Source organism: Ischnura elegans (genome assembly GCF_921293095.1).
Source record: "Ischnura elegans chromosome 13 unlocalized genomic scaffold, ioIscEleg1.1 SUPER_13_unloc_1, whole genome shotgun sequence".
NCBI lineage: Eukaryota > Metazoa > Arthropoda > Insecta > Odonata > Coenagrionidae > Ischnura > Ischnura elegans.
The window spans coordinates 6,435,172-6,507,260 of record NW_025791657.1 but is presented as its reverse complement, the minus strand read 5'-3'; the positions used below and the strand labels follow the sequence as shown (position 1 = coordinate 6,507,260).

General features: G+C 37.0%; 2 protein-coding genes and 1 long non-coding RNA gene across 3 annotated transcripts in view; 2 read left to right on the top strand and 1 right to left on the bottom strand.

The window, feature by feature from the left end:
- Nucleotides 1-23,463: 23,463 nt before the first annotated feature.
- On the bottom strand, nt 23,464-63,040 carry LOC124172382 (zinc finger protein 271-like). The gene is made up of 8 exons (XM_046551831.1): nt 62,802-63,040; nt 55,064-55,183; nt 53,986-54,114; nt 52,160-52,291; nt 51,376-51,448; nt 40,117-40,202; nt 29,739-29,802; nt 23,464-26,403 (listed from the first exon to the last, which is right to left on the bottom strand). The coding sequence occupies exons 1-8, from the start codon at nt 62,805-62,807 to the stop codon at nt 24,779-24,781; spliced, it is 2,235 nt and encodes a 744-aa protein (XP_046407787.1). The 5' UTR covers nt 62,808-63,040; the 3' UTR covers nt 23,464-24,778.
- Nucleotides 42,983-43,968, top strand: LOC124172408. Its single transcript, XR_006868147.1, has 2 exons — nt 42,983-43,430; nt 43,860-43,968. It is a non-coding gene; the product is annotated as an uncharacterized LOC124172408 (long non-coding RNA).
- Nucleotides 63,041-66,447: 3,407 nt separating the features above from the next.
- The window catches only part of LOC124172535, a 17,590-nt gene continuing 11,948 nt past the window's right edge, over nt 66,448-72,089 (top strand). The window contains exons 1-2 of the mRNA XM_046551981.1: nt 66,448-67,003; nt 67,123-67,260. Coding sequence (XP_046407937.1) covers nt 66,836-67,003; nt 67,123-67,260 — 306 coding nt within the window. The 5' untranslated portion in view covers nt 66,448-66,835. The remainder of the gene's footprint in view (nt 67,004-67,122; nt 67,261-72,089) is intronic.

Genomic DNA, 72,089 nt, shown 5'->3' with positions numbered 1-72,089 from the left:
AGAGCTATATGAGTACCTATTGATACTGAGAAGCTTCTTCTTGGCAATAGGAGCATATATAAGAAGCATATTGAACCAAATGGTACATGACGTATGGTTACAATAAGATACATTATTATCATCAAAGGTGGTGGTTTATTATTTTGCTCACATAGTAGGGAGAGTAACAAATGGAAAATATTTCAACTAAGTACTTATATAAATGATTTCTACTTCAAATATAATATACTCTGAGGAGCTCCAAAGAATATAATATGAATGCCTTAAAGGAGAGTCTACTATAGTTGATAGTAATATACTTTAGTAATATCACTTGGTTATTCTGTTGGAAGCTACTTCTGCAGAACTGGGATTAAAATGGAAGAAAGTTTGCATCAGTTAGAAATGGTGTTTTTTTTTTCAATCAATTAGCCGTAAAAATGTGATTCCCATGCACAATCTTTTTGATATTTCGATTGTTAAGTTTATTTATTTAAATGTTGTTGTCATCTGTATGTATCATACTCCAGATGGAGATATTAACCTAATGTAGATAATTTAATGATCCTGCTTGATTAAGTGCTGAAAACTATAAGGAATCTTTGATTTTATGAGGTGAAGTTAACACTGAGTTTGCGACGGCTCACTGCACCATGTCTCCAATTAGGATATCAAAATACAATGAACGTGTTTTGGATCGCGATCCTCTCTCTTCACCTTAGCGCCAACAGGAACTATACCTACGCCTAGCTTTGACGACACATTCTCCCTAAATAATATTTCTTGAAGAAGAATTTCCACCAAAAAACGCGTCCATGACGCCGAGAGACAATCACCTTACCGATCATTTTCCTCTTGAATGAAATATAGGATACATATGAAATGTACGGCGACAGTAAAATAAAGAAGGTGGAATGAAAGGAATTAAACTATAAATACTTGAGACTTATTAAGAGGTTATTGCAGTTAATTTCCGAGAAGAAATAATGGAAATGACTGCAAGCGAAGTTCGAAGACGTGAGAGGCTGAGCTGTGAGAACAGAAAATTCAGTTACCTACGTTGTAGTTAAGAGTTACATAGAATATACAGTTTTGGAGGTATCACAGAAATGCAAGATAAGCGAAAGATCTATTAAAGAGGGATGATTGCCAGGAAAGAATCCATCAGGGATTACCATAAGGCACTACGCAGCCTATATTCGGCATATGAATTACACGTAAAGAGTCCACTCTCACCGCTATCATGAACATGCATGTTCTTGACCGCTATCGGGTGCTTTCCATTCATGCGACTCATGAGTCGACTTGTGTCGGCTCGCGGCATTTGTTTATAACTCTCCTATTCCTGTGCGTTACCGTTTGTTGACTTGTGTCACAACAGTCGGCGACACACACCGAATGGAACACGAAAACCGCGACGCAAGTCGACTTGTGTCGACGTGTGTCAATGAATGGAAAGCACCCATCACCACCGCGCTGCTTACATTTTTCGCCGGTAGTTGGCGTCTTCCGGGCTGGAATCGCGAATACTGTCAATCTCATCCAAGCATAATCTCTCACCCCTGGAATCTCTCTGCGATGTTTTTGCGGTAATACGTAAAAATAGATTGTCTCACATTAGCAACATGTCTAAAAAAACCATTCTTTCCTCCCTCTCAATCCATAATCTACATCTACATGCTACGCCACAAGCCGCCTAAAAGTCATGTGGCAGGGGGTGTTAGGACACCAGCCGTCTACGTATAAACAGCAAATGCTCAAACAAGATTACGAGTACTTGGTTACTGCGTACTTGATAGATAAAATGCGACCAGAGACATGTGCCGTTGACACCATTTGCAGTTTAATACGATAAATATTTTCTGTTAACATTCAAGTCACTATTTCGCCCCATTCTATTTGATAAATTTGCTGCACCTTTTTAGTACTTAGGCCAATTATCTTAAGGTATTGGGTATCTTTTATAAATATTTATTCAAAAATTTCAAATGCGACTCTGCAGGGTTAAATAATAATCGATAATGTTGAAGATTATTCGGTTTATAATATTCTATGTAACTAAATCAATACGCACATTCGCACTTGCAAATGCTTTAAATGATTTTTATACGAACTTCTCTTTTTGCGTACATTCAGACTCATTACAGTGCTATAATATGTGAGTGAATTGATAACATGACATTGAATAAATATTTGTAAAATTGGAGCGAGATCCTATCAAGCATACACTGATTCATCGAATGTAATATGAAGAGACAAATTTTGTTAAATTTGAATTTATATTGTAAAATCCGCCTCTGAAATGGGTTTGATTTCTTATAATTATCGGCAGAAAAACTATCTCAGACGATAAGGGAATAATCCACAGGAAATAATGTTCAACTATATGCATGCGATTTGTAAATATATTTCCCATGTTCTCTTATAGCGATGCGTTGTTATTTAATGATTCCACATGCAAAGGTTATTTTTCCCATCATTCCTAGATAGCGGCCTTTGAAAGAAAGAGATAATGGGAATTATTTCATCTTAACACGTTCCCTACCGCTGATTTTGAAATGAATTCACCCATTGCGCCGACGTTCTTTTTTTCTTCTTCCTTTCGTTTCAATGCTTGGATCCTTTCCATTTGAGTTTCGTGTGCATTCCCCTTTGTGCGCCGTGTCGGTCAAATCATATACTGAAGCAGCTATGACCAAGGGCGTACTACGAGAGGCAAAAAGAAAGTGACTCACTCTTCAATCGTAATGACCGAAACGGTGCAAAGAAGATGAAGTACGTGTTTCGGTCATTACGACCGAATCGGCAGCGAACTTGTTAAGTGACAAAAGACAGGTGAAGGCAGAGTGAATGTGGTGGGGAGATAAGATATCGGGAGTGGAGAGATATCCGCATTCACGACCTCAACGCTTCTTTATTTATCTTTCGACGCTGAGTTTAGCCACGAGAGTTGATATAGTTGCAGTGCGTTGATAATTTGGGAGATGGGCTAGAATATAACTTCCTCAATGACTTGAATGACTTTATACCTTCCAAAAATGAAATAAGAAATTCGAAAAGTATATCCTGTTTGCGTCAGAGACACGTGCATTCATTGACTCAAATATAGTCAAGATCTGATTGCGGAAAAGTGTATTCTCTACTCTTTTAATTACAACGCAGTAAAAGAATTCTCCCAACATTCACGATTCGAATAAAAAAAGCACGCTTGGTCGCCTCATGGGTAAAATATTTACGGACATACATGCCAGAAAATTTTCGGTGTATTTCAAAATCGACGAAATCATAGGGTAGTTTTTTCCATTTCTTAAACCTGCTTACATGGTAATTTTTCCCATGAACGTTGGTCTACGGTTAATCCCACGCTTAGTTTTCATTAAGATTATTTAATGGCTTTTCTGCATGCCTGTAAGCTGGTATTAACTCACATTAGATTAGTATAGAAATAGTCAAATTCTAAGATCACAATTAAGGATAATGTTTTTGTACGATAGTTTCCCCATAAACTACTGAAAAAACTTCCTAATCAGTCAAATCATTTCTACGAAAAATTTTCTTTTAGCTATTACTACCGCTTGGTTACGATCAAATGATATTTTTTCGGTCATTCCTTCACAAAATTGGAAGTTCTTTCCAACTTGATGATAAATAGTTATTTTCAGCACCATAAAACGTGATGACCAGTCTTCAACTACGGTTACAAAGTAAAAATATTGTGCGAAGCAGCGCAAATTTAAACGGGAAAATTATTGATGCAGTTTGTCTCCCGAAGCCACTGTGAATCATTTAACTATTCAAATAAAACTGGTTCACCCATCATTTCTGCCTATATAATAGTCTCATTACTCTTCTCTTATATTCTAATCACTTTCTGCTGGGAATACTTCTCTCTTAATTCATTTTCCAAAAAATCTCATCTGCAGCGAATCATGTGACAATTAAGGCAACCACTTTACCTTTCTTGTCTGCATTCAATGGCACTTCAACATAAGGACTCACATCATTTTCAATGCAAATAACATGTACTGAAGGTGAGCACTTCACTCCGAAAAATTTAACTTCTTCCAACTCAACGGTTTTCTTCTGAGTAACCCATCCATTCCGAAAATTGGCAGTCTTTTTCTCTCAGAATGAAACCTTTTGTATTGCGTAGGTTATTTTGAAAAATAAATCCGTTTTGGTGTTGTCATTTCATGGGGAAAAGTAAAGTAAAACTCAAGGAACGATTCCAAAGCAGTGAAGTTTTCTCAGGTTTCGCACTGGGACAGGTCCTCCATTTCTCTTTCCAAAGTTTCGATGGACAACTCGCCCATCGGCATCAGGGATTCAGGAATCCATTGGATTTTGGATTCTTGAATCCCAGATGACGACGGACAACTTGCCCATCGAAATGTTGGAAGGAGAAATGGAGAATCTGTCCCGATTGGAAGCCCGAGCAAACTTCACTGCAATTTTATTGAAATGACACATTGCAATATTTCCACTGATAGATTTATTTTATACAACGCGTTTCGTCGTTACAACGACATTTTCAAGTGTGAAAAAATTGTCTTAGAGATTTTCCTTATGCGTATTGGTGCTTGAAGGGGGGGGGGGGAAGTAAGGTGGAGAATGGGGTTTGGGTGACGATAAGTGAGGATATTGAATGCTGTGGGGGAGGGTCTTTTTAGGGTCTCGAACTGAAGCAGGGTGAGGGGGAAGGAAATAAAGGTTCTAGGATTGGTGAGGCACTCATTCATTGTCTTCTTTACCGACATAGTGATTCCAGCAGACTCTCAACAACCCACAACACACAAGCTTTCCAGCTTCAGATCCATGGTACACAGACTAGTGAATAATCCTCTCACAGAAGAAAATTTCCTCAGAGAACTTAACACCATCAAAACAATAGCGACTCACAATGGATATTACACAACACTAATTGACAGCCTCCTGAACAAAAAACAAAAAGCAATAGAACTAGTGACAACACTTGCCGATGCATCACCCAACGAGAAAAATACACACAGATGGTGTAAAATACCGTTTCTCGGCCCCCTATCGTACCGCATAGCAAAACTCATTCCAAAGGAAAAATACAGAGTTTCGTTCTATACACTGATTAACATAGGTAGAATTCTGTCAAATACAAAAGAGAAAACGGAAATAATGAAAAGAAGTGGGGTGTACAAAGTTTCATGTGGCTCCTGCAATGCGGCATACGTGGGACAAACTGGCCGTAGTTTCACAATCAGGGGTAAAGAACACGAACGAGCTTTCAGAAAAGGGGACGACCGATCAATGGTGGCAAAGCATCTCTTGGAAAATGATCATCCTTGTTAATTTGACTTAGAAATACTCCACACCGAAATAAAAGGGAAAAAAATTAGACTCGCTGGAAATCTTAGAAATCCAAAAGTTAAAACAGGTGAATAATCCATTGATGAACGAAAATCTTTTTCATTACCCCTCACTACTACTGGCGATTCAATATCAAAAAACAGAGAAACATACAGAATAAGGATCTCCCATGAAATGCCAAAAGTCATTCCCAGCCGCCCCCCCCTTTTTTCTTGACACATATGAGCTTGGACCCTAGATTCCCAACCGTCACAGTTGACCCCGAAAAAATACGTTACTACATCCAAAGGTTTTTTAAAATTGTCGTACAAACCCTTTCCACACTACACCCCCACTTTCACACCACAGAAGAACAGTAGAAGAAGGACACGGGGTCAACTACCCAAGAGGAGAAGATCATCTGGACGAGGACTCCATCCGGATAACCACAACCCGAAAAAAGACAGTGAATGAGTGCGGGGTACCCTCACCCATCCTAGAACCTTTCTTTCCTTCCCCCTCACTCACCCTGCTTCAGTTCGAGACCCTAAAAACGACCCTTCCCCCCCCCACAGCATTCAATATCCTCACTTCTCGTCACCCAAACCCCATTCTCCACCTTACTTCCCCCCCCCTTCAAGCACCAAGACGTATAAGGAAAATCTCTAAGACAATTTTTTTCACACTTGAAAATGTCGTTGTAACGACGAAACGCGTTGTGTAAAATAAATCTATCAGTGGAAATATTGCAATGTGTCATTTCAATAATATTACGAACTTCCACCACATCGTGCCTACCATCATACAAGATATTTACTGCAATTGTTCGCCGGAAAAAAATTAGATTCAAAAGCATTTAGTTATCACCTTATCTAGTTAACCATCCGGACCACAAAATATCGGCCGTCAGGAAACAAGCTCTTGCAGATGGACACCCGATAAACCGCCGCTTAATTCGGGCGAAGATAAAATGGTGATGGTTTACCTTGTCTTGTTAAAATTTTTATCGTCGAAAAATGCATAACGACAAATCGTTTTACAAATGCATATATCCCCTGAGCGATAGCGGAGGAACAAATTTCCATGGGATCCCTTTTCCTGTCGAACAACGATTCGTGTTTTAGGACATTTTCTAATTATTTCTGGGTAGTTTCATCACGAAACTAGCAGAGAGAGAGATATACTTATTTTTATTGAAATATCTGCTTTTCAGGATCTGCTCTTTCTCACCCTATGCCGAATTTCTTGCTAAAAAGAGCTCCACAGGTATATGCTATTCGTTATGACAATTGATATTAATTAAAAATTATTGACCTCTTTACTAAATTATGTGCGATTATTTATATCAAACGATGACTTATTCAATAAAAAATGGAATAAAAATCGAAATAATAATCATTTTGATCACATCAATTTTGAATATTTGAAACTACGCTCTACGTACGTAATTATGTATTGTGTTTTGTGTGGGTTATCTATACTATAATTTTATTGTTTATCAAAGGAATTGCTTGAGCCACATATTTTGTCCAATAAACTTCAAACTTCATTTTTGTAAGCTGTAAACGTGCATCCTTGTCTTCAGTATTATCCACTGTCCAAAATTTGCATTAATTTAGTCTTCGTAACCGTTTGATTCTGAAATTAGCCTGATTTTTCTCAAAATTTTAAACTTTAGAGCTCAGGCGGCAGTTTTTGGTATAATCCGATTTTAAAAGAATTTGAGTGCGAGATCCTGATATCATTTTGCAGCTTTCCCGCAAAGGGAAACTTTGATCAGGGAAAAAACCTTTTATTCGGCCCACCGAACTGCTTATCTCCATCGCGTTTATCTCTCATTTTCTTTGTGTCCTCCTTCTCTCATTTCCCACTTATCCCGTAAGGCGGCGAATGAGACCAACATATACACTTTAGAGGGGTTTGGAGGAATTCCTTAAAAGACAAACACAGACGGAGGAAAAGTATTTCAAGCAATTACTACTAAGGGTCTGCTGGGATTAATTTATTGGAATTAAGGCGGTTTCCTGACTCACTAAAAGTAATTTTACTATGCTTCACTCTTAAAGGAGCCCCTAGGAAAGTTTTCAGCACATCCACTTATATGGATATTCAAGCCTGCGCAATTGTTCGGCAGTTGCTAAGGGGACATTCGATAATCACGTCAGTCGTTTAGCGGGGGGGGGGGTTGGAGTCGAGCCAAATGTCACGTGGGGGAGTGGGGGTCTCGGCAAGCATCATTCAATTTTTTTCGGAAAGAAACAAGATCTTAGTGATCTTAATTTCTACTCTTCAATATTCTAAAGTATAAATGACTAAACAGGCAATAACAAATACAACGCAATGAAGCATGGACTGAATAGTATTTACACTCCAAATATTGCCAAAATCACCTCACGTAATTAAGGGGCAATCTCTTACGTATCTTGGATATTCTCTTTCGCCTTCCGCAAATCGAATATTGTGTACGTGACCACTTACGCCTTTGTTAAACCTAAATACTATGATACCGTAATGGATTAAGTTACGAAAGACAGGTGAAGGCAGAGCCAATGTGGTGGAGATGTAAGGTATCGCAAACGGAGATATATTCGCATTCACGACCTCAATGCCTCTCCATTCATGTTTGGACGCTGAAAATGAGTGAGTGCTTTCCATTCGTCGACGCAAGTTGACTTGCGTCGACACAAGTCGTGTTTTTTGCTTTCCATTCGTTGGAGTTGCCGACACAGGCGGACTCACACCGACTCTGACGAAAAGCTGAGTTTGAGACAGCGGACAGACGAATTGCGCATGCATAGTTGTTTTGGCGCCTTTCACCTGCATTGGAACTGGAGTTGAAACATTTTTTTAATTAGTTATTGGCGAGTGTGCGATATGTTCAAGGTATGACGTTTTAAATAAATAGCTTATATGCAGAGATAATAATGAATTTTTTAAATTTGCAGCAATTATTATACAATTGTGAGATGATTCTTATTATTTTAAAATTTTGTGATTTTAAGTGATATTTGAGCATTAGCGATTTCCAAAAAGTTATGAACCCTTTGTAGTCTCTGTCCGTTCATTATTAAATTCATCACAGGAAAAAGAAGCTCTTCATCTAAGATAACATCGTCCCCAGATTCCTGGCTTTCACTCTGGGTTCCGCTTTCTAGACTCGATTCGGAATCATCACTGCTACTGCTACTATGTACTTCTTCCATTACATAGTCTATAAACTGCTCTTCGTTCAGCTAAAATAAAAGACAATTTTCAGCACAAGTTTTAATATAAACGGTCAAGAGAACAATCCAAATGGCCAATGATCAGAATCCAACATTGGTCAATAATATGCACAAAAAACATTCCAGATCTTCATTCTGAATCACTTACATCGTTCTCTTTGGATAAATTTCCCGGTGTTCTACCAAGTCCTACGCGCATCAACTACTGCGCATACGGTGCTTTCCATTCGTGGCTGGCTAGGAGTTGACTAGAGTTAACACAAGGTGACACGTGAGTCGCCTGAATGGAAAGCACCCAGTTTAGCCACGAGAGTTGGAATACTTGCAGAGCGATGAGAATTTGCAAGATGGGATTGAATAACATCCTCAGTGACTTCATACCAAAAAAAAAAAACTAAATCGAAACTTCAACTGTTTGCTTAAGGGATACGTCCTATCAGCGTCTCAAATGTAATCAACATCTGCTTGCGGATAAGTCTCTACTTTATACTCGTTTTATTACGACTCAGTTCAAGAATCATTCTCCATCCATCATTCTCGGTTTGAAAAAATCGGATGATGATCTCAAGGAGTAAATAATTGCGACCCTAAGTGCTCGATATTTTTCGGTGCATTTCAAAATTGACCAAATCATATGGTAATTTTTCTTTTACTTAAACCAGATTCCATGCCAATATTCCCTATGAACGTTGGTCTACGGTTAATCCCGCGCTAAGTTTTCTTTACGACTACTTAATGCTTTTTATTTACGCCTACACCTCAAGGATTCAGAAAGATACCGCTGGAAATTGGTCTGGGAGTGACAATAGTTAAAGTAGATGCAAATGAAAGATAATGTCTTTTTTGTAGTTTCATTAGAAAGAAAACTAGGAAAAAATCCCTAATCATAGAAGTCATTGCAGTAAATTAAACAAATTATACCAAAAATGTGGGTTTAGCTATTTCACTGTTCATGATTTCAAATAAGTGACATTTTTTCGGAGTTGTGTGTAAACAAAATTGAAACTTCCTTCTCAATGGCTGGAAAACAGTAATTTTTATCGTCACCACCGTCATAAATACTTTTCAAATACCCTTATGGAAAATGTATTGCGAGAAAATGAAGAATTATAAAGAATAATATTGATGGCATTTGTCTTTACATGTGGTTACAAAAGAAGCTTCAATAGAGGTGCTGGGAATAAAAAATCTTCTACATACATTATTTAATACTATCGTGGCAGAAGATAAAAATACAGTGTGAAAGATATGGAAATAGTAGTAAATTCCTGAATAATATAAACTACATTTGCACAACAGATAATAACTAAAAAAGCACAAAAGCGGTTTAAGGGCAAAAATCGGTTTTGAACGGCTTTTCAATTATTCTGAAAAAATATCAAAGAGAAATGTATTATTTATGAAATCTTCTGAATAAAAACAAATGAATTACTCGCGCGTTTAGCTAAATGTAAAGTAATTGCCGGAAATAAGTTAAAGTTATTATTTTTTCTGGAATCCTACCTCAAGCGTTAGCTGCACGAAAAATGCATTCTTCCTATTTTTCATGAATGCTCTGAATTGTCACATTAAATGCTGCAACAGTTACAATACAATGGGAGATGCAAATTTTTCCCTTCGGCTTATGCCTCATCCAGTCCACGTTATGACTGAGCACCATTCTGTGCTCCTTTTATGCTAATTTTACATTCATTAAATTTGAAAACGGAATATTGGTAAAAGTGAAACTATTTTCATCATGAAAACGAAAGTTTTTTAAATAGTTTTTTAACCATCTGCATTAATATCTTATCAGTTTCTGCGTTCACTAAGTCCTGTCTCCAGCAAGCGTCGATCCAAAGTCTCCTTCTCTCCAAATGTTTGGGAAAACGAAAAAAGTTAACACTTCCTTTACATTTGCGATAGCTATTGCCGCAGCAGGAAACCGAGCAAAAAGACATCGCAATTTCCTATAAACAAAGTTGTTCGTCACAAGATCCAGTAGTCTTCCCAAGATGCACGTTGGAAATCCGGTTGACGTCACGCGACCTTCGGCATGCGCAATGCCTAACCTATTTTAGTATTACAATGCAGAATACGTACTCATACGGAGGTAGGGGGAATGTTAATTTGGTGGTCAAGAAAGCCCACATCGAGAGCCTAACTCCGGTCTTACTTGGTTGGCGTGGATCACTCAGTGTTCATTTCTGAGTGAAATGCCTCCATTTTTTGATATTGTTTTCTTGAAAACCGTCATGTTAAAAACCCGAAAATTCGATGCAACATGCGAAAAAATTCCTTTCGGGGTATCTGAACTTGTCTCAACTCCGCGACATTGAAACAGATTTTCGAAGGAGGGATTCTTTTTTTGCGTAAATGAAGTCCACAAATACGGAACAAAAGATGGGCATAAACCATTGACCGGGGATGAGGAATACAGTATTGACGACCGGTCTACTACCGACGGTCAAAATACTACTTTTTCGAAGATATTAAAGACCATTGACAAAAATTTGCAAAAAGAACCGTAAAATTCAACATTTGGGTGCGAAATATTCTTCAAAAGCATTGATGTTTTTACAATTATAAATTCAAATTGGAAACGCCAAAAAACACCATTATTAGCGACATTTGCTATGAAGCTGCTATTGAATACCTTGATCTACGCAACCAAGATTCTTCGTACGTAGTGAAGATAATCTTGACGCATTTCAAAACTGCCCCAAAAATACGATTTACGCTACAAGGAAAATAGAATAATTATTATTTAACCTCATTCGAGTGAATATTAAAGATTTGCTTCTATTAACTGACTTACCATTTCTTTAATCGCTTATGCATTTCTATTGCATATATTAAAGGATTTTCGCTTTCTTGACCAAACGAATCAGACTGAACCTGCCCATGTTGTGTTGGCGCGTAGAAGGCAGTTGAAAAACAAATAAAGACATCTATAAACCACATAGAGTCATTAATAAAAAGTTGCAAACATATGGAAAGTATTTACATATGAATCTTCTCAGTACACAGCAGTTACACTACGAATGATGACGTCTGGAAATCCTGTCGAATCGTTAAAAAGGAGTTCCAAACGTGTAGAAAGCGGTGCTTTACGAATACTTTTTGCAAAAAGGAGATAAGAAGGTGATTACAAATGAGTTAAAAACGTCTTCATATTGTCAATTTTTGGTATAAATGAGTGGAAATTGAGTTCAACAGCATTTCCATGAGAGATTTTTGTGTTTCAAAAGGGTTCCAAAGCAGTTGGAAAGCAGAAATGTTTCCATGAGAAAACATGGCTGGCAATGTATTGTTTTCAAAAAGACGCATTTTATTGTCATTTGCACAAATAATTGCATTGTGATTTTGGTGCACGCATTCAAGCAACAACACAATACTGAATCTTTGGTCCTTCCTTAAAACAACGAATAAAAGTATATGAAACAGTATTTGCTGCTTCAAATGTAAAAGAAAATGATACGCAAACAGATAAGTTATTTTATGCGTGAAATTTCAAGCCCCTTCCCCGGATTTGATGTCTTCTAACATCAAGCAATATTATGTTTTTTCGAAGTACATTATCTGTAATTTTATCATCAATTTCGTATAAAAATATTTTGCGATTGATTCAGTACTTTTATGGCTTATCTCGGACGATGAAACTCTTCGAAGGGTTTATAATAGGGATGGGTCGAATAGTAGATTTCTCGAATTCGAATATCAAATCATTGCTCGAATATTCGAATACCTCGAATACTAAACGATGAATGTGAAAATGTTTGACTAGGTCGCCTATGCAGCAGGAAACCCGAGATTTTGGTGAGTAATTGTGATTGCCTTTAACGGATTCAAACAAGAATTTAGCTGATTAATGGAATATTTTAATTTTATGTAAACAATAGGGTAGTTTCCTTCATTAAAGAAAACGGAAGGCATTGATTGTGATTCGTTAACCACCATTGGTGTATTCATAATATACATATTATTTGGTTCTAGAAATACCGGTTTAGATCAATGGCAATGGTCAATTTTATCCTCATTTGAAAAAGGCCAGATTGGCGCCCATGCGATGCCACTCCTCGTGACATCACAGGGACCTTGTTTATACACGAGAGGATAGGAGTTTTACATTGTCTGAGGTTACCAATGCATGCGTGAGGCACAGAGCTAAGGGAAACATGTCTTAATAATCACTTATTAAAACTGACTAAGTTCGGAAAGTTTTCTTCGTTTGATAAGGTATTAATAATCCTTATTTAAGCCAAGCGCTCCCTGCTCCCTGGTGAAAATGAACTGTTCGCTTAACTGTTCGTAAGCTGTGCACGTACTGTACAAACGGTTCACAAATTTCCTGGGCCGTTCATGAAGCGTTTGGGAATTGTTCGCACGCTCTAACCTGGTACCCACGAACGGCCCATGAACAGCACGCCTTGTGCACGGCTCCTGCACAGTTGGACATGAACGCTTCATGAACAGATATTTTAGTTCTGCACATCTCCTCCACAGTTACTAAATGAAATTATTTATCCATGCTTCACTATTTTACAAAATTGATGATCATTAACGTATCATCATGAATTAAGGAAAACAACCATCATTGTGTTCATAATTTTCTAAGCAAAATTAGAATCAGATATTGACTTAGAACTTGAAACATTTCCCGGGCTGTTCATGAAGTGTTTGGGAATTGTTCGCACGCTCTAACCTGGTACCCACGAACGGCCCATGAACGGAACGCCTTGTGCACGGTTCCTGCACAGTTGGACATGAACGCTTCCTGAACAGATTATTTAATTCAATAGCCCAGCCCATTTCTTCCACAGTTACTATGAATGTAAAATTTAATTAATGCTATTCATGATTCACTATTTTACATAAATGATAAGCATGAATTAAAAGAAGCATGAATGAGTGCATTATAAGGGAAGACATTTAAAATTACTGCTAGTATGTTGAAAAATTCAAAAGTGCTCTAACTCCGTGTGAATGTTTATGCTGAGTTATTGGTGAAATGTGCAATAATTGCCAAATTTGTATAATGATCGAGGGTAACATATATTCACATTGACAGTTTTAATAAAAGTGTAAATATATAAGTACAAATGTTTTGAGGTTGCTATGCATTTACAACAATAATGTGAGCAAATTAAATAAGGAGGTCAATGTGTGACTTTCAAATACAATCAAGAGATTGTGCAATAACTAAAAGTACTAAAAATAACCCCACTCTATTGGAAATTTCTTATAAGTCTTACAGAAATTCTTTTAAAATCCTATAAGAATTCTGTAAGACTTATAGAATTCTAAGATTCTATAAGTCTGACAAAATTCTTATAGGATTCTATAAGTCTTACAGAAATTCTTATAAGAACTCTACATTTCTTATAGAATTCTATAAGAATGTTGCGCGGGTCGCCTATCTTCGAGGTTTTTATCCGGCAGGCGTTTAAGTTACCATAACTTATGTTAGCAATTGAGAATTATTTAAGGTATTCTATATAAGATCATTTATGGAAATTATGTATAACTCTTTGTTAAGTGATGTTCTGCTAATTTTCTGGCGTTTTCAGCATGGTATTTGACATAAACGGTTCCAAGAAGTGGAGGCTTCTTTTTATGCAACTTGTTAGTATATATATCCCTGAGAGCACATGAAAAATTTTTGACTTAAAAAATCTGTCTGTTTCGAGTCTACAGATGACTTAACCGATGGAAGTTGGATATGGGCCATGAATAACCACGATGCACACGTTGCAGGATACGGTTCACATAGAAACCTTGTTTGGTTGTTAGGTTACTAGGGATTGCTTCTATAAGCTAATCAATCACTGTTTTTGTGATAGCAGTTTAATAAAATAAGTTGTGTGCTTCTAGCAAAAATAAGGCATTGACCTAATTTGGTAAGTCTTACAAAACTGGCATTCCTAAAATCATGTTACCTTAAACATTTAGTTTCGTGGAATTAAAAAATTTTCATCATTAATTTAGATAGATATGTATATTTTTTCAGATTGTGGCATATCTAATATATGTAAGTGGAAGTTTTAATGAAAACAGTGTTTCAATGGACAAAGTGAGTGATTTAGTCTTCTCTGAAGAGAATGAGCAGGGGCGGATCCAGGATTTCTTTCTGGGAGGGGCACAAGCAAGGCCGTATCCAGGATTTTGTTCAGGGGGGGGCACAAGGATACCTCGTCATACAAAACGAACGAAATGATAATGGGACCGTATTAAAAATCTAGCATATTTTTAAGGGTCTGGGGGGGGCACGTGCCCCCGTGCCCCCCCCCCCTGGATCCGCCTATGAGAATGAGAATGAATTTGTATGAGTAAACCTAAATAACATCTGCACAATTATTATTTCATGGAAAATACATCAACTATTATTCTCAATCAGTGTTTCTGTGATTCCTATTAATTTCCCTGAATCTTGCACTTATTGTTAGCCATATTCTACATATCCTTTTCTCCAAATGGCATCAAATTCCATTTTACTTTGTTTATTTCTTTCATTATCTATCCAAATCTGCATGTAGAGGTCTCATTATCTCTGGTATCTTAAATAAACATTGCTCATATGATTTATTGATTGCCTTTGATTTATCAATTTTTACTTTTCCTTCCCATATAATTTCTTGAAGTACCTATCCCCAGTTGAACTTGAATTTTATTTCATTTGCTTCTTCAATTTTCCAGGTTAAATCATACTCCATATTGCAATTCCTTTATATTTCATTGCGTAGTGATTGCCAAAGTCATATTCTATTATCAGTCCATCATTATAGGCTATCATTGGTTTCATTGGTTTTAGTTTCTTTTAGCATGTGGGGATGTTAACCTTATACAGAACCAATGCCCTAAAGGACCTCTATGGTATCTCGCCTTATCTGGCCAGTCAGGTGAATTTTACAGAGCTTGAATGTCCTTGCTTGATGTACACTAATGATAGAAATCTACATTTGGTTCATGGGAAATCATTAGGTTTGCTGTATACCAGATATAGGCGTCTACATTTGGATTGAATTAGGTATAACGCTAACTTTGTACTCTAAGTAGGGATGTAAATCTTATGTAGCTTTTCATAGAAGTTTGCGCAAGTGTTTTAAGCATGATGATATGATCTTTATAATAAATATTTCGATCAGAAAATTTCTTATAAATAACATATTGTAAATGATAGTTATAAGAAATTTTCTTATGTGAAAAATTCTTATAAGAAATATGTCCAATTTCTTATAAGATTTTTTCTTATAGGAATTTTCCAATAGGGCAGAAGCTTGAAAATCTTAATTCCCAAAGACTTGAGAGCTCTTCCTGAACAGTTTCGTTTCATTGGTATGCAACACTTCAGTTCAGCCTGGCTTCAGTTTGTAAACATATCTACCACAGCTTCCTGATCAAGCACTGGTATCGGATATCTTTAAATGGATTTCTTTTTCTTGACCTCAATTATTTAAAATGATGATTAACGCCTTGGTGTATAGGTCTGAGAATGATATACAATTGTTATGAATGATAAAGGTGGCATACCTGGTGAAAATAAATTGTTCAAGAACCATTTCAGAAGTGTGACACAAAATGTTCAGTAATTGTAGCAGAAGTGTTCATGAACTGTTGGGGAACCGTTCTTGGAGTGAGTTTTGGCCCATTGAAGTGTTGCAAACTGTTCAAATAAGCTGTTCATGAGGTATTTTCCTGTTGTTCATGAGGTGTTTTCAGATGTTCATGACGCATTCTTTTAACTGTACAGGAAGTGTTTACAATTATACCAATGATGATTAATGTCTTGGATTGTAGGTCACAAAAAAATAGAGAAAGAATTTAATTGTACACAAATGTAAAAGAAGAGACAAGAATTTTGGCATATTATGTACGTAAAATTGAATTATTTTTACATATATTCTTTTATTGTAACAAAACATTGTAATAACCTTTCATTCCTTTATGCATAGGCTGATTTAGGGGGGGGGGGTTTGGAACGGTTCGTCACGGTCCAATGGGCCAAAATACAGTCCGTGAACGGTTCAATAATAGTTCATGAACACTTCGAGAACAGGTTCTGAACACTTCGTGCAATGCTTCCTGCACAGTTACAGAACGCTCCATGAACAGCTGAACACCTCATGAACAGCTGGGAAACGCCTGCTGAACAGCTTATTGGAACGGTTCGTCACGGTTCAATGGGCCAAAATACAGTCCGTGAACGGTTCAATAATAGTTCATGAACACTTCGAGAACAGGTTCTGAACACTTCGTGCAACGCTTCCTGCACAGTTACAGAACGCTCCATGAACAGCTGAACACCTCATGAACAGCTGGGAAACGCCTGCTGAACAGCTTATTGGAACGGTTCGTCACGGTTCAATGGGCCAAAATACGGTCCGTGAACGGTTCTCGAACAGTTTATGAACACTTAGTGAACAGGTTCTGAACGCTTCGTTTAATGCTTCTTGAACGGTTCTTGAACATTTCATTTTCACCAGGGCTAGCATGATACTCGGCTACCTGCTAGCATCCTGCGTCGTATTAGCGCTCAGAGCCTCGCCCCAAGGTCACCTCACTCGCGGCAGCGGGAAGCAGAACGACGTCACGCGGAGTTTTTCCCGGCAATCATACTTACCCGCGCGCTTGAAAATTTTCACTTTTAATTTAATCGCGAAAAATAGATATCGTCTTATAAAAATCTAAAAGCGTTAACTCGTACTCCAAGAGTATTAATATTTCGATTTAGGCAATAAAAAAATAATAGGAAAGCGCCCTATTTGAGCATTACGCCAAAATGCTAAGCCTCCGTCGTATTTCTTCGTCTTTCCGGCATTTATTTTCTTGCGTAAAATGCTTAAATAACGTCAGAAATACGTCGTGTTTGGTCTTATTCTTTTTTAAATTACGCGCACATTACTAATATTTCAATCCAATGAAGGTGTAATAATAATTGCCGAAAGTCATTGTTAGACACCTTTCGGGCTAGTAGATGACTCATGCAGCAGTTGACCTCCAGAAAGGGGGAAATTCGAAGCAGGTAGGTAGAAAAAGGTCAGTGGGTGAGAAAAGGGGGTGGGCGGGAGACCAATTTTATTTTTCTCGCGTAACTTGATATTATTTTCGAAGCTAAGGTCTTCGTAATACTATCCCTGCGCGAGCCGGGACCTTTTGTTTGATTTCGGAGAAGAGGAAATCGTCGGAGGGGGTGGGGCGAACGCTGAATGGAGGGGGATAGCGGATCGTGGGAAATGCGCCAATGTCACTATCCCACGGCACTGAGTTTCTCCCTATGGTGGTTTCATCTCCTGGGGAAGATTCAAAAGTGCCTGTGGTTATTAGCCACAAAGTGCACATGGTAAACACCTCGTCTTATTTTTATCAAAAGATGGATGCGGGAAAATGGTCAGTGGGGCAGAAAGAGTGAAGGGTGACACGCGATTCTATTACTTTCCGGTAACTTGATATTTGTTCAAAGCTAAGGTCTTCGTAATACGATCCCTGCACGAGCTGGGACCTTTTTTTTGATTTCGGAGAGCGGAAAAAGGTGTGAGTGGCTGAGGCGAATGCTGAATGGAGGGGGATAGCGGATCGTGGGAAATACGCCAAGGTTGCTATCCCACGGCACTGAGGTTCTCCTGATGGGGGACACCTGGGATTTTCGGATTTTTTTACCCGATCAATTTCGGTTCCCCACGTCGAAATCTTTTCGCCGCTCTAACCCGCAAATTTGATGTAGTTCGTCAACTTGCCTAAAACGGCGCTGCATGCACTAAAAGAATAGAGTTGTCTCCATTTTTCCGAGTCAACTACCAACGACGTGCAAGCGACAGTGTATGACGCGAAATTCAAAGTATTCGAGGTATTCGAGACGGCACCTTTGGCATAACTATTCGAGATCTCGAATATCGAATACTTTTTAGTATTTGAGGTATTCGAGTATTCGCGGATACTATTCGCACATCTCTAGTTTATAATGTAAATCTAATTACCTGTGAAAGTGAGCTTTAAAACGTGAGACTTTATTTCTGAGAACTATTTCGGAAATTTTAGGACAGCGAGAAATTACTCTTTCAAAAGAAATTCAACGCGACCATTTTCCTGTTTTCCACATTCTTTCTATATGAAATATAGATCTTCCCTTTGTGCAGCTACACACACACGTACATCCTCGACATCTGATCCTTTTTTTCTGGAAACCTACCCTTCCCTATCCCAACCTCGTAATAGAAACGGCGCAGAGTGGTCCGGAATGCGACAAAGTAGAACAAAAAATCAGATTTTTGAAGGATTGTTTTGAAAATTGCACCACAAATGTTTTTATTGGCATACTCACTCCATTTCTGCAGTTATTTTTACAATACCAATATTATTTTAGAAAAGCTTGAGGAATTATAATTCATAATTATAATCCTCCCTAGGATATCTGGAATTAGGGTGGTGACAGAGTTTCCATTGGAATATATGCACCTCGGTTGTTTAGGGGTGATGAGGAAGATGATGGTTTCATTGACAAGTGCTGTCCATAGAGTGCGGCTTCCATCCAGAAGCATAGCCCTTCTCAATCAGAATAATTTGGGAATCCAAAAGTGTGTGCCCACTAATTTTTCAAGGAAGCATAGGGCAATAAGTGAGTGAGTTATGATTGGGAAGAAGAATTTAATTTTTTGGATTTTTTTAATGAAGGACCTCTTGTAATCGAATTTTTGGATAATTCAAAGTTTTTACCTGTTCCCTTGCTGTTCGATTTATCCAAGTTTCAAGGTTCGGTTTGGAAACAATAACAAATTAAATCCAAAGATGATTTCTGTATGCGAGGTGTGGCAAGGTTAATAAACTATTGGCTTGAAACATTAGCCGAAAATAAAACTTCGTGTGGATTCGAAACTTCTCATCATAGGCAGATCTAGGGGTAGGCATGTGCAGTTACAGCAAAACCTCCATCGTAAGAATTATCAGCTAATGAAGAAAGATCTGAGGTTTTCCCGGCGTATGATGTTGTTGAAGTTTATTCGGGATTGCCACCGGATAAGGTTCTCCATCTCTGCCGACGTTTCGATGGCCGAGTCGTCCATCGTCAAGCCCTGATGACGATGGACGACTCGGCCATCGAAACGTCGGCAGAGATGGAGAACCTTATCCGGTGGCAATCCCGAATAAACTTCAACATTATCAGCTAATCCTATAGAGAACTCACCTGCTGCTTCCACTACTGCATTATCATCCAAATGGTTCCACGTATAATTTTTATGCTAAAATAGGGTAGGGTTTGAATACAATAACATTTGAATAATCAATGCTATTGGACAAGACAAGGTTAGTGGTCAACGGTCGAAAAAAATAATCTTTTTTGAGGGTCCATCACCTTTATTTTCTAGGACACAAAATTTCTTCAGCATCTTTCTGTTGTAGATTTATTTGTCGAACTAATTAATTTTTCTATATTAAAATATGGTATTAATAAAAAACTGACCTTCTTTATATGGCAACATAACACTTGGACAATGTCTGGATGGATTGCTTATTACACCCAGGTACTATGTTTTTCACTAAAAATATACCAATACTCTAAATATTCTCAGGAATTTCTCCATACACTGTCTCAAAATGATAAATCCAAGTTTTCAATAGAGGCACTATCACAATCAGGCAGGGATGGGCAGAGCAACAGAATTATTTTCAACTTTGATTAGAGGAGTTGCAATCGCTGGAGAACAGCCATTTTTTTGCTCATGTTTGCTCTTGTACTTCATTCAAGTTTTCCCCCTTTTCAGTAGAAGTGGAGGTATCATTGGTGTTGGAAAGAATGCGGTCCTCTTGCATCAATCGATTCGAATTATATATCTCCATCAGCCTCCTCGTTACCGTTTCCGGGGATAGCATGCTCCATTTGCACTTCCTCGGGCTACATTCTTCATTCTCCTTCAGGAGCTCCAGAATTTTCCTCTTCCTAATCACGGGTCGATCTGGAGAAAATTTCCTGATCCGTGTATTCTATTACCATTATTCTCAAAGGGTCTTGCATCATTTTTCAGCTCATGTACTGTCTGTTAAAAAGCAAGATACCCGAGTTTGAGGAGCTCTAGCGTCTAAACGAAGCAATCAACTTCAATGCAACAAAAAGCATACGAAAGAGAATTGATTTCTGTGTTGTAGCTTGTACTCTAAAAAATCTTCGGCGTCATAGTATTTCCTGTTCTTAATATTTTTTCCCCAAAAGTACCCGTTTTACGCGCGTAAAATCAAGTTTCCCTAATTTGAGCGCTTGGCATTACCGTAGTTTTCGTTCCTATAACTACAATCTTGATATAAAGAAGCCACATCTTTCACTAGTAGTTAGCCGAAAACAAGCTGTATATACCACTAAAGTTAACGGATGTGTTGTTTTCAACGCAAACCTCTGATAACTTCCAAACCAGGGGGTCAATTGAAAATTGATATGTATTGTTGTCTTCCATAGAATGTTAGTAATACACTGACGTAGATTTTGCACGTTAAATGTCTGCAGTAAAACATAAGTAATAAACAGGCAGCGAACCGAGAGCGCAGGTGCGGCAAGCTATGGCAATTGGCTGGTTTGGGGAAGAGTTTCTTCGAGGCGTTGGAGAGCGAGTAGCTGTCTTCCCTGTGGAAGCTTGGTGTTTTGGCTGTTTCGATAGCCTCTTTAATCAGCTGGGGAAATTATTGCTTCTGTTTGGTGGTGAGTTATCGAAGTTCACGTTGTACATTGGCCTTCCCCATATATGCTCGGCGATGGCGGATAAACGAAATGATCTATTCTTGGGAGCTCTTTGGTGATCTTTCATTCTGCATTTCATGGCTTGTGATGTTTGGCACATGCACGAGTCTCCTCAAGAGCACTCGACTCGGTATATTCGTCTTTATTTCTGAATGGTACTTGGCCTTTCATATGGGGTCGTCTGTCTCCTTGCCACAGGATTCTCGCAGAACACGACAAAGTCACAAAAGTGTCACTATGCCGTGTTTTGCCAGAACCCTCGCACCTTTTTCCGATGTCTCGGATACATATATCCTTGAAATGCAGAATGAAAACGCACCAAAGGCCCACCAAAATAGACAATTTCGTTTATTCGCCATTGCGAATCACGCCCAAGATCAATCTAGCAGGTAGTGCACCCTCATAATCTGGTACTGCTCACCCTACCCCCTCACGACAGACCACGAATGTAATATGTCCTCGGTAATTACTCAGAGACTGAAGAACCACCACCAAAAGTATAAAAAAATAGATACCAATGCGTTAACATAAGTTTCCCCGGCTAATGTACAACAGCAAGATAAATAAATTCCTTGTAAATGCAAGGATTCGTTGGAATGGTTTTCTTCGTGAATGCGCCGCGGAGAGCAGGGAGCTTCTTCTCTCTTTAAGAAGGGATAATCCGGGAAGCGCTCCCCGTGTCGAGGGTACACAGTCTTCGTAAGACGCCTTTGTGCTCTCTGCCACTAGGTTTGGCCGAGTTCAAGCCACCGCCGAAAGGACGGCAATGATATCTCAAGGAAAAGCTACCAATGATAAGAAATTATGGCCATCTGTAGAAAAACCTTCTCCCCGCACTCACCACGCAGACCGTTTAGAAACGTTCCCGCTCCCTAAGGGATAACCCATTAGTGCATAGCGTCCGACTCATCGGACGTGCGTTTATAATTTTTTATGGGCTCAAATTGATATGCGCTAATATAGTGATACTATATTAAGTTGACATGGATGCCAGTTTTCACCGTTCTTCTAATATTTTAGTTGACTACTTGAATGTATCCACTTGAGAAGCATTTATTTAAGATATGGCATTCGAAGAATCTCAGTCACCCGCACAGGGTAATTCAATTATTTTTCTTAAGTTTTTTTTTCTTAATACATTGATAACTTACATCTCGTTTTTGTCCTTAAGGTTGATCTTATTCTTTCATATTTCTTCAAGTTGTTCTTTTCTATTTTTTATCTATACAACCAACATTGGCAGCTGGCCGTTCGATATATCGGGCGCCATGCACGGGGGTACATTCTCGTTGCTAATCTAACAATGGCTGCTTTTATATTTAACCAAAAATTTTTATTTTAAAATTAAACATACTAAATTGATTTATAAGTATAGTATATTTAATTTTAAAATTTATTTAACGATTGAACGCAAGCATATTGTTAGCAACTATTCATAAAAAAAGATTTTTTCCTTGGCAACAAATAACTATAAACACCCAATGGCACCTCTGGAGGCGACAATGATGCAAGACTACCCTCAAATGTAACATCATATAATCTTTATGAGTGGAGAAAGGGGAATCTTCTAGTTAACATAAGATGCATTTCTTCATTCTAAAAAGGTGTTGAAATGTGAAAGTCGACTGAACTTTTTCTTTATTTTTCACAGATAAATTTTTAAATCACATTTGCATACAAAGTATCATGAATTCTAAATATAAAAATGTGAACCTAGCTTTGTAGGAGTAACTTATGGCATTCCTCAGCGATAAGATAATGTCAGGATACGCTTAATCTTTTTTATAAGTAGTCTTTAATACATGTTTATCTGTCCGCTATGTGTTTCCAGACGGCTGAACGGATTGCGGCCAAAGTTTGTACACAAATGAATCTCTTGCTCACAAACTCCGTAGTACTACTTTTGGTTGCGTCCGACGAGTCCTCTGATTCCTTTTGTCATTACCAACCCCTGCAAGTGCGCTCAGCGCCACCTAGCATCCACTCCCCATCCTCTGCTTACTCTCCCACCCTCCGATAACATCCCCATTCACTCTGCCAATGTTTGTACATCTTCCACCTCCATTACTGCCTTTTCTCGCAACTTCACCGTTCTAAGGTTAATGGCCCACGATTATCCTTGCTGTCCTATTAACAGTGCATTCCGACAAATTGTGACGAATCCGTCAACCGCAAATGAAAATAGAGAAATAGGAATAAAATTGCATATATTTTAACAATGAATATAAATGACATGCTGAATTCATTAAATTAACAAACTCGGCCATAAGCGTTTTATTGTGCACTAATGTCACATTATTTACAAAATGTGGACACAAGAATAATTATTTTAACAAGGAATATTCAAGAAACACATGATTAATTCTAAGAAAATTCTGAACCAATTAGAAGATGACAATTATGACTGGACTTAAAGCCAGAAACATTGGAGTGAATACTGTGGACGTCTTTAATCAAAAATGTGTAGTGTAGGCTGCTTCATCCTAATCGGATCGCCTTGGCGTGCCCTTTTCTGCAACTACTCTCTTTCAATACTCATTACGAAAATCCAAAAACACATTACTTGGCACGTATTTCATAGAAACATGTAGGGGGCTCATCATCCCGTCTGGACAATACCATAATTTATTTCCCGTTGAGCTGGCTAGAATTTAATATTTTACTCCTCAGTGCAGCTTTGCATGAGGTTTAGTTAGGACATTTGTAAGAATTATATGAATTGACCTGAACGCGAGAAAATGTTGCATACGCAAAGGTGACTTTTCTGAGTGAAAGCACACAACATGAATAGAGTATCTCACTTTTGAACGCATGGGCAAGTTGAGATTAGAAATAACAGTGAAAGACTCGGTGCAAAATACGCAATAATAATAATACATCACAATTGTACGTATACACACGTGGTAGTCAGGGCCGCTCCTTGTAGTGATGGACTTGATGCGGACTATGCGTAAACAAGGCTGCTCACACGTGTGAGCATGTATATATTTCTGTCAAGGTACCCACTCACTGTAAAAAACTTCTAACAAATGTTACATTGATAACGTTTATCTTCAGTGCGTATACGAATGGGTTACTAGGTCGCATCATGGCGTGACAGACTTGCTGCGGATGTTGCAGAAATAAAGCATCTCTCGGTTTTTTTGTACACATGTCTATACTAAGAGGCTTTGTCGAGATGGAAATTTAAATTCGCCGCAAGAGTAAGGTTTCTACTACGTTTTGTTTTGCATGTGACTCTTAAATGAACGACTCTGAGTGAAAGATTATTTTTGTGGATTCTGCGTGAAAAAGATCTCTCTTCTGCGTGCGTTTCCATGTGTCTCACCACATAGCTTCTTCTGTAAAAAGAATTATAGCACATTATGCACGACTAAGGCTTCTCTCTCGAGTGTATACGAAAATGTGTCACTAAGTGGTTCTTATTCGAGAAAGACTTTTCACACACGTGACATGATTTAGGGCTTCTCTCTGTTGTATGCAAACGCATGTGATCTTCGAGAGAACATCTCTTTGTGAAATGCTTGCAGCAAATGCTACAAGAATAAAGTTTCTCTCACGTGTGTGTTCGAATGTGTGAGGTGAGGTGACTTTTCCTAGCGAAGGACTTGCTGCACACGTTGCAGATATAAGGCTCCTCTCCCGAGTGTTGTTGCATGTGACTCTTGAGATGACCACTCTGAGTAAAACACTTGCCGCAATTGCTACAAGAATACGGTTTATACCCCGTGTGCGCACGAACATGTCTAACTAAGTTACTCTTATCCGAGAAAGACTTTTCACACTCATTGCAAGAAAACATTTTCTCTCCCGTGTGCGTGCGCACATGTTTAACTAAACTACTCTTGTCCGAGAAAGACTTTTCACACACGTTGCATGAAAAAGGCTTCTCTCCCGTGTGTGTTCGCGAGTGTCTTTTGAGATTACCCTTCCGAGTGAAAGATTTCTTGCAGATTCTGCATGGAAAAGTTTTCTCTCCCGTGTGCGTATATACATGTCTAACTAAGTCGCTCTTCCACATGAAAGACTTTTCACACTCGTTGCATGAATAAGGCCTTTCTCCTGTGTGTCTACGTACGTGTGCGTAGAGATTTTTTTTCCCAGAGAAGGACTTACTGCACACCTTACACATAAAAGGCGTTTCAACTGCGTGTGTCAGCATGTGACTGCCGAGATGACCTCTTTGTGTGAAAGGCTTGCAGCAAGTGCTACAATAATACCTTTTCCCTCCTGTGTGTGTAAGTTTGTGTACGGTGAGGTCCCTTTTCTGCGTGAAGGACTCAGTGCACTCGCTGCAAGAATACAGTCTCTCTTCCATTCTCGGACCCACGAGATTGCGTAGATTTCTAATGCTAGATGACTTTGAAGATAAACTTTGTGCAGTTGATTTCTCTTCCAGAGTGAAACTTCTCGTCAATCGTCTTGTATTTGTCTCGTCCCCTTTTCCTCCACTGGTTTCCTTGACGAGCACATTATCTTTTGGCATAGAATCTAGTCTTTTCCTATCCAGCCCACTTAAAGCCTTTGAGATGGTAGGCTCGCAAGAACTGCTGTGTCCGCTTGATGGAAGTGCTTCCAGAGACACATCTACGATAGATGATTCTGCTGCAGCATCAAAATTACGAGCAACAAAATGAACTTTCATGTGTTTCATAAGCTCCTTTTTGTGGTTGAGCACATCTCTGCCGTAAAAACAATTAAATGAATCTTCGTTTGAACTGCAACTATTCCATGGATTTTCGATCAAGCAATTAAGTACCTCGTTGTTGCCTCCCATGATGGTCCCACAGCCACTTATGTCATTTCTACTTATTCTGATAAACCTAAGGTTATGCGAGGTATTTGGAGCAACACAACCACTTTTCTCCCCAACAACAGCCATTGCGGCTCCACCTCTGCTGCTTTTAAGTGATTCAATGTGTTTGGTATTACATTGTCTGTCACCAGGAATTGAGCTACTTGATATCTTATCAGAGTCAGAAGCACCACATTTTCCCAAGTCTTCATCTATCAGATTTTTCTCTATCTCTTCATGGGATGTTCCAGCCTTGGAATCAATTTGTGTCACCAAAGCTGGGGGACCAATGCATTCATCAATTGAATGATTCCTTAGATTTCCTTCTGCAAGCAGATATGAAGTTGATATTGTTTGCTCGGGCATTTCTTCGGCAGCCGGGACCCCTAAAAGAAAATTTCAAATAGCAACTTACACCGTCAAACATGAAATTTAAGGCTACAACATCTTCTATTTAAAATCCATTGAATGGATGGAAAAATATACTAACAGGTGGTACAATTGCTGCCCAAGTTGGACTTGAACTTAGAGACTCGATGAAAATGAATGGAGGGGAAAAGAACACATAGCATAAAAATGACGAGGGCAACAGGGTGTGGTAGAACAAAAAAGACGAAATCATGGGTTAAAATGCTACGCATACAAATAATCAAGCACACACATACGTATCACACATATAACTTCCAATTGCAGGAAAAGAATAAAATTAGACTCCTTTCAGAATTGGTCCTATAAAAAGGGAAAATATCTTTCTTTTAAATCGAATATTTAATGATTGGTGAATATTTTCTAAATTGAAAAGGTTCCTAACAATGGCAATCACAATAAATTTTGTGGTACTATATATGAGTATCTAGAAAAATTATATTGAATTTTCCTGGATTAGTTTTCATAGAGATAATTAAAAATTTAAAGATAAAAGCAATGAACAAACAGACAAAAGAAACTCCCTTGAGTGAAATATATCCAACTGTCATGAGATAAGCTATGGTTTGGAGCAGCACTGGGGGCAGATATTCCAAGTATGGCACGCAAGCCTGAGCTCTTTATTTGTGTTGGAATAGTAGCACTTCCACTCTTTTTCATTATATGCAGTTTAATCATTTCCCAAGCTTTCTTCTGCAGAAAACCGCTCCTAATAACTTGAGTAGATATTTAATGAACCTTTAAAATGCCAAGGGCAATGGAAGCAGAAATTTTCAATAATTAGTAAAAAAAATGACCGAAGGCTGCCATCTTGTATTACGTCCTGAAGTATAGTTTCTGCGCAGAATTGGACGTCCACTACATCAACGTCAATTTTAGTTGCTGTAGGATGTAAGCATATCAGATTTATTTTGGCTATCCCTTTCAGCCTCAATGGCATAGTCATGATGTATTTTAGAAAGAATAAGGACTAATTTATTTCTTTGGGTCAGTATGGCATTATCGTCAATTCTTCTGGGAACTAAAGCGAGATGACTTCCCTGCTCTGCTTTTGCATGGTAAAATTTCTCTCCGAATTTATCTCTTATTTCTTTTTTTGCACCAGCGTATAAAGACCTTTCTCTTTCAGCAATTATTTTGGCAAAGGGAAAAATAGATTTTTCCTCCCTGCTGTTCATTATATACATTGATGAACTCTGCTCCCGCCTTAGCAGTATAACACGTTTATTTGATGACGTCCATGTCGTCTATAGCGAAATTAGTGATCACTCTGACTATGATATTCTATCATTGGACTGAAACAACGTTCATTTGTGGAGCCAAGAGAGGGGACTTGAACTTAATCTGAGAAAATACATGACGGTACATTTCTTGCTGAATTCGTGCATCTGTAACCATGTTTATGCAGTGGATGGTATTAACATAGAGGCAACATACAAAGTGGAGTACGTGCGAGTAACGATAACCTTCAAGCTATTGTGGGGAACCCACATAAGAAATATTTGTGGCATAGCCCTGAAGAAATTATGATTTGCCAAGCGTATTGTGGGAAGATTTTCAGATGAGAAAGTAAAAGAAAGGTGCTATTTTGCTCTCGTCTGACCGCACCTCGATAATGCAACGAGCGTATGGGATCCGGCGAAGAAAGACTAAATCAGCAAACCAAAAAAAATACCAAAGAAGGCTGTGTGGTTCGTCAAAAACCGCTACCTTTGTACAGAAAGCATTACCCAGATGTTATGTGAATTGGACTGAGCCACTGGAGACTCGGAGGCTGCGTGCTAGGCTTAGTTTTCTTGAACGGTTGAGTTTGGATTTCTTTAAAAGCGACACGGAGGACAATATATTAGAGCCCCACTAAATTTCCAGGTCCGATAGAAGCGATAAATTAAAAGAGTTGTTTTGCGGAACGGGTAGATACGGGAATTCGTTTTTCCCCCAAGCCGTAAGGGATTTTAATAAACGCTAGTCCTAATTCCCATAGCACATATCCCTTTTATGTAAGAACAGCGGAAGTCCTAACACCCCCTACCACACGCCTTTCAGGTTATTATGCAGATTGCATGTAGAATTATTTGATTGATATCAAGAATTCGGCTGTTTCTTAGCCATACTGATTTCATTTCTGGAGCAGACCTATAAATTTAATATTATGTCAACCATATTTTCTCCTCCAAGAAAGCTTCATGCCTAGTTGTTAGTAAAACCTAACAAAGCACCATTGCTAATCCCAAGGACAAAAGGGTGAATAGGAATGCCCTCTTTAAAAGATTTTTGCTAATTTTCCCACGAATTCAAAATGGTCCAAAAGCGAAGCCAATTTTTGCCCTCATTTGACCAAGTGTCATGCTAACATTTTCAATCAACCCTAAATTTACTTTTCATACTCAATTCTCAAACAAAATGCTCCATTCTGGCTTTTTGGGTATATAATTTTGAGGATTCGCACATCCCCCTTTTTACCGGCATTAATGGAAAAAAAGGTGCGTGGCTACTACGAGTATTTTTTTTTCTTTCAATTACTAGTCTCCAAGCTTGGTTGAAGAAAGGCAGCATTCTTTTCATTCATTTGATATGACTCTATAACTGTAAAAAATGCCAAATAGAGAAAATAAAGAAAAAATTCTTAGCCATTGGTCATTTACATACCCAAAAATTTCAGTGAAACAAAAATATTTTGTTAAGGAAGACGGAAGACCATTAAAAACGATTCAGATGACTACAAAAAAGTAAGTAAATATAAAACTTCTCCCCTATCCAATTACCACTTAAAATAAAGACAACAGGAAATATGGATGGATGACTAATTCAGGTTCTTCATCCTTCAGAATCAGTCAAAATAAGGCCGATTTCAGAAGAGACAACTTTTCACATTACTTAATTCTCCGCATGGCAAAAGGAAATCCAGAGTTTTCTCATCTGAAAGCGGTCTGAGTTTCACGACCAGTTAACGCTGTTGATGGTGCAGTGCCTGGCCGGATAGAAATGGGTGCAGCGGAGAACACGGTGTTATTTGACTCGTTTGAAGGCATCCGTACATACATTAGGTTATATGAAAGCACGGCTCCGTGCCACCTGAAAGTAGCCTAAGCCTTTTCTGTGTACAGCTATTTATAGCCCTTGAAAGCACTCATCCATGGCTTCCATTGTGGACTTATGGGACACTGTCAAATTTTCAATAATTGCTCTAGTCATAGTAAAAGTTGGCTAAATAAAAGCATAAACATATACATCCTCCACATTAACATCAATGCCTCCAAGTATAGAGTTATTTGCAACCCGTAAGAATACTCACCAAATGCAGACTCATGGGCAGTAGCTGAACTCTCAAATGGGTCCCCGTCCTCACTTAAGGTAGGCTGGAAGTAATCATCAATATATTAATCATGCATGAAAAGAGATTCAGGACTTTTTTTAAAGGATCGATTTAAACTTTTTTTTAAACCACATTACAACAAAATTTGGAATTCCTCACAAATTTTTCCTTACAAAATAAAAATATTTTCAACACTTCAGGGAATTAAATATTATTCCATTTTTTTCAACATTGAAACGGTCTTTGATTTATGTTCCGCCTGCATTGTAATATTATCTTCATTAGATAACTCTGAAATGGATGTAATTTAGTTCATGTGATACCATATAATAATTAAAGTTTCTTTGGCAATGAATAAACCAAAATAACGTAAACTAGGCATCTGTGTGAAAAAATAGGATAAAATCTGATGCTGCTATATGGCAGAAAAAGATTTCCAAACAGAAAACTAAATTCTTCAGTGAAAATCATGGAAATAATGATGAACAGCAGGCTTTTCTACAACTTTGTAAAGTGAAAAGTAGAAACAAATTATCAAAAAAGTGCTGCATGCTAATGTGGAACCCAGGACCTCCAGATAGTAGCCAAACACCATAACCACCACACTACCACTGCTATTTGAAAGGAGACCATTTCTAGGGGAACATATTAGGTTTATAAATATTGAACTGCATTCCACTTTTAAAACCATTGGTTATATAACCTAACATGGGAGGGTATTTGTGGACAGGTCCCTATGAACTACAACACTACAGAGTTTGATTGAAATGTGAGACCTGATTTTCTTAATGAGCTATGAATTATCAGTCCTGGGATTTCATATTGTAAAAAAACATCTTCATGAGGCATGATTTATTGGTCGCAGGATATTTTATTGTAAAATAAATATCATATTTATATTTGCATTATCGGTACCAAGATTTAACATAGAAAAATACAAGGCAAGAAAAATATAAGGCAAGAAAACTACAACAATTAAATACAACGTAGAGAGGAAAAAATAACTTATTTTGAAGTAAGAATATGTACTTTTTTCAGTTATAAGTAACTTTGAATCGAATAGGTAAGAGTGCCTGTAAATATTCGTGCGTAAGCCTAACTAACAAGGGGAGACCATGAACCTTGCTATGCCTTTTTCAATGCCGTATTTTTTATGGCTTTCAGGTAGTGGTAGTGGTAACGTTTCAGGCTACCACCCAGGGGACCAGGGCTTCATCATGGCTATTTATTTTGTTGTCTTCATCGTGATCATACGGTGTCACCTTTTTCAATAATTTTAATAGGAAATTACCCATTTAGGTAGATGATAATAGTGAGTTTTGGCTAACAATTCATATTGGTGAAAACATTTCTGCAATAGGTGCATTAAATTTTCTTTTGTGCTCCGTTGAAATTTGCGCACTTTTGAAATGGCCAGTTTCCCCGGGAAGTCAGGCTTGAATGGCTCTAACGTCACGCACACCTACATCACTGATTGCACACTTTCAATGAACGCCGTTATCCAAGCCGTGCTTGAATTTGTGGATGCCATGGTGAAAAATGCCTTCGGATTGTGGTTTTGTGAGGGCTAATTCTAATACTGTGCCTCATATGAGCTAAGTGTCTGAAGCTCACTTATCATTTTCATTTTTTTCAATAAATAGTGGTCAAAGCAAGTAAAAAATCTAAGTACGCAGAAAATAAATTTAATGATGACATTTTTAGCACTCTGGAAATTCAAGGAGTCAAGCATGCGAGGTTAAAGTTAATGCATATTAACTATGATAACACTGTAAAATATGTTAATTGTACTTATGAGTATATTTTGTATCAAATACTTAATTTTGTAACCATTTACTTGGCCTTGGCTGGCTTCCATTTTTATTTGAATTATACCCTAGTAAATTCTGAAATGGTTCTCGAGGGATACATTTCATATTATATCAACAATCTCTGTGACACAATGCTCGTTTTTTTTTAAAGTTTGAAAGGCTTTTGATAATTTCTAGCCTATAAAAACTATGGTGACTAAAGGGAACTAATATCGTAAAATAATCAATTATGTTCCTCTCAGATTCGTCTCCATCGTAACATAGAATTGCGCATTGTTGTCAATATTTATTCTTGTGAAGATTACTGAAAGGCCTCTTGCACACGCACCGATCTTGGATAGCCAGTAATATACCAGCCATCACCATGCCTTTGGCAACCATCGTACGCTTTCGGAGCTTTTGAGCCGACCCTCGTATTCCACACTTTTCGCTTAGCCTTTTAAGGGTTATATTTTTTAATAGAAAAGCGCTGAAATTGCCGCCAGTATCCCCTCCGTGTGTACTTTTATTTAATACCGTAGAAAAATTGGTGAACAACCCTATTGCAACAAGCATAGACATGAGACTATTTTTTAATCATAATAATAGCGTTTAGGTATTTAAGCAGTGTCATTTTAAACAAGGAGATACGAGGACTACACTAGCAAGGGTTGGTGTGCGCCAAAATTTTAATTTTTTCATTGCTTACACTGATCGACTTCCACATTAAAAAATTAAAATCACTCTTGCAAGAGCACATGCAATTACAAGCTCGCAGCGATCAACAACATGCGTACAGACATAATTAATAAGAACACAAAAGGATTATAAAATCCCATATTCCTCAAACACTTGTAATTCACTTTACTCCAAAGGGAGTTTACTTACACAGTACCTATGTGCTAAAAGAACCATTCCAAATTATAATTTCAACTAATAAATAGGGTGAAATAAAAGTTGATGGCCCTGGACCGGGCGTGCTGACACACAAAATATGTCAATCCTCGAAAACCAAGGATTTCAACATTGTACGTATATTCTGGGGCGGAATTCTGTACACGGATACCGACGATCGTCGGTAGCACCGATAGAAATTCGATTCACAAAACGCCGCTACCGACAATTGTCGGTGCAACCGACAAAATCGTGACTGTACCACTTAATTAAATTAAATTAAATTTTCACATTCATCGCATGAATATGGTTTCTCCTTCGTATGAGTCCGAATGTGACTAACAAGGATGCTCCTTTGAGTTGTGGCATTTTTTAGTGTTACCCCCCCCCCCAAAATTTCTGGTACCCCTCCCCCCCAGAAATTCTTCGAACTTCCTCGAACTTCCTCCGAACTTATCCGCAGAACTTCTCCCGCTAAGGATTTTTCGCGCTAAGGTTTTTCGCGCAAAGGATTTTCGCGCAAAACGCCTGTAGCAAAACCCTGTCTCGCAAAATCCTGTCTCCGGAAAATGCTGCCTCCGGAAAGCAGCATCCGAAAGCCAGCACCGGAAGCCAGCACCGAAGCCAGCACCGAACCCAGCACCGAACCCAGCCTACCTTTTTCTTTCCTGTTCTTTTTTACCGTTTCTTTTCCTGTAAATTGTTCTTACTGTCATAAACCTGGCCACAAAGTGAACGAGTGTCGCAAAAGACGACGATTTACTCAGCCTGCCGTGAGTTTGATGAGTTTCCGTGACAAGTGTTCGACTCGATTGCCAATATTATCTATTAATCTTCATTCTATGCCATGCCAGGCTTTAATTGACACTGGGTGTTCAGTTTCACTGTGTGATGAAGATTTCTTTGCTTCTCTGAAATGTTCCCGGAGAAAGGTTATTCGTAAGAATGTTGACGTCGATTTAATCACTGTGTCGGGGCAGCCTTTTCATATTAATTCCTCTGTCTCACTCAAGGTTCAAATAGGCAAGTTTTCTTGGAACCACGTGTTTTATCTAGCTAAAATCCCGTTTCCCGTGTTACTGGGTGTGGATTTCATTTGTAATTCAAAGATGATTATTCGTCCGGCGAACGTCAGTTTTGAAATTGCCCCGAATTCTCTTTTTTCTTTTACGGACAATTGCGAAGCGTTTAAATCGGCGCCAGTTAGTAACTCGTCCGAATCACATGTTCTGTCGTCCACTGAAATCACGTTGTGTGATAAGTTGAAGGGCTTATTGTCAAAATTTCCTGATGTGATTTCTCAAGAATTGGGGGTCACATCTGTTATGACCTACGAAATTGAACTGCTAGATTCTACTCCGATTCGATCCCATCCTTATTCGTTGTCACCTCCAAAGGCAAATTTAATGAAGAAACACATCCAATCTTTACTTGATAAGAAAGTGATTGAGGTTTCCAATTCAAACTGGTGTTCGCCAGCTTTTCTAGTGCCTAAAAAGGATGGATCTGAAAGACTAGTGGTTGATTACCGTAAGTTAAACAAAGTTGTTAAATCAGACGGTTATCCAACACCTTCTGTTGAACATGCATTCCAATATCTTGCTGATGCAAAATATTTCACTGTTCTTGATCTCAATTCTGCCTTTCATCAAATACCATTATCTGAGAATTCTAAGAAATTAACTGCTTTTGTGACGCCGTTCGGAGTGTACCAGTATAATAGATTGCCATTTGGTTTTGTAAATTCTCCTCAAATATTCACTCGTCTCATTAATGAAGTATTGGGCGATTTGAAATATTCATGTGTCTATCCATATATTGATGACTTGTGTATCTATTCCAAGTCTGCTGAAGACCATGTATTTCATGTTAATGCTGTCCTCAACAAACTACGCAGTGCCGGTTTGACGGTGTGCGAGGACGAGGTTAAGCTTGGTGTGGAATCACTCACTTTTCTGGGCCATCTCATCACAAATGGAACCTTGCAAGTTGATCCTGCGAGAGTGAGACCAATTGAACAATTCCCAGTTCCCAGAAACGTGAAGGAAGTGGCCAGATTCATTGGACTTTGTGGGTTTTACTGCAAGTTTATTCCAAGGTATTCTGAAATTTCTATGCCACTGAATCGCTTGAAACGTAAAAATGTTCCTTTTCAATGGACAGCCGTTGAAAATGAGGCTTTCTGCCAGTTGAAGAAAGCTCTCACCAATCCACCAGTATTATCTTTCCCTCGATTTGACGAGGAATTTCATTTATTTGTCGATGCCAGTAATTTGGCGGTTGGTGCCGTTCTGAATCACAAAGTAAATGGTGATTTTGTCCCTGTGGCTTTCGCTAGTAAGGCACTCTTGGAACATGAACGTAAATTTTCTTCTTATGAATTGGAGTGTCACGCAATTCATTTTGGAATTCAAAAATTCAGTGTTTACTTACAAGTAAAACCATTTCACTTGTACACTGATAATGGTGCCTTGACATGGCTTTTCTCTCATCCTAAGCAGTTGGGCAAATTAGGCAGGATGGTGCTTAAATTATTCTCTTATAAATTCACTGTGCATCATGTTCGAGGATCATCTAATTCTGTCGCAGATTGTCTTTCTCGCATTGAGCCATCCTCATCTACAAATAGTCATTTAGATGTGGAATCTAACACTCATAAGGAGTCAGCTGTTCCTTATTCTTGTGTGTTACATAAATTGCCTTTGTCATTTGTCGACATTCGAAAACACCAACAAACTGATCTCGTTCTAAAGGATATTTTCAATCAGATTAATAATAATTCCTTGAACGACAAAAACTATTTTCTGAAGGGACAGCTATTATGTTATGGGAATTCTAAAATTAAGCGAGGAAGAGCTGTTTTGCCTACGGTCTTGAGGCCTATGATTTTTCAATATTTTCACTGCTCTAGTATGTCTGCTCACTTGGGCATGGCTAAAACTTATGATAAGATTAGCAGACACTTTTGGTGGAAGGAGATGAAAAGAGAGGTTTATGACATGGTCAGAAAATGCCATCTGTGTCCAACTTGTAAACCCAGAAATGCTCCACCTCCTGGCATGCTATCGTCGCACAATCCTTCTGATGTTTGGGATAGACTTTATATTGACTTTGTGGGACCTTTACCTTTGACTAAAGGTGGACACCAATATGTACTTTCTCTTATTGATGGTTTCTCTAAATTCTGTTTTCTTGAGCCAGTTCGTAAGGCTACGGCTGGTTCGGTTGTTTCAATACTCACTCAAAGAGTATTCCCGAAATTTGGTTTCCCTAAATATTTGGTGTCTGATAATGCACAAGTTTTTAAATCTCATGCCGTTAAGGAGATGTGTTTGCAACTAGGGGTTAAGCAAATTTTTTTTTCTCCATACTATCCCTGTTCTAATCAGATAGAGAGATTGCATAGAAATCTAAAATCTGCACTTGCTATTTTGTGCAATAATGCTCACCATATGTGGGACTCTATGCTTGCTGACTTAAATTTTGCCTTGAACACTGCCTCTCATGAGAGCAGTGGTTATTCTCCTGCCAAAATAATTTTCGGCAGAGAACTAAAGCATCCTTTAATTAATCAGTGGGACATTCCGAAATCTTTATTCGAGAATGATCTCAGCGATAATGACAGACAAGTCTTCCTGAATCATGTTATTGCTAATTTAAAAAAGGCCAGAAATAGGTATAAAGAATCCTATAATAAATCTCACTCCCAAATCACTTTCTGTGTGGGAGATCTAGTTCTCTGCAAAAACCATCCTGTCAGTTCTAAAGGTGAACAGAAAATGGCAAAACTGGAACCTCTGTGGAACGGACCTTTCGTCCTTAAAAAGTATCTCTCTCCTGTAACAGTTATTCTGGAAGTTTCTCCTGGGAAAGAGAAAATTTGTCATGTTTCTCATTTAAAGGCATATCATGGTGGCATTGCTAATTCCAGTAATTAAAAGGAGAGAAATATCATTGATTTTTTTTTATTTTTTTTATTTTTCTCAATGAATGCTAATGTTTGCTTTCTCAAATACTATTTGATGCTTGATTTCGGTGTTGAATTTCTCTTGATTCCTAATAATATTGTTTTGAATAATGAATAATAAGTCTATTTCTATGCTTGTAATTGAAATTGTTCTGAAATATTGTATTGTACTTGCTTATTCTCATCTGCTTAATTCACTCATGTAATTTAGTGTTGGTCTACTGTGATTGTGAGATGGGGTAAGGTGGAGGAATTATGGGTGCTTGGTGGGAGAGGACGGGAGAATAACTTGAGGGGAAATCCCCGAGATGGCTCGTTTCCAGATAAGCTGTGGAGGTGGCCCCAGTTATTAAGATTCAATTGTGTTTTGTGTCACCTTTCCTCCACCAAGACTTTATGGACATTCTCACAATTCTGGACAGTGATAAGTGTCGTGATTTCGCAGTGTTCGATATTCCATCGATGGCTGAGTGATTGAATCGATCAGCTGATCTTAAGACTGCCTACTGTGTTTTAGTGTGGCTTTGGCGTTGAGTTGCGACCTTCATCGCCCGACAAGTATGAACTTTCATATTGTCGCAAACAGCATGTAGCTCTCCAAGCTATTTCTATTGTTAGTTGAAGAGTGAAATTTTGAGTGATTTCTTTTGTTGATGCAATATGCAGTTCTCATTTTGTTAGCATCGCCTATGATTCTTTTTTTTTTGACTTGTTTAATTAATACTGAGAGATATATATACACATCTTGATTAAATTTACTCAGTACTTGATCAATATCTGACATGAGTACCATATGCCTTGTAAATTGTTAATAATTATTGGAAAATCGAGGAATTTAGTGCAATCTATTGTTGTTTATGTAAATCTTGTTGAATTTTGGAGGATTCTTTATTTGATGATTAATTTTGGACTGATAATATTCGCAAACATGGAGGGTTTAAAGGGAGAATTAATAATGCCAATGTATAGCATTTGAGTGAGACACATATTATGCTGAATATTTTTGCTGCTATTTTGATAACTAATAATTATTTAGTGAATAACCGTATTTTTGAATAAACTTGTACTTAATGATTATATAATATGGGGTATATATTTTGTTGGCCGACCCTAACTTTCTCTTGGGTTGCAATATGAATTTTGGGTAGAAGTTAAAACCCATTTTTGTGAATCGTTGTATTTTGATAAGGTGGTTGAACCCAACTAATGGGACAACCCAGGGTTCTCATGAACCCAACTGCTTCACCAACCCAATCTTGCCCATTTACTAAGTGGTTGGTTATTGTATTGCTTTACTTGGTTTTAAAAACCGCAAAATATCTCTGATGAGAGAAGGAACATTTGAGTTTGGTAAAGATATCCTGGTGTTATACCAAAAATAATCTTCCCAGTTCCTTCTAGTCGCTGATGATAATTACTTGTAATTTTGATTCACTATACACCGAAAAAAGCATCACATTATGACATATTGATTATTAATTTTATTTTCTTGCTATGTAATACTAAATAATTTACTCTATATCATTCAGCATTATTTCTTGTCTCACTCTTGTAATTATGTCATGTTACTCAAGATTTCTGTTGAATTGCAAACATCACTCTTGAAGTTATCATTTACAGAGTGATAAAATGTATGTTCTTGTTAAAACTATTTTTGAGTGATATTTCTTGAAAACTATTGTCTCAATGAATAAACTTTTTTTATATTCATTTCAATTCTAACCACTGAATAATGGTTTTTTGTAAAATTCATGGGGGGTTAAACAGTGGGGGTTCATCCAGTGAAAACCAGTGAACCTGTGATGCCTCGATAAGTTTTCCTGGCATTAATCAGTTCTTGGTGGACGTGTCTTTGTCCACAAGTTCAAGCAATTTTTGTGGTCATTTTCCCACAGAAGATGTGGCATTTTTTAGTGTTACCCCCCCCCCCCCCCAAAATTTCTGGTACCCCTCCCCCCCAGAAATTCTACGAACTTCCTCGTACTTCCTCCGAACTTATCCGCAGAACTTCTCCCGCTAAGGATTTTTCGCGCTAAGGTTTTTCGCGCAAAGGATTTTCGCGCAAAACGCCTGTAGCAAAACCCTGTCTCGCAAAATCCTGTCTCCGGAAAATGCTGCCTCCGGAAAGCAGCATCCGAAAGCCAGCACCGGAAGCCAGCACCGAAGCCAGCACCGAACCCAGCACCGAACCCAGCCTACCTGCAATCCAAGACTTATATAGGACTACTGCGGAGGAATACTTACTCCTTGGCAAGCAAGGGGAAATCGGTGCTAAGGCCTTAGTATTGCACTTGGAGTGAGAAGTTTTACCGTTGTCCTATCACAACTCTCTCTCCCTCCAACACCTCACCCCAGTATCTCCTTCCCCTCCATGTGTTCCAATGAACTATCCCCCTGATTCCTCTGATGTCTCCAACCCAGAAGTTGAGGGGAAAATTCTGGGTGCTGTGCGGTTGTCTCAAAACCAGGGAATGCTGATTTTGTGGAGCGGCCGTTCTATGCAGAGTGGCGCCGTAGTTGAATTCGCCTGCCTACCCCTCCACTCCCTGGAAGAATCCCTCCCCTCAAATCCTGGCTTTTCCTGAATAGGAGAGCCCTCTTTCTGCTCGTGACCTGCTGGGAGTCACATGTCTTGTGAGCCATGGCATATTTAGAGCAATTTTCTGCTGGTATTTAGCTGGTAATGTTTTCTTTTGGGATCATGAATTACTATCATTGTTTTCTGTAATACTTCTGATTTTTTGAATACTCTACCTTGAATAGATATCGTACGGTAATAACTCGTAAATTGTTTTTGGCTACCTTTTTCTTGTGAGCTGTTTTTCTTGTTTGTGGAGTCTTTCCCTGATCCAGCATGTGACAGACGGTTGGAGTATTTCCCTTGTCTGGATTTACGTGAAAAATCAACCAGATTTTACGACGTAACGTCACAGAGTGAAGGACTTATCACATTCATTGCAAGAATAAGTTTTTATCTTCGTATGAGTACGAGTATGACAGACAAGGCTACTTTTTTCAGAGAAAGAATTTCACATTCACTGCAGGAATAAGACGTCTTTGCTGTGCGTGGAACAACTGAGCATGGTTTCCCATCTACAATGAAGCTTCTCCCCACTTCCCCCACATTTTTATTCTCCTTTGTTCCTCCAAAGGTATCCTTAAGAAGCCTTTTTCCTTTTTGTCTCACCCCTTGGCTTTTACGCATCAGATGATTTAAACTCTCGGAGGAGATGGGCTGACAAGAAGTATTAGTTTCTCTTCTAGAAACCAAGGTTTTGGGGTACGAATCTTTACCGATTGACAAATTTGAATCAATATCTAAATTGCCAGAACCGAAATGAATCTCGCGGTGCTTAATGAGATCATATTTGGCATTGAATGAATCTCTGCAGTTTAAGCAATGATAAGATTTTTTCGATGAACTGGCATGCTTCCCAGGATTTTTAGTCATGCTAATACTTTTCACTTTGTTTTCCCGTATGGCTGCCTCAGAACCATTATTCACATCCTCAGTGCTCCTGAAAAAATTTATTGTTTTTACATTACTAAAACAACCTCTCTTCCCTGCAAAAGTCATTGTTCCTCTATCCCCTCTGATTTTAGATGCATATCCAGATTTCGAATGTAACCGTCCATCATTAGGATTTGAGCACGTTATTTTATCAGCAATTATGGTATCACATTTTTTAATGTCTTTATCAATCACCTTTTTTCCTTTCCTTGAATGTGATGCTCTAATCTTTGGTTCAAGGCCTACAAACAAGGCTGAGGCTCGTTCAGAAGCTCGGGACTCTAGAAAAGAATGTCAAATTAAAATTAAGTGAAGTCAGGCATAAAATCTACGATTCGTTGAACTAATTTATAACAGCAATTAGAGAGATATCAAGGTAGCTACTTTAACCGATTTTTCGGTTAGACGCTATACACATAACGAGGTGTCAGTTACTTTTTTACGGTGGTTTCCATACATTTATTCACAAATTCAATGACACTGCTCCTCAGAGAAATTGAGCAAAATTTTGCATACGAATCTCAAGTATCTACTCCAGAAAACATCTCAATGCACTTTTTCATGCACAGAAGTATGTAACCAAACATTAAATTTACAAATGCCATGAACACAATGTAGAACTGAGACAATTATCATTATTATTAAATGCAAATACTTTCTTGAAATGCAAGGCTAAAATTATGGAAAATAAAAATGGAAAATAACTACGAGGGTCAAAAGGTAATTAAAGCGCACAAAAAATCATTGACAGAGATAAATGGGTAATATTATGGGATATTATAAGAACTTACCTTCTAGGAAAACATGTATTAAAAAAGAAATATTTGCAGTGCGTAAACAAGAACACTAACAGCAATTAATGAGCATCATATTGTCTGAGGGGAACACCTCTATTCTAAAGAAACATTCGTAACCACTACACCTTGCATTATTTATAAAATTATTTCAAGTATAAAGGCATTGGGTATTAATGATCACATACCTTATGTCACTATTATATTATATAAGGATGGTCAGATGGGATGCCTCATGTCCAAATATCCGCAGTTATTGCCTTTCATCGGATCCAAAGTTGCGTAAAGCATTGCATTAGGATCCGAAGTTTTATATTATGGATTCAGTGAATGCACACCCCAAATGAGAAGAGTGGGAAAGGTTCTAAGTCTCTCTTTGAATGTGCCCTCAAAGATCCGCTAATATCTCTTTCTGCCAGTCTTAGTTTGAGAGCCTAGATAGTTCAGGACGGATTGGTTTCAAAAGCCATCAGAACAGACTAAGTATGCAGAATATTTAAATGACAAACAGATTATCTTGTTTCCAAAATGCATCTAACATTTTGAAACGTATCAGTAGCCTACCCCCACACTACTTCCCAACTCCGTCTTAGGGCCATCCACAATTGTCTGATTACAGTGGCTGGCACTGTATTCAAGGTGCAATTTACCATGGATTATGAATAGCACCCAGGTAAAAATATTTCGTCTGTAACTAATCTGGATCTGGTCTGTAACTGGTCTGAAAGGCTAAATTTTGTTCTGTAACTGGTCTGTAGCAGAACTGGACTGGTCTGGATTTCAGAGAGGCAAAGGAAAATGGTATGTAACTAGTCTGGAATTCTGGTCTGTAACTGTGCTGTAATATTCTATGGTGTGTAACTGATCTGGATCAACTGTCTGTAACTGTACTGTAATTTTCGATGGTCTGCATCTAGTCTGGATCTATTCTGTAACTATGCTGAAATATTCTATGAGTTTCAACTGGTCTGGAACTATTCTGGAAAAATTCCAAGTGAGTCAACTGGTCTGGATTCTGATGTGACATGAGATCTGATATTTTATTCGGTCATCTGCAATTGCTCTTAAATTTATTTGTAACAGTGAAATGATTATAATGTATATCAGGCATTGATACTTAATGGAATTAGGAATCCTGGGCTATGGAGTGGTCAATTTTTAATGCCCATTAATTTTTTTTCAAGAAAGGTTAAACAATTTTATATTTGTTATTTCATAGATGAATTTCACATGGGTTCAAAGGTACCCACTGCCCACAATCATGGCTTGTGGAGAGTTGCGTTATTTGGATATCCAAATGGCATTAGAAAGGGCTGCATCATAAATTGAGACTAATATCAGAAGTACTTATGATATTAGTCTCAATTTATGATGCAAACTTTAAGCATTTAAGCAAGCTTGGTAAGATAGTAAAAAATGAATATGCGAGGTAAAAATAAATATTACTTCTAAATGATTGCATAAGAAATGAAGGTTGAAATATCAAATAGGGTTTTAGAAAGTAGTTAGCAGTCAATAAAATAATTTGCAATGGTTTATTCTAATTCCAATGTATTTACCAATTTCAGGCAAAACGTTTTGCCCACAACTTCCACTGTAATAAAAATGAACTCCTCCATGGTGGGTAGACATAGGGTAAATGAAGGCTAGTACTCTCCATGGTGTGTAGTTAACCCTCCATCAACCCATGCTCTACATTCCAGGGAGGGTAAGGCAAGGGTAGCACTACCATGGAAGAAGGATTCTTCCATGGCACTACCTTTCCTTAGATCTCCTTCACTCACCAAACATCTACACTTACATGTTACATACTAACATACCTATCTTCTTTCAAAAAATTACATTGCATTTCTGTAGGGAAGGGGTGCAGTTAATGAGCTGATTGTAAGAAAAATTTAATATCTTCCAGCTATAGCTAGATAGTATACTATAGACTACTATATAGTACCTAGCGCTTACGCACTTTATTTGGGCTATGGAAGCATTAAATAATATACTCAAGTATCTATTTGCCCCCTCAAATGCAAATGGATCTCAATTCAGAACACCGTGTATAAAATGGTAATAAGGTGAACGTAGTGCATCATTCCAGTAACCCATTAAAATTAAAGCATTTGTTGAAGAGGAATATATCTGAAAAGTCCCTCAGGTACCTTCGTGAAGGTACACCTCGCACCTATAAGAAGCAGGTGCACCTGCTCCAGAGAAATTTAGTTCTGTAAAAGAATGTAGTAACAGCGGTAAATACATATTTTGCAGATTAAAAACTTGAGTTACAATTTTTTCCCATTATATAACGTATTAAAAATCGTATTTTGAAACTTGCGCCAAAACAACCGACGGCCATCTTCTATACCACGTGACCCAACAGCCATTGGCACTGGAATGGAATGCTGGAATGTTTACACTCGTAGATACAGTAGTTTCCGACTTTGTGAATTAATCTGTGTCTTAAAACCGCATTTTACAAGTAACTGTATGTTTAAGAACGTATGGATGAGGAAAATATAACGTTTTTCAAAGTGAAAATTTCCAAAAAGGAATCGAAAAAAATACTGTTTCATACCAATTGCACACTATCACAATGAAATCAACGCCGGATAAAGTTTTTATTTACCGGTTTTGCGGAAAAAGTGGCTCCTTGCAGCACGTAGAGATTTAAAGAAGATGCCTTGGTCAGCATCAACCCATCTCTGCTGCGCTGACTATTTTAATGTAAGTACATGGAACATATTTTTACAATCGATAGTAAATCAACGAACTTGAGTATCAACAATTTTTAGGACTAATGCAATTAATGAACTACTTCTTTCAACCCAATAGTTACATAAGATTATTTATTACTACGTTCTCACTGTGGTTACAATTTAGGTTGATCTTTGGCTTAACTTGTATATTAAAAATACTATTCATTTACATCGATTAAGTTGAAATATTTCAAATTACTGTTCTCGCGTTGGAAACCACATTGTTATCAGTTTTTCATGGCATAAAAGTATTAAGTCTCACTATAAATTCATTCGTGCATGAAGGGTTTCTCTTGAAATTGAATAACCATATTAGAGAATATGTGGAACAATTTTAAGTTACCTTAAGTACTTATTACTTAGCTGGTTATTAAATGTTACAATTCTCATTTTCCAGGATTGATGGCGATGGACACTAGACATTTTCCCTACTACAATACATGTTAACTGTGTTACTAGTACTAGAGAATGTTTTGAGTACATCAATAAATGTTAAATTGCCTGTATGGATTTATTTTATTGCATAGAAAATCATCCACCTCCATACGAATCGAAAATTTCCCGTTGCAGGGGATATGTTATTGATGGTTTGTCAAAAGTCATATGCTAACATGTTTTATCAACTTAGATGGGAGTTCACAGCTGAAATGCAGTTGCCATGTGTGAGTACAATGAATATCTTACGATCGGGTTGACATTTGTTAAATTCTGAATTCCATTTGCACTCATAGTGGCATAATCTGGGGATACATTAACTCTGAGCTTTTGATTGTAGTAAGAATTACTTAACTTTCTTGCCCCTTACAGCTGAAGACATCCATAGAGATGTATCATCGCTTTTCAAAATTTACAATGTATTAAATTGATTATGTAAGAATGCCATTGTAACAATTGAAGATTACTGCTATCCAGTATGCCTTTATCTCAGTCATATTTGGCTGGCTGGGAAATACCTTCAGTATGGTTCTCAGATTTATTTGTTTAGGCTGTTCCCTTTTCCTTACTAGCTGAACTGAACCAGTCAGATCAATGAGATTGACTGATCTTTTAGTTATCCTGAGTCTCAGGCTAAGTAGTATAAACCAACTAGTCACTAGAACAGATTAGTTCCAGACCACATAGTCTCCCTGAGAACAGCCCAGTTCCAGAGCAGTATACAGACCAAGCTATACCTGGGTCCAGACCAGTTTACCCACCCGTTGTCCAGACCAGTTGCAGACCAAACTGGTCAGGAGCAATGTTTCAATTTCTTCCCAGTTCCAGACCAGCTACAGACCTTTAGCTCCACCCCTGTTCCATACCTGTTCCAGCTCAGTTACAGACCAAATATTTTTACCTGGGCAAGCAATCACCACAAAGCTTGATTCATGAGTAAGTCTGTAAGAATATCTATTTCATTTCCTCAGTTTGATGATTCATATACTTTAAATGAAAAAGCTGAAAATTGTCAAAAGATACCTGATTGCCAGGTTGTCCACATGCATCAATTTTCCAATTCCCTAGCACTTCCATTTTAATTTATCTATTTTCAGAAGCAATCATCACAATAATATTTTAATTTTGAATACATTCAGATTGAATTTTCATAAAACTCTAAGTACTTAAAATATGAAGCGATGTACAAAATACCACTAGAAAATCCTAATAAAAATAAACTTATCAGTTTTAAGTTAAGCAACATCCAATTAATTCAAACTTCTCATATCCATCCTCAAAGAGGGTGATGCCTTGCACTTTGCTTTACCACCTTTTACAATTTGGATGAAGCTATAACCTGGAAGTATTAGCTAACGAGAAGAAGTATGCATGGCCTAGTCACCCACTGTCATTACCCTGCAGAACTATTAACTGCTGCATACTAGGCATTGAAATTGAGTTTAGCCTATTTTCAGCCAAATCAGTTTTTTCCTTATCTCACTTTTTCCATGAATAACTGTTAGGCCTGTTAACCCCTCAACGCCGTCATGCGTACCCAGTACGCGCCCTTTAAATTTCGTATGCCGCCGTCATGCGTACCCAGTACGCTTCCAGACCTACTGTATATAATATTTTTTCTCCGCCAGACATTGCATGTTAAATTAAAACTAATTACTCTATCATTTGAAGAAATGTTTTTCCTCTCCAATAAAATATCTACAACGGCTTTTTGCCTTCAAAATGTTTTTAAAATGCTTCGATAAAATTCCGTTTTAAACCAGTGCGTTGACGACTTAGGTCCAAAAACTCAACGCCTTCCTTCAACTGTTCTATCATGAAAACTTCCGCCTATTCTGCTTGAGAGACGTCAAGAAGGGTCAGCTACTTTAGCTTGAGATACGGTATCTTCAGAACTGAATGCCTTCTCTCTGTCTTCTGCTTGTTTGTCGTCACCTCGAGCCCCAAGTGTGTTTGGCCCGCCTCGTTAGTCCTTAGCGTCCTAGGCGAAGGGGCCATGTGCCTCGCTCTGCATTTATTTTTTTATATTTTTTTTCTGGACAGTAATCAACGCAGATAAGATTCCATCTAAACAGTCAGCATATACTAGGGCCCGTTCGAGATATTTTCTCGTCTCTTGAGGGAGCTTCTAAACCACGAGCTTCAGTCCACTAGAGTCATTCATGCTGTGTGGTGTTCTTTCAGGCAGTGTGTTGAAATTCTCATCGGGTGTACTTACTGTGAGTAGTATTTTTTTACAATTGGGGATCCTACGAAATGGGAATGGTATTGAAAGGCAAAAAAGAGACTCGGAAGTCTGTCAGTGTGTTAGGTTATAGTAAATTCATTGGTGGGGTGAACTTCAAGGACCTGTTATTGCATTCGTAACTTACGCAAAGAAAACGCCATTACAAGTGGTGTATGAAGTTATTTAGGAGACAATTGAATGCGGCAGTCCTAAATTCATATGTTCATCATAGGAAAAACACGTATAAAAATTTGACTTATCATTTCGCGTTCCATTGGTCGAGGTAATATTTTTGAAATATCCGACGTCATACGAACTGTTTGGACATGGCCGTCACTCATTACACAATTTAGTACCAAGACTCGTAGAAATACATTTCCTAAAGAAAATTCCTGCAGCTGGGAAGAAATCAAAGTCTCAAAGGAGGTGTGCTGTTTGTGCCTAATATGGGAAATGAAGAGACTACGTGTACTGGTGTGAAAAATGTGCAGTGGGGTATGTTTGGATTTCTTCAAATCATGTCACACAAAGCAGATTTTCTAAGGTAAATCGTTTGAATATTCACATATTGACGTTTGAAACATTAGCACGTGATTACCTAAATGAAATGATACGGTAATAATGGAACAAAGTCAGAGAAGTGGGCGGAGCGGTAAATTTCAAGTAGGCGAAACGGGTAATCCTATCGAAAGTATCCAACCTGTTATGACATTTTCAACCCCAAATAACTAAATTACATCATGTAATTGTATTTTTTAATGCATGGAATGTTAGACATGTTGTAGCATATTCGAAACCAAATTAAAATCTTTCGAAATTGAAAATTTATTCATTAGTTCATAAAAGGAGATACATGAAACAATAAATATTCTTTCAAATCGCTCGAAAAATTATTATGTAGTAGCGTATTATATTACGCAAGTTTACACAAATTTTCAACGATACTGATTTCATATTTGAAAGATATAAATTATTGAATGATAGTATGCCAAAAAGGCGAAGTTATTTAAATCTCATCCGGCCGCTGAGATGGGATTTAATTAAATGCCAGCCGTGCTTGAGGGGTTAAAGCACAGTTAAAGCCTAAAGCCTAGAGCACAAAATAGTGAAATGGTTGGGGAGTCTGTCGAAGCAAAATTTAACTATCATTTCGAAATGATGGTTAAACCTACAAACACCCCTACAAACACAAAATGGATCAAAACTGTATTTTAGGGAGATTTCATAATACATCAAATCTAGATTTCCAAATCCTTTTTAAATACGGATTAAATCTGTTTCCGAAGTTTCTGCGCCACTAGCGGCGCTAGCGTCGGTGACGTGATTTTGCAAAATGGCCGAAACATTAGTGATGAACTGTGAAAGTGTGTTTTGTTATTGTTACTAAACGACTAGTTTTGACCGATACGAGCTGCATATGGTTTATTTGCTCCATTATCTGTTGTATTTTTCCTTAATATCCATCGATTGCATAAGTATCCTATTTGCACCTCACAGTAACCTGGATCTTCCGTATGTAGTGAACTTTATCATTCAATATACATGCATAGTTGTTTTTTTTTAAACCATATTCCATTACGTTGGTGCACATTTATCTATTACGTTGGTTCATTATGAGCTTCATTTTATGACTGTATCGTAATGTTTCAATTTGTAAAGTGCCTCTGAAAATAGTAACGAGGGATGGCCTTGGCAACAAAAACGACGACGAGGAGAGATTTTTCGTTTCTCAATGTTATTCGGTGGGCTTATTGAACCCTGAAGTCTGAACTCCGTTTCCATAATTCCCTTCAGATTCCTTCTTTTGAACCTGGTTTCTCCATTTACTTTTTTCTTACTAAGCCCATGGTTGAACTGTGCTTTTAGTGTCCTCAGGTATGTTTACTTCAATGGCTTTGTTATTATGAACCTGTTTTCAAACTGAACCTTGCAATATAAAAATTTTATCATTTCTCTCCCTAAAAATTCACTAGAGTGACCGTTATTGGGCCCATGGTTGAACTGTGACTTCAATGGGCTCACTTATATTGACTTAAATGGCTTTGTTTTTATGAATCTGCTTTCTATCTTAACCTTGTATTATAAGCATTTAACTCTGCCGTGAGTGTCGTCATGTTTGTTGATTTCAATGCCTTTGTTTTTATTGATCTACTTTCTCCCTGAACTAGTACTTTAAAAATTTATTTTATATTGACTGCAAAGCCTTTCACTTTATCCACCTGCCACTTTTCTATGTAGTATATTGTGTTTATCTTTCCTCCCTTTCTGGCTGTGGCAGGCCAGTGCAAGGGGCAGGAGGAGGAAAATGATGCTCAACATCAATTAGATTCATAGTAATTTGGAATTCATATATAATGATAATAAAAAATACTTGTGATTTTTTAATAAAGTATCATTTTCTCTTTCTCATGTTTTTTAATCCATATTATTAACCTTTTTCCTCAAGTCAGTGTATTATTGCGAAGTGGTTACTTAATGTATTTTTCCTCCTAAAAATCTATGACATTGATAAGGGCACATTAAAAGCTAGTTGAATTAATAAATTCTTAATTTCACTTTAATTTGAAATGCTTGGAATTTGTATGTGATATAAATAGATATTTGTACCTTTTTAATAAAATATCAATTATTATTAGTCATGTTTTCTCAATCCAAATAAACAATCTTTTTCCTTCAAGTCAGTTTATTATTGCATAGTGGTTAGTTAATTTTTAAAGATTTTGCTTTTGGGTGCTTGATGATATAATTCTTGTTGGAGCTAAGGGGGTGAATAGGTAGAGGTCTTATTGTGGTGGTCAGAGGGTTTTCCCTTCAGGGAAGCTTCCTCAATATATTTCATTAATTGTAACGCAAAGGTTCCTTGATAAAAGTTTAAATGGAAAGCAGTACTATAATGTATCCCTGGAAAATCTAGATACTGAAATCTGTATTTAATCCCTGAAAAATCTGTATTGTGGGGCAAGATATTTCATGTATTAAATCTAGATATAATATGAGAAAAAGAGGACATAGCAACACCTTTGCAACAGATTAAATCTAGATATTATTGAGATTTCGTGGATTTCAAAATACGTGTTTAATACAGATTTAATCCTTTCTGTGTTTGTAGTCCCTGCAAACAAGCATTTCAAATTACAATGAAATTAATAATTTATTAATTCAACTAGCTTTTAATGTGCCCTTATCACTGTCATAGATTTTTAGGTGGAAAAATGCATTAAGTAGCCACTTCACAATAATACACTGACTTGAGGAAAAAGGTTAATAATATGGATTAAAAAACATGAGATAGAGTAATTGATGTTGAGCATCATTTGCCTCCTCCAGCCCCTTGCACTGGCCTGCCGCAGCCAGAAAGGGAGGAAAGATAAACACAATATACTACATAGAAAAGTGGCAGGTGGATAAAGTGAAAGGCTTTGCAGTCAATATAAAATAAATTTTTAAAGTACTAGTTCAGGGAGAAAGCAGATCAATAAAAACAAAGGCATTGAAATCAACAAACATGACGACACTCACGGCAGAGTTAAATGCTTATAATACAAGGTTAAGATAGAAAGCAGATTCATAAAAACAAAGCCATTTAAGTCAATATAAGTGAGCCCATTGAAGTCACAGTTCAACCATGGGCCCAATAACGGTCACTCTAGTGAATTTTTAGGGAGAGAAATGATAAAAAATTTTATATTGCAAGGTTCAGTTAGAAATCAGGTTCATAATTACAAAGTCATTGAAGTTGACATACCTGAGGACACTAAAAGCACAGTTCAACCATGGGCTTAGTAAGAAAAAAGTTAATGGAGAAACCAGGTACAAAAGAAGGAATCTGAAGGGAATTATGGAAACGGAGTTCAGACTTCAGAGTTCAATAAGCCCACCGAATAACATTGAGAAACGAAAAATTTCTCCTCGTCGTCGTTTTTGTTGCCAAGACCATCCCTCGTTACTATTTTCAGAGGCACTTTACAAATTGAAACATTACGATACAGTCATAAAATGAAGCTCATAATGAACCAACGTAATACATAAATGTGCACCAACGTAATGGAATATGTTTTTTAAAAAAAACTATGCATGTATATTGAATGATAAAGTTCACTACATACGGAAGATCCCGGTTACTGTGCGGTGCAAATACGATACTTATGCAATCGATGGATGTTAAGGAAAAATATAACAGATAATGGAGCAAATAAACCATATGCAGCTCGTGTCGGTCAAAACTAGTCGTTTAGTAACAATAACAAAACACACTTTCACACTTCATCACTAATGTTTCGGCCATTTTGAAAAATTACGTCATTACGTCACAGACGCTAGCGCCGCTAGTGGCGCAGAAACTTCGGAAACAGATTTAATCCGTATTTAAAAAGGATTTGGAAATCTATATTTGATGTATTATGAAATCTCCCTAAAATACAGATTTGATCCTTTTTGTGTTTGTAGGGTCATAACTGAAAAATAACAAATTACCTCATTTCAACAAGTTCCATGTTCATTTTGTCCATGAAAGCCACAGTGTACATGGTACATTAATGGATTATTATGCCCATTATTCTTCACAAGTCATTTATTGGGATTTTTTCTATTAACCAGTATTAAAAAAAACTGTTAGGTGAAAAACACTGGGATTCCCATATGAATGCACATGACTGCATATATTGGTTAATGTTATTAAAGCATGATGAAAATTTTACTATACACATGCTGACCTGATTATATTCTCAAGCAGAACTATACATCATGAACTAAAGAATTTTTAGATGGATGACATACACAGATGCTACGTCCTTCACAAGGAAAGTGTCCAAAAACCCGGTTCAGAATTCAATCAAATTTTCTTGTGTTATACATAGTCCATTGGGAGCTGTCCTTGAATCAGCCCGCATATGGGGTTGTATAACCAAATAGTTTAAACTGAAATGCAGTTAAACCTTTACAAGTTAAACATATTGATGTATAACAGCCACTCTCCGAAGAGTGAGCATTAGTCCAGTGGTTAAAGAGCCCAGTTGTCACGCCGAGGACCCGGAGACAAGCCACATGTTTAAATAAAATTTTCAGTGAACTTAATGGGAATATTGACAAAAAAAGCTTTTCTAATATAAGAGTGCATTTAGAATGTAAGAAAAAAATCAAATTCAAAATTTTATTGAATTCTGAGATACAGCTTTTGGACATTCGCCTAGTCAGAATTAGTTAAAAATCTTTTCTCTGAAGAGTTATTTTCTAAGCACTGAAGAGCACTCACCCACAGCTTCCTTCATAGACTCCATGGCCATTGTTCGATTTTGAATCAGTTCCCCATTCTCCGTAACAGTAGGCTAAAAGTAAGCAGATTTCAGATTTACAAATGACAACTTTAGGATAATAAAAAAATGAAACAAGAATATTAAATTCTTGGGAATCTCTTGCGTGAATACAAAACCAAATGAAGTGACAACACCAACACTAATCCTAAACACTCTCCAATAATACACTGTCCTAAATACTAAAATATATACTTCTTTCCAGGGAAAAAGGGTGGGCCAAAAGAATGAACAAAATGCAAGGTAAAACGTTGCTCCGCAACCGGTCTTCTTCAGAGTTTGTTCTTCCATTCTTAATTATATATGGTATTTCGTCGTGAATCTTCTTAACTAAAGAGGGGGAGTCATGTGGGATAACATTTTTACTTATCAGCTCTCTGTTATGGATGGAGATGACCTCCTTGGCTGGCTACTGCTGCGTCTTCATTCACCATGGGCTGAGAGAATATTTAATGCAAGGCGTCATGGGTTGACCTTATTCCTCTTCGCACAAATAATCACACAGGATATTGAATCAGTTCTCCTTATCTTGTAAATGCTGATTTAAAGTTACCCATGAACCATGGCAAGCGGCATTGGTTACAATATATTGTGCCAATTTTTGAAAATAATGATAAAGGCATCAAAATCTTGGCTCAAGTACCCAAGTTCACAGTATTAGAAATTGAGGATTTCTACCAGACATTTTCATCCATTAATTTTATTTAATGTGAATTTCATGCATACCTCAGTGGCATCAGTCTCCTTGGGAGATAGTTCGTTCTTGGCCAACACCAGCAGAGTGTCAAGGTCTATCACAACGGCTCTGGTGCCTTCACCATCCACCTCTTCGCCTTGGGAAGATGTTGAGGCCTGTGCCTGCACATGAGTCCAAAATCAGCGTCATCAAGGACAGAGATACAGAAATATAGAAAAAGCTTTGAGAGTTCACAAAAAAATAATGATTCCTATTTATAGCATTGATAAATATCTACACACCACCTCAAAACATACACTTCTGTAACATTCACATCTTTACCGCTTCTGTTATACATTTACATGCAATAAATTGTACATTAATCTATCATAGTACTTGAAAAAGAAAAAAAAACTCTCATATTACCAAGAAAATGTAGGATTAGCCACAGTTAAAAGATCAATACTACTGCGTGAAAGAATATTTGTCTAATGCCTCAACGTGACTGAGATATAGGTGTAATTTGTATTGCTTCATGATATTGATACCCTTATTATTGTTTACTTTGACAAATATTCTATGCAAGCAAAAAGTGATTGTATTCTGTGGATTTTATCTACATGATAATTTTACCACTCAAAATTCTCTTTAGTCTTTAAAAAATGTAGATGTAACATTCAATTTCAGGAAAATCACACACATGAGTACATAAAAATACAAAGCATGCTTTGCTGAGACAAGAATGAGATGTAGTTACTCAATTGACTAAAGTGCATCATATTGTTATCTAATCCTACTGCAATGCCTGGACTTACTACCAACCTTGGCTTCCCATGGTAGCCCTTTCAAATTCTTCAGCATTTTGCAGATGATAATCATAGTCCCTGCTTTTTTTGACATTTACCCTACCATTTCTTCGTTTACTAAGGTTACTACGCTGATTCAAGGGGTTGTAATTCCATATCTCAGTATAGCTCAGTTTTTTATTCTATAGTAAGCCAGGCAATAAATATATAAGGAGTATAAAGGAGCATTCGTTGCATGCAAACAATAACTGATAGTTTTACTCATTCCACTGCCTTTCTAACCTAAATTAGAGAGGATATAAAACCCCTCTTTACATACAAAAAGTAAACATACTATTATTATAACATTTTGATTTTTGGTGCTTTTTTAGGGGTGCATCGTGGGTAGTAACTGTATTAAATGTGTATTACATTAAGCATGCAAATATTACTTTTTAAGGCAATAATCTTAATAATTTAACAAAATTTTAAGGTTTAAAAATTCATGTGACCCAACGGTGTATGCAAACAGCTTTACACAAACTGATCTCTGTAAAAGTTGATGCAAAATCCACAAAATCTCAGTTCTCCTCATCTGTGAGTAAAACATAATAATCAAGTCTCCTTGGAGCAATAAATTCAGAAGCTATACAGAAGAATTACATCAACTTGTTTTTTTATTCTATCAGAGAAATTAGTTATTGATGTATTATTGTCAATTTATTATGGTGAATTCTACCTGAATGTGATGTTTAGTATCGTCATCTGGGGCCCTAGAACCAATTATAAAAAATTCTTCAAAATTCATACAAGGATACTGCAGCTCATTGTTAAAATGTCCACTTGAACAGCATGACTCACTCTACTTCAAAAATTGACTGCACATATAACCTCATACTTGTGTGTTCATGTATGCTGAAAATTTTTGTGCAAAAAATTATATTTATAATTATGATGAATTTCGTCGCATACGTTTTGTTTCTTTTTTAGTTTGTACTGATTTTGTATCTTACTTACTCAGTGACATCTCCTATATTTGTCCAAACAAATCACTGCACCAATTTAAATATTATTATTATGATGATGATTACCTGAGCAGAGGCTTGGGCCACAAGGTCATTTGTGGCCCCATCAGTGCCTTCATTGTGCACATATCCTCCTCCATCATCACTGATCTGATCTGCTTTTACACAAGGGGACCCACATGTTGCCATGCCACTCTGACAGAAACAGAATTAACACTTCATTGATATGGGTTTTCATCAATTTATACGAGAAGCAAAAGATCACAACCAAAACATCAAATGTATGCACAAATGAAAAATTCCCTGAATTGCTATTCTGACCTCAGAGAGGAAGGAAGGATAAATTCATTGATCAACAAAAAATGGTCCATTAAGTTACTCTGCCTTTCCAATTATCCATACGAAAACCTTCCAAAGAATGAAGAACAAATTTATCAGCAATATTTTGAGATATGATGGTCTCAAGACATCGTTCATCAGCAACGAAGAATTTTTGTCTACATGTCCACACAAATATTTTGATTTCATTTATTAAAGATAATCATTACATTTCATTTCAATGAAAGTTGACATGCTATGACCATCATAAGGACATGACATGCTCCATCAAAATCAGCTCACAGAAAATAATTGATGCCTGTCAACAAACAGACTGGTTTGCCAACATCCAATACCCTCTCCAAAGATGGTATCACTTGCTCAGTAAGCAAAGGTGTGAGATCAGAGCAGCTGTATGCCCCCATTCTGTTCAGTGCAATAACCCATCCATTTTGCATGAATTCGTCAAGAATGACACATCTCTTTGTTACTAAAAAAAAAGCTTTTGGGCCTATGGGCCAAAACTAAGGCAACTGTGATTCCCTTAATCTTCCTTGAAAAAGCAACCAAAATAGATCAGGAGACGTAGATGGTAGACAAAAATTAGCACGTCAACATAGCGGAGATGTTTTTCTTTAACCAACATGATGAGTAACAGTGAAAGTTCTAATAAAGACGCATGGCACATGTAACATTCACTTATTCAGATATGATAAAGGAAGGAAAAAGGTATCGTTATTATGGTAAATGATATTGGATTATTCAATGGAGGACTAAATTTTTGTAGTAAAAAAAACTATGCTTTACAAGGCAAAAGTGAACTTACCAAGTCATCAGTTGCCAATGGGTCCAATGCATTACTTGAAATTCCATCTGAATCCGGTGTGTACATCTCAGGATAATTACCTTCACTGAGAGGGTCTTTGTTCTCATCTTTCACAGTTTCCTAGAAGATAATGCTGGGTGCCAATCAATGGGGTCAAAATAAAAATGTGAATAATTATATATAATAACAATAAAACCTCCTCTTTCACCTGAGACCACTCAAGCTGGCTGAAATCATATTTGCACAAGACTTTAGAGACAACCTAAAATTAAATGGCTGACATGACCAGTTTACTGACCACAACTTGATGTGGAATGCTTCTCAATGTGCTATCCACAGTATAAATGGGTAAGTACTACACTTTCCAACTCAGAAGTTAAAGGTTCGAATCTCAAATGGGTGGCCTTCAAGCATCCAGGCCTCAGAATATTTGCGTGTCCTCAGCTTGATTGTAAGACAAGACTCTTTAAGAGCGATACAGAGAACATAATATTAGAGCCACACTATATTTCCAGGTCCAATAGAAGTGATAAATTAAGAGAGGTGTTTTGCTGAACGGATAGATATGGGAATTCGTTTTTCCCCTGAATCATGAAGGACCTTAATAAACGCTAGTACCAACCTCGTTAGAGTACTTCATTTATTTATTTTTTTAGCTGTATATGGCTGGTGTCCTAACACCACCTGCCACACGCCTTTTTGGCGGCTTTCGGGGTATCATATAGATGTAGACTTCCAAGTCCTGAATTCTATCAATCAATAAAGATGAGGCTATTATCATCATTTCTTCATGTTTACGTAGAATAAGGGCCATTTATTTAATCGACTTTGCATCTGTGTAATGGACAATAATTTTGGAATATAAACTGAGAAAAAAGATACATTATGTGTTCAAAGAAGAATGACTAGTAAAATGATTAATAATTAACGGATGACCCTCATAGCAAACAGCAATTCCATTAAAAAATAACATTTTGAAAAATTCTGGTTATAACTTTTAATGCAATGAAAGTTTAAGCAACATGATATTCAAAAGCAGTGAAAATTTCCAGTTCTAGACTATAGAGATCAACTGCAGATCACCACTGAGGAGACCCATATATTCAGTCTATACCGTTCAGTTCCTTTACACTGGTATGTCTAAAACACTGAGCAAAATAAAAGCATACAGCAAATTTCCTATTAATTGAAATGGAAAAAACACACCCCAATTTTTATGATTATTTAGCAGTGTTCAGACCTTTCTCTCCATATTGATAACAACAATGACCAGCATTGGCACATGAATCTCACACTAGGTACCATCCAAAATTAATTTGATGCTTTATTTTTCCTGTAAACTGGCCTTTTTATGGATCAAGGTGATATTGAATTTGAGTCAGACATTAATAACCAATAGGTTAACATAAAGTGCCACAACAATTGCATGATGAAATGTATAATTATTTAAAGTTTCCATAGAATGAAATAAGCATCAAATTAAGTTGTGTGAAAGACCAAAAACTAGTTTATGCCTATTGATAGAGTTAATTTCAATCTCTACACGAATTTCAAAATATATTTCAGCTTTTTTTCAAATTATGGATAAATTAGGGCTAAATATGCCTATCTAAATGAAGGGGTGATAAGTGCAGAGCTATTAGTTTCTTCCCGAATTATGAAATAGGGTTTTTAGGATAACAATAGTTAGCAATGACATGTTTTGAATTATATGGATTTTATCACCCTGTACAAAATTTTAGATAAAATGTCTATTCATTGATCAATATCTCATGAAACTTGTGTTTGTCTACCATCACTGACCCAAGTAGCAAATTTTAAAAAACCTTGTCACACACTTTGCCTGAAGCAACGACATCTGGATTCTAATAAGGCATTTGTAAGTTTCTTGCATTGTTAACATGGACAGCTTGGTTTCCCCACACACAAAATGTCATCATACCATCAAAATATAATGATTGCAATGTAATAACTAAAAATAGTAAATACGATTTACCAAAGGGTAATACAATGAAGGAAGTTGTAAGTACAAGGTAGGTATCAATAATAAGTACATACAGCAAGGTCTTTGTTAGGCACACGTAACCATTTAACCCTTTCGCGCCGGACCTTGGTTCAGGGAAATTCTTCCTCAATACGAGCCTCTTGAAATTTTTCTTTACTCCCTTGTAGGAAGCGTTTTCGCGTCAACTGAAGGCAGTGGTTCCCTCCCTAACCATTTTTAGACCCAACTCAGTGGGGTGCCGATCCCTTTCCTCAGCCTCTGTCCCAGACCCTAGAAGGATTAAAAGCCCCTTCCTAGCACGAGTTCGAAAATGAATGTTGTGTTGTTTTACTGAGCGTGCAGAAATTTTAAACAAAGTTCTAACTTTGATATAGACGGATTTAGTATATTTACTAGTTGGTCTATAACTCCGTTGATATACGTTAGAATTTTTTTGAAATTTCCATGTGGTCAGCAAAAAAAGATGAATGCATTTCTAGCATTGAATTTCAAAACTAAGCAACAAATATTTTTTTGAAAACACACTGCAAATGACAGTAGTTGACCGCGTGGAGAGGATAGGAAAGGGTCGATCTGAGCGGCCGAAGATGGGACTGGGCTCGCGCTAAGGCGGATCGTGAGGGGCGACCACGTCCGTGGGTCTATTGTGTCCGTCATGGTCACTTTTTTCGACCTGTGCCGCATAGGCGTGGCATTCGTTGGTTAGGGTAAGAACATTCAGGACGCACTGGTGTGGCATTTGTTGCATATGGAAGAAAATCCTCGCCGCACAGGTGAGGCATTCGGCGCGAAAGGGTTAATGTACATAATTAGGTGGAAAATTTAAATATCAGTGAGCCTAGGAAGAAAAGTTCACCACAATTTAAAATGATATATAATGTATCTAAATATTTTTAACTTTCTTTACCGATAAATAGTCAAGGAGTAAGCTACCCTTGAATGATTTATGGTATGTAAATATATACAGAGTGATAATGCTTGATCACATAATTAACATAACAAATTACAATGTTATCATGGAGACACGAGATGCATGTTGGAATCAAGGCAGTGACGTTATCTGCCTTGAACTTTAATTCCTACTCAAGAAATGAGAATGCAGCTTGGATGCTACCAATGGAGAGTGAAGACAGCAAAATAGTCAAAGGGATAACATAAAGGAGACACTATTCCATCCTGTAGATGTTTAATTTATAATGTTATTTGTAGTGCATTATAATTTGTTTTAAAAAATTACCACAGCAAAACAATAGGTGCAAAGATATTAGTGTTTTCCCATTATTTGCAATGGAGTTAAGTAAAATCCTCATTATCTGTGAATCCATTTCAGGATAAATAGATTTTCAAGCATTCTATGATGACATTGTCTCCTTAAGTCAGTTATTACACAACTTCTAAACAATAATTCTAGTAATTTTTCCTTCATATGAAATCAGGACATTCCACGGAAGAAAAAATTCTTTTCATCAAATATTTGATTCTACTACAGGTATGCCTCACAAAAAACTACAGATATGTTACAAAAAAAATCATTTTAAGGAAATTTAGTGACAGGAAAGAAGCATATACCATTCCAGCAGTAAAAATTCCACATTCTGGATCATTGACTGATTTGTTTGTAGGCTATTTTACATCTATGGGTATCGATGAACTTGACATGGCACAATGACGGAAAAATCCAAGTGATTCAAGATTGCAAACTACAAAATCTTTGATAAGGCTGTTTTACACTCGGCACGGAATTGCTCAGGTTGGAATGGCATTTATCTCTAAAATGGCGAGGAACTGAACAAATGTATGAACGGCATGAAAACAAGAGCTATTTTGCCATCTCACAGCCATGCATTCGCGCATGTATTCTAGCATTTCCATCCTATTCAAGACACAATTTTGACTGCACCTTCCGTAAACTCATTAGATTGTGCTACTGAAAAGGTAAAGCGAGCTCTACAGCTTCAATCCTGAAACATGAAAATAGTCTCTTATGGCCATAACCTAAGGATCAAGTTGCAGGTCAAAACAAATACTGTGTTGGTTTGCTGGAACGGAAGAATTCATAGAAGTGACCAACACGAGCCTCTAAACCGGAAACCCATTACATGCACTCAGCTCAGAGGAAGTGTTTGCGATGGATGAGGGTGCTTTGCTAGGGTTTCTTCGGTAGAGTCACAAGCACTGACACAATGCAAAGGAAACTCTTTGTGAGAGTTGATGGGACGGTCCAACAGTTTCTTTGGTTCAGAGACACACACACTCACGCAACATAAAGGTAACGTGCTTCCTCATGTTTAAATTACTATTAAAGACTATTTTTATCCTTTATCTACCTATCTTTTGTAGATTCAATTACGAAATGAATAAGTTGAATTTGGGTCTTAATTACGCTTCCCTTACTTATAATAAAGCTACATGAGGGTTCTGGCTACTTCCTATGCTGAGGTCAAGCACGAAGATTGATTGAAGAAAAAGAGAGCAATCTTGAGATTCATCTACGCTGTAGCAAAAACAATAGGCTAGGAAGGAGAATTGAGATAGTCCACCATAAGACTCCTCCATGGGATGTGTGACATTTCTCTCACAAGAATGGTGGTATAAGAAAGCTAAGATCCACACACATGCCCATGTAGATTAGGGCGGTTACACTTTTTGCCTCATGTTGTGCAACTGATGGTCACACACAGGGTGACCAGATTTTCCAATTAATCTGGACATGTCAATTAGGACATGATCTCAATTTAAAAAATTCTACTACGAGAACATTTTCATAACTTAACATTAATATTATTGTATCTGCCTATATATTTGGTTCATTCATGTGGAATTCTTCATACGTTTTTAAATTTATTATTGAGTGGTTCATTAAATGCGTTTTTCATCTTTTCTATGGTCTATCATCTGTGATGTTATACATAAGAATATTGTTAATGGGTAATCCCGTACATAAATGAAATGAAATGATGTACTGATGACGCCTTCATATAGGGTAACCAGACATCTGGGTTGGTGACAGAACCAAATCCTTCTGGTCTAGACATGTCATCCTTTATAGATACGGTGCCTGGGCAGATTTTTTAAGAATGGTGAAGAGTCCTCCTTTTTGAAAATCATTATTATAAGTATATAAATGTGTTAATAGCCACTCAGAACTCTCAACAAAATTTCTGAATATTTCTTAAGCTTACCACGGTAAAATACAACTGCAGAAAGGGTATTTTCCCTAATTTCAACCCAGTGGACCACCGAGAGAAACAAACTAAACATTGCCTCAGGCCGTGTCCAAATCCATTGGGTGCACCCTATGTTGTTGTGCTCTAACACTCTTATCGGCTCTTTTGCTCTTTCCTGCTCTGACTGCAAGTGGTGCCACCACTGTACAGTGGCGATTTTAAAACTGAAAAAAGTTGACTAGTGAATTTTGGCGTTAAGAGAATGTTACTGCTGTGGTCTATTAATTATTGCAATATTTACTGCACTAATGTAAATGTGGAAGTGATAACATATAAAATACAGCAGTGACAATAAGGAGTGGATGCAATTGTAAACATTACACTTCACAAAACATTTATTAATTTTGGACACCAATTTCGTAAAGCATAAGGTTCAGAAAAATTTAAGTGGTTTTAAAACAGAAAACAATTTAATAAATGCGTACTTAAAATTTAAAATATTAATCGCTGTGAAAAGCTACCCATCACAACATTTCACACGCAGTAAGTTAAAAAATTTAGGGTGTCTAGCCAACCAAAGCAGAAAAATTCTTCCACTATTCGTGATTTTTCCAGGGAAAGTTTTCACCTTGATGTTACATGATTTCTGTGATAGATAAGAAATTTATAAGGCAAAGGAATGGATCAGTTAGCACACACTTCATAATCATATTTAATTTAATCATTTCAATTTATTCAATGCAAGTCAAGAAGCTACTTCAACATCATAACTAACTGATTTCACCTGTACTATTCCACTACTTTTTGAATCTTACTTGAGACAATAGTGCTAGGAATGTTGATTCTGTAGTCTTGTCTGACTTTTAATGGTTCGATGCAGCTGTAAAAATTCCACTCAGCTACTGCACTTACGATTATAACAAACACTTTTTACACCAGATAATGGGCGTTGAACTTTAAAAATTATGCCTGAAATGAATTTAACTGCCAGGCTGGAGAAAATTTTCGAGAATAATTCATGCATAATTCCAGACACTTAAAATTCAATCACAATTCCTGATTTTCCCGGCCACTGGACACAGAGATTCACATGTAACCTAGATTAAGTTGGATTTAATATCCACTCTATTCATTATGAACAATTTAAAGAACCAATTCACCACCTCAAATCATATTCTATCCGAATTCACATAATGAACAGAAATTTCTACCTCAAGCGGTCATAGCCAACGTGTTGAAGAGCAAGTAAGGGTGAATCCTTGCCCTCTCTCGTGCTCTTCGATTATGCACTCTTCAGAGCAGGACCCTATTGGACTGGAATCTCAATAGGTGACAACATCACTTCCCAAATGTGACCATCAAAAAGTGCTGAGTAGAGCGCAAGTGCATTTACGGTGGTTTGGAACATGACCTCAGTAAAAGTTAAAAACTTAGCATTGTCAAAAATGCAAAAATTGCTTGAAAAGTTAGACCCACAAACAAAAACAAAACCACAGTGCTAATTAACTTCTTATGCTCTAAATTATGAATTTGCAATTAAGTTTCAATTGTCCTGCTTATCCTGCATACGTCCTTTACTTTTAATCGTTTCTCACTAATGTCTGGCCGAGCCAACAGGCATTTTTATTCATAAAACATCTGCCACTGGGTAGAGTTGGGATATTCGTCTGGTATCGGGGTGGATTTTTTATGAGTGAGACATTTTCCTTCTTATTGAAAATCATGATTTTTTGCATAGTTAATCTGTTACCAGGTACCTAGCAAGCTGTAAAAAAATGCAAATATAGCTCGAGAAAAATTTTTCCACAAAATATTACAAAATCATAGGTCTAATTAATTTATACTGTTCTAACTTGTGAAATTGCCAATATTTTTCAAGTAACCTACTTTCTCCTTACCTCATTTTTAACACATTCCGTGTGGAACATGTCAATTGACGTAGTCCCGTCTAAGTCAATATATGTAGCTAGTCAATATAAGTGCTCTGCCAGTCGGGCCAGTAGGCCATTCTCCGCCTTCATAAGAAACTAATAGCCATTCCCAAGTTTTTTGATTGTGCGTATGATCTCCAGCAAGGAACCCTTTTTTGAATCGTGCACGCCTTATGTAAATAGCCTTGTTTGAACTGAAGGTATGTTATGGAAAATTCCCTCTTTGTCTTTCTTATTTTATCAACCGATTCTGACGACCTTCATGAAAATCGCATCCGCATTGAATGTGTTAACAGCTAGCTAGCTTATACAAATACATAAATTCCTCGAGAAAAATAGATACACAGAAAAATATATAAAATCATACTGCAAATTTATTTCATTGTTCCAAACTATAAAATTGTCATCATTTTTCAATTGGCCTACTTTTCCTCTTATTGCCTATTTAATTGGGAGCTGCCCTGCATTTTCACCTCATGGCATCTGGTCTCCCTATTCCCACAAGCAAAGGTGACTTCCTGTAGAAATGCATCCATATACACAGCACAAAGCCACTTATGTAAAACAACCGAGTAAATGTCAACAACTTAGGGTCATTAAACTCAGCTTTCACTGTGGATGAGAATAAAACTTACCAACATATTAGATCCGAGTTGTTGGGAGTCTTCCACAGGAATGTATATTTCAGTCCTTTGGGCTGAGCAAGTGAGATGTGAGGTGCCTTCTATCTCATCTTGAATGAAGTCTTTTATGTCAGCAGGAGTCCCATAATTGTCATCAGCTGTCTCATCCCATTGGATACTCTGTGGAGAAAGTAACTGTGATAAACTCACCTCTTTCAATGTCAACAAATGAAGCTTACTCGTACTATTGATAAAATAGGATTTTCAATGTGATATCCAAGCATTTTTGTAAAGCTTGACATGTTTCTCTCAATCCAAAACTCAAAAGCTTTTTTATGCTGCTGAAACCAAATTAGGCAGGAAAATACTTGGTATAATGAGTTCACATAGTGGCCGTATTACAACATACATGAGGCATGGAAGAAAGAAAATACACAAATTTTTTCAACATATGTGTCTTTAAATGTGAATCTTTGATTTGGAATATGTTTTTGATTCATTTCTATTGTAATTGAACTCCTGTTTCTATGTACTCAAATACCAACCCAGGGAGAGAAGAGATATATCTCATATTATGGCCACTATCTTAGGCAGAAGGGTATGAAATCATCAGCCTGATATTGGATGGGAGACTTAAGAAAAGCGGTAAAGAGGAGAAAAAATTGTTCTAGGACTCAAAACATTATAGAAGAGACAGCAATTAGAGATACATGGGACCAATTTCAACGGGCAAGAGAGCAATGCCTGAACAGCCAATGCACTGAGTAGTGTACGTCATAGCGAAGAAGACAAATGAGAATCTAGGAAATTCTGAAAAGTCCACTTCAATCATCTGGTGGACGAAACCTTACTAATTTAGGAGATTTTTATATTTTTAAATCTCATCGCTTAGTGAGGTAAAAAGTAAATACAGCTAACATGCTTTTTCAGCTCTAGATTTAAGTGAAAAATTTCTTCGGCAAAAAAACCTGAATTGAGTTGAAATTTTATCAGAAAAAATTCTAAAACAACTAATTCATTAAACAAAATTAACTTACAAAGTGGAACACCAATCCGTTCTCTATACAGAGAATCACCAAAGAAGTTAAATTTCTAACATAATTACTTATCTGAATAAAATATTGAAGTTATAAAAAACAGACCTCAAAATTTATCATAATTATCAAAATACCCAGTGTAAATTTAGCACAAAAATTTTTTCCTCAACAACCCCAAAAATATGCAGAATATCAGATTCAGTGATCATCTTAATTGGTATTCAAAGAAAAAACCTAGGGATTTTAAACACCAAAATTTCAAATGCACAATGCAATTTTAACTAATATATTATTTAAAGCAACTTTATTTTTACGCAAAAACGAAATTATATGTAATAGCTGAAGTGACATAGATTGTTTTAGCAAATATAATGTTCTCATATCAACATATATTTTTGCTAAAATAAAAATGTAAACATTACCCTGTAACGAAGTAACTGTCCAACAAACTAAACAAATCGCTACTCAAAAGATACATCACATCCATTTTCTCATTGTGTTTAATTTTATGTATAAAGTTTAAGACGTTTGTAATGACATTTTTTGCAACTATCAAGTTCAAAGCTGAAATTTAATTTCAAATACTGGGCCACTTCTATATACATTGCACCTCTAATCTTTTCGCATAACAAGCCGTGAAAATCGAGAGAAGTTTTTGAACTGTCAGCTTGTCTGTTCAAGAATTCACATTTTGTGTGTGTGTAGTTGAGCCTATGATTGGACACTAATTTTCAGCTGAATTTAAGTTCACAATTACGATTAGCAGGAACCAGTAAGAGATTTTTTCGTTCATTTTAACACGCTTCGGTTACCAAAGTTAGCACAAATATTAAAGAGATGGTTTCATTGCGTTGTGGGTGCATAGCCTTTTATGAGTTGACGAATTTGAATGCCCCACTTTGTTAGTCATAATTATTTTACGAGCACATAGCTGAATCAGACAAAAAAACGTCTTTACTTATCATCACCAAAAACACCAACTGCAAGGTAAAAATCACTTTGCATGGAGATTGAGAAACAAAGCTTGCGGGACACTGGGCTAGTTTCACTACTCCGTCTACCATATACGACGGCCTTGAAAGTAGTCCAGTATTATCAATTAACAAAAATAATGATCTATTTATTTTTAATCTCTACTCAAAGCACTTTTTAAAATAAAGTTGGATTTACCACCTTCAAAAAGTCATACATCATTCTATTTCCTAAGTTGTGGCATCAAGTGAATAATCAATCACAATTTTGAGTTAATCCACAACTAATGATTCAACTTGATTTCTCACTGCTGTCGACACAAAACAAAGACTCTCACTTAACATTTTCCGAAACATGCCATGCACCAGTCTTCAAAAGAGAATAAACGAAAGTACTCACCCTAAAGCAATTTCTCCCAGAAAGTTTTCTCAGCTTTGCGTCCGATTGTAAACAAGTCATTTTGAAAACACTGAATTCCGTGAGCTTTTTCAAACATAGTGGACACAGGGTGGTGGGCAGGCCATCTCCCACAGCAACCTAAGATAGCAATCAACACGCTATACATTGGAGAAGTGCGAAATGATGCTGATCACATGGAATAAGTAAAGCAATATGACAAAGAAAATAAATAAGTTGTAGATATCGAACCACTTACTTCTAACCCGAGTAAACCATTTATAGCATTCTTCACAGTCTTTCTGCAAGCTACGTTGGAAGTGAATATGTTGTAAAAATAATCATTATTCTTCATGCATAGTCTGCACAAGGTATCCACAGAATTCCTTTCTGATGAAGTGCTGAAAATCCCAGCGGTACGATTCATGTTTCAACCTCAATCTCTCATTCAATCTTTAAATATGTTAAATCGTCGATGAAAGTACCAACACACGACAGAATGTGATCTTCAAATTCGTTACGGGAACTATGTACCATTCGATGATATAGCCTATATTTAGAATGCTTACGGCGAAAGACAAGTTTAAATTTTAATATTTAAATAACTCAAAATCACCTGAACGAAAAAATTCACAGCAAAATTGATATTACGGTCGACCTTCTACTTCACTGCAATAATCTATGTCAATATAAGATCATGAAATAAAGATTAGTTTGCTTTCGCTGAGTGTTAGTTTTCATTTATACCGCTAGAGACAGATATACATAGCAGGCCTCTAATCAAGGAGCGTTCCGGCAGAAGTGAATATTAAATATGAGACGGAGTATGCCAATAATTTGAATATTGTTTGTATTTTTATATTCTTAGTACTTAAAGTGTTATTCTTCCTATTCTCTTTATAAAATATTCCACTCAAAAACGTCACTAATAAAATTCAAATGAAAAAGTTGTTTTCTAAGGCTTTCTTTCAAAGTTAATTTTGTGTCATTAACGTATTGTTCTGAATAAATATCAATTGAAATATAATGTATCATTTACAGAGATAGTTTTCGCCGTATCTACTCTTTGAAGGCTTGTTTTAATGTTGCTTCATGGAAGACTTCTTTCATGGTTGCTTTACCCATATGCCTCTAAAAATTCTACCATTGTATAGTCGTTTAATGTGTCTCATAAAAACCGTGAAACACTGCTCTGTCCCGTTAGCATTAATATTGCTTGCATAGTCTTAAATGAAAAGTCTCCTCCTTCTTCCATGCTAATGCAGGTTAATTTCGGAACGCGCCTTGATTAGAGTCCTGCTATGTATATGTGCCTCTAGCGGCTAAAATGTAAACTAAAACTCAGTGAAAGCAAACAAATCTTTGATGGCATGATCTTATATAATCATTGTTACAGAGAACTGCAAGGTCAATCGTCTTATCCATTTTGCTGTGGTGTATTTTTCCGTTGAGGTGCTTATGAGTTATTTAAATTTTAAAATTTAAACTTGTCTTTCACCGCAAGCATTCTAAATATAGGTTATATCATCGAATTGTATGTAGTTCCCGTGACGAATCTGGATATCTCAGTTTGTTGTGTGTTGTTGATTTCAACGACAATTTAACATATGTAAAGACTGAAAGAGTTATTGACATTAAAACATGAATCGTACCGCCGGGATTTTCACCGCTTCATCAGAAAGGGATTCTGAGGGTACCATGTGCAGACTATGCATGAAGAATAATGATTACTTTTACAACATATACACTTCCAACGTAGCTTGCAGAATTACTGTGAAGGATGCTATAAATGGTTTACTCGGGTTAGAAGTAAGTGGTTCGATACCTACAACTTATTTATTTTTCTTTGTCATATTGCTTTAGTTATTCCATGTGATCAGCATCATTTCGTACTTCTCCAATGTTTAGCGTGTTGATTGCTATCTTAGGTTGCTGTGGGAGATGGCCTGCCCACCACCCTGTGTCCCCTTTGTTTGAAAAAGCTCACGGAATTCAGTGTTTTCAAAATGACTTGTTTACAATCGGACGCAAAGCTGAGAAAACTTTCTGCGGTGAATTGCTTTAGGGTGAGTATTTTAGTTTATTCTCTTTTGAAGACTGGTGCATTGTATGTTTCGGAAAATGTTAAGCGAGAGTCTTTGGTTTGTGTCAACATCAGTGAGAAATCCAGTTGAATCATTATTTGTGGATTAAACTTGTTATAGCAGTTGTTTGATTGGATTTACTCAAAATTGTGATTGATTATTCACTTGATGCCATAACTTAGGAAATAGAATGTTGTATGACTTCTTGAAGGTGGTAAATCTAACTTTATTTAAAAAGTGCTTTGAGTAGAGATTAAAAATAAATAGAGCATTATTTTTGTTAATTGATAATACTGGAGTACTTTCAAGGCCGTCGGACATGGTTGACGGGGTAGTGAAACTAGCCCAGTGTCCCGCAAGCTTTGTTTATCAATATCCATGCGAAGTGATTTTTACCCTGCAGTTGGTGTTTTTGGTGGTGATAAGTAAAGGCGTTTTGTTGTCTGATTCAACTATGTGTTTGTAAAATAATTATGGCTAACAAAGTGGGGCATTCAAATTCGACAACTCATAAAAGGCAATGAACCCACTACGCAATGAAACAATCCCTTTTAATAAATCTACTCACTTCGAAGCATATAAGAACGAACAAAAAAACCTCGTACTGGTTCCTGCTAATCATGATTGTGAACTTAAATTGAGCTGAAACTTAGTGTCCAATCATAGGCTAAACTGCACACACACAAAATGTGAATTCTTGAGGTTTTCTTTATTTATAATTAAACATACCTGCTGACAGTTCAAAAACATCTCTCAATTTTCACGGCTTGTTATACTAAAAGATGAGAGGTGCAATGTATATAGAAGTGGCCCAGTATTTAAAATTAAGTTTCAGCTTTGAACTCGATAGTTGCAAAAAATGTCATTACTGATGAAATATATATTCTTAAAGAGTCCTTTGGTTCAGATTGTGAACAGTTTAATTAGTATATAAGCACAGCACACCATACACCTTTTTATATTCACCACAAACTAATCTATTTCCTAACAACAATCAACCATAAACAAACTATTTAATAAAACATAAATAAAAACATATCATGGCAACCTATGCAACCTGGCATGTTGCTTCCACATCATATTGCAAATTGCCATATTAACACCCCCCCTCAATTTGACAATTCTTGTATCACATTTACTTTTTCCCTTAAAATACAGAAACGTGTGGTGCCAAGTGGCTTAGTTAACATATCAGCCTTTTGATTGCTTGATGGCACATATTTTACATTAAAAATGTTTTTCTGTATAAGATCACTCAGAAAATAATATTTCACCTCAACATGTTTCATTCTACGATACTTATGTCTAAACAATAAATGAATACAGGACTGATTGTCCTCAAACAAGATTACTGGTTTCTTTACATCTATACCGAAGTCTTCTAAAATTCCAATTGTCCATTTGGCTTCGCATGCACCCTCACACAAAGCCACAAGCTCTGCTTCCGTTGTGGATAGTGATACATTCGACTGCTTTCTTGTACTCCATGATACAGTGCCACCAAAGACTTCCACTACAAAACCAGATGTGGACTTTCTGTCTTGTGAGTCTCCAGCCCAATCTGCATCAGCAAAACACTACGGATTCAAGTGAATCCTTCTTAGGAAAAAATAATACGTAATCAAGTGTACCTTTAATGTATCTAAGCACTCTTTTAAGCCCTTTCCATAGTCCTTCAGTGGGCCTTCTCTGATATCTGCTAAATAAATTTACACTTAAAGATAAATCTGGTCTAGAAATAGACATCAAATACATTAAACATACAATAAGTTCCTTCACTGGTTTATCAGTTATAATAGGCTCATTATCAAAATCAGTACCACAAAATTTTTCTTCAATTGGAGATTTGGTAGGCTTGCAATCAGACATATTAAATCTACTCAACATATCTTCCATGTACTTCTTTTGAGATAAATACATACCAGCTCTATCCATGTCAATCTTGATTCCTAAGTAGAACTTTAAATTTCCAAGATCAGTCATCTTAAATTTTTCCATTAATTTTCTTTTCACATAACTCAATTCTACATCACTACTACAGGCAATAAGCAAATCATCAACATAAAGTAGAATATAAATCGCAATAGCTTCCTTAATGTACACATACAGACACCTATCATGCTTTGACTGAACAAAACCAAGGCTTTGCACATACTTATCGAAACAACTATTCCATTCCTTGGGGGCTTGCTTTAGTCCATACAATGGTTTCTGGAGCTTGCAAACCAAGTTTCCTTTAACATTAACTCCTGGGGGTGGTAGCATGAATATTTCATCATTTAAATTACCTTGCAGGAATGCATTCTTTACATCCATTTGACCTGAAACTAATGATGTATGGTTAATGACAGACAATAATATACGAACTGTAGACATTCGAGCAACAGGGGCATATGTTTCTTCATAACCAAGTCCTCTTCTTTGAGCGCATCCCCTGATGACTAATCTTGCTTTGTATCTTGAAGTGTTTCCATTTTCATCTTTCTTCACTTTGAATATCCATTTTGCATCAATAGCTTTCCTTCCTTCAGGCAGTTCACATAGTTTCCAAGTTTTATTTTCTTCCAACGATGATAATTCCTCCTTGATGGCTTCCTTCCACAGTGGTGCATCACCCCTCTGCTCCGCTTCTTCAAATGTGGCTGGTGCATCACTAACATAATCTTCAGCCATTAGAGCATATGCTACTTGGTCATCAGTTTCTATATCTTCCACATAATCTTCCAAATATCGTGGTGTTGTCTTCTTCCTTTTTCCTCTTCCAAGTTCTTGTGAATCATTGTTACGACTTCTTGGTAGTTGTATTGGCTCTGGAGTTTCTTGAGTCTCTGTCTGTAGTTCTTTTTCTATTCCTTGAAAATTTTCATTTTGCATTTCATTAGCTTCATTCTTTCCTTCTTCTTGATCAGTACTGGAATAGAACTCTTCATTCTTCTTTAATGACTTAATTGTTCTTTTCTCATCAAATATAATATCTCTTCCACTGATTAACTTATTTGTTTTGATATCCAAAAGTCTGTATCCATTTGCACAATATCCAAGCATTATACAAGCTTTAGAGTGGGTATCAAGTTTCCCTTTTCTTAATTCTTTTGGTATATGAAGGTGAGCAATACATCCAAAAACTTTGAGCTTCCCAATATTTTGTTTTCTTCCATACCACAATTCTGCTGGAATTGCATTTTTTAAGGCTAACGTGGGACATCTGTTTATAGTATAAACTGCTGACATTACTGCTTCTGACCAGAATTTCTTTTCAAGTCCAGAGTCCGACAGCATACATCTTGCCTTGTCCATTATGTTCCTGTTCATCCTCTCAGCTACACCATTTTGAGATGGTGTGTATCTCATAGTATATTCCACCTGTATTCCTCTTTTAGCAGAAAATTCTTTCATCATAGTTGAGACATACTCTCCTCCATTATCACAACGGAGTCGACTCAATGGCAAATTGAAGTGAGCTGTTGCCATGGCTGTATACATCTGAAAATACTTAAAAACTTGATCTTTTGATTCAAGCAAATACGCAACTGTAAAATGAGTGAAGTCATCAAAAAATATTAAGACATATTCTTTGCCGTCATAGGATGTAGGACTAATAGGCCCCATCACATCACTATGAATAATTTCCAATGGACGATTTGCCCTATTCCTTGAAGTATTGTGTGGCAGCTTTGTTTGTTTTCCTTCCAGACACACAGTACAAATGTCCTTTTCCTTTTCTTGTATTCTCAACCCATCAACAAGCTTTTCTAATACTTTCATGTTTTCATAACCAAGGTGAGCCAATCTTCTATGCCAAAGTGCAGTACTTGAAGTTCCTGAGCTAATTAGGGCCTTTTCCATATTGTTTTTCTGTAATATCAGCTCTATTTCATAAAGCTTCTTTTTCCTGTATCCAATTCCTAGTAGAGTTCCTTCTTGATATATTTTCCCTGTTCCATTCTTAAACACAACTTCGAGTCCTTTCATGTCTAATTGAGCAACTGAGATGAGATTGATGTCCATATCAGGCACTATTAGTACATAATGCAAGGTTATGTTCCTCCATTTTCCTTCCACATTTGTCTTTACATTTATATCTCCTTTTATTTCAGCAATTAAGAAGCTATTTCTTTTAGCGATCTTTATTTTAATTGGAACATCTAGCTTTCTGATATTAAAAACTTCATCCTTCAAGCAGGCCAGATGCTCTGATGCCCCTGAGTCAATAATCCATTTATTCCTTAAATCTAAATATTCTAATTCTGAGTACTCAGCATTCAATGTCATGGATGGATTTTCAAATTTACAGGTTGTTAAACTGTAGCTTACTTTTGTTTCATAGATGTTATTTTCTCCTTTTCCATGGTCACTGGAGTCAGCTAGATTAGCTCCACCACTATAATTTCGAAATGGTTGTTGAGGCTTTCTGCATTGAGCTCTTGTGTGGCCTATGGCTATACCACAATTATGACATGTAAAAGGGAAAGCTGGTATTTTCTTTTGTGAATTTCGGAAATCGTTCTTCTTTTTATATTCTTGTGCCTGTGGATTTCCATGAATAGGAATGAAAATAGGATTTCTCATATGTTTTTCACTTATATACTTTCCTTTTGACTGGGCAGCAAATACTGAAATTGGCTGGTCTTCACACGTGGGTTTTTGCTTGCTTGTTCCTCGTTTGGATTCCTCATCTATTAATCGTCCTTTTACAAAAGATAGAGTTAATTCTTCAGTACGAATGGTCTCAATTGCTGTTACAACTGCATCATATTCCTTAGGCATGGTTAATAATAAGTGGCAAATAATGTCATTCTCTTCCATCGTTT

Coding starts and splice junctions, on each gene's coding strand:
- LOC124172382 (XM_046551831.1), bottom strand. Junction 51,449..52,159: donor AGGAGACTGATGCCACTGAG/GTATGCATGAAA, acceptor GCTTACTTTTAG/CCTACTGTTACGGAGAATGG. Junction 29,803..40,116: donor ATTCAAGGAAAGGAAAAAAG/GTGATTGATAAA, acceptor GATTACTTCCAG/CCTACCTTAAGTGAGGACGG.